The sequence below is a fragment of the Panulirus ornatus genome, chromosome 30 (assembly GCF_036320965.1).
Source record: "Panulirus ornatus isolate Po-2019 chromosome 30, ASM3632096v1, whole genome shotgun sequence".
NCBI lineage: Eukaryota > Metazoa > Arthropoda > Malacostraca > Decapoda > Palinuridae > Panulirus > Panulirus ornatus.
Genome location: NC_092253.1, coordinates 10,988,702 through 11,050,565, shown reverse-complemented (window position 1 = coordinate 11,050,565; position 61,864 = coordinate 10,988,702). Strand labels below are relative to the sequence as shown.

At 40.5% G+C, this 61,864-nt stretch overlaps 1 protein-coding gene across 1 annotated transcript; it reads right to left on the bottom strand.

Moving 5' to 3' along the window:
* Positions 1–1,861: 1,861 nt before the first annotated feature.
* On the bottom strand, positions 1,862–39,339 carry LOC139758263 (glutamate receptor ionotropic, delta-1-like). The gene is made up of 11 exons (XM_071679474.1): positions 39,334–39,339; positions 36,520–36,731; positions 16,356–16,546; positions 12,384–12,549; positions 11,447–11,688; positions 9,740–9,844; positions 9,142–9,257; positions 7,985–8,215; positions 6,821–6,987; positions 5,077–5,242; positions 1,862–2,011 (listed from the first exon to the last, which is right to left on the bottom strand). Exons 1-11 carry the CDS (start codon positions 39,337–39,339, stop codon positions 1,862–1,864), a joined length of 1,752 nt encoding a protein of 583 aa, XP_071535575.1.
* Between the last annotated feature and the right edge of the window lie 22,525 nt (positions 39,340–61,864).

The window sequence follows — 61,864 nt, the reverse complement described above, 5'->3', positions numbered from 1 at the left end:
TGTATTCAGGACTCTGCAGTATCGCCTTGTCTCATCCACTACAGAACTGGAGCATTTCTCAACCATGAATAACACAGACCTCCAATACCTGGGGATCAGCACCGAAATACTGGGAGGGAAGCCCAGATGAAGTTCCATATGCGCCTGTGTGAGCCTATTCTCTCTCTCTCTCTCTCTCTCTCTCTCTCTCTCTCTCTCTCTCTCTCTCTCTCTCTCTCTCTCTCTCTCTCTCTCTCTCTCTCTCTCTCTCTCTCTCTCTCTCTCTCTCTCTCTCTCTCTCTCTCTCTCTCTCTCTCTCTCTCTCTCTCTCTCTCTCTCCCTGGACTCATGTTCTTGTCATTTCGGTTCAGTACAGCAGAATGAGGGAAGATCGTCTAAATTTGAAAGATGACTTGGGACCTCAGTTTTCAGATGAGAATTGATTACTTTTACCAAATAAGCACAATGTTTACATTTGCTTTACCTACTAATTTCCACATGCAAATGGCCAAAAAAGAAGAAAAGACGATCGTCAACACAAGTTTGAGTTTCACACTTCCTTTAAGCCTGTAGGCGAGAGTCTTGGGTCACCACAGTCAACTCATCTGTTCATCCAACCCTAGGGGTTGGTCCATAGAAATAGGCACCAGGCTCAGACTAGGGATGGCCTTGAATATGACCCTCCTCAGTTGCCTGTGCCTTCTCAGCTAAAAGATATATAACTATGAACATCTACCTTCATAAAAGCCTTGAACCCCTTTCAAAGTGACGCTGGAAATTATATGAGTGAGTGGAATCTAGGATGACATATTAGTGGCTGGAAGTAATAGACATACTCAAGAACGGTAGACAGCAGCATGATTAGCCTACTGAGCAGCGGAAGAATGGACTGGTATAGTGTGAGGTTGTATGATCAAGGCTCCCTGATGGATGCAGAGGATTAGGTGAACAAGTGTATTTAGACACTACTTTTGTAATGAGCGATTTTGAGAAAAGAGTTTGATTGTGTTTATGCAATTTCTTCGAGTTGCTGATTAAGATCAGATGTAGCAAAATCTAGAACTACTGTGTTAGTTGTGCATGTGTTTAGTGATGGCTTGTGTGTGTGTGTGTGTGTGTGTGTGTGTGTGTGTGTGTGTGTGTGTATTGGTAAGGGGGTAGCTAGGGATACAATCTTTCGAAAAAAGATATGGAAGAATGATAAGGAAAATTGACCTTAAGGGATGTGCTAACTATAAAAGGAGATTTGAATGATCGCCTGGGAACTAGAAAAGGATTTCCAGATGTTTTTTCTTTTTTTTGGGGGGGAGGAGGTTCAAGTAACATTGGAGTTAGAATATTAGATATCATAAAAACATCCGTCAAATATGTGTAATAATGATTTTCTGTGATACAATCCTTTATTTTCTATATGCGTCTAATAGGACACTTCGTGGTATAGAGATCACTGCTGGTGATGAAGCACGCACAATGCCCACCCGAGCTCGAACCCTGGAAAGGGAAATTGGGCCACCGTTGAGGGAAGTAAGATGATGTATGGCAAGGTTTGTCCAGTGGTTGAGGCGTGTTGAACTAGCGTACGAGGGATTACATACGCCTCTACGTAACCAGATGAAACAACGTACGATAGTAGCTGGCAGTCCTCTGCCTCAGCAGGAGAGATTAATGAGTGGTACTGTTGCAGAAATCCTTCTCCAGACCCAGTATTTGTGAGGTGTGCAACGATGGTTGATGATATCCTTCCCAGGTGACGAATGAAGTTTGGATAAATAGGTTACAATATCATAACTGAGCAGGTTAGAACGGTAAGGTGTTGGTTTATAGCTGGCGAGGATCATTTCCAGGAGATGAGATGTAGTAAATCGATGTTTTAATGATTCTCTCACATTACGTGAGGTTGATGAGCTTTGGAGCAGTAGCAGGCCAGGTTCTCCACCATTAGTGACAAAAAGGCGACGCCACAACCCAGCAGCGCCAGGTAGAAAGCCCCCTGTAGGTGATTCAGCCCCAGCGCCCTTTGACTTTCACTCGCCTGGGTTAATGATAAGGTCATCTTAACTCATGATGTCACAACTTTCATTAAGAAAAAAAGTAAGAAAAAAAGATCCAGCTATATGGAAATGAACTAGGTTGATTTACTTGTTAAATTGATACATAAAAGTTGTATCGATGAGATGTAATTGATGAGGAAAAACAGTAGAGGAAATCTATTTCACTTATTATATCATAACAGTAGTAAATAATTCATTCTTTAAGATGTGGCACAGCGATGGCGGGGAGAGAGAGAGAGAGAGAGAGAGAGAGAGAGAGAGAGAGAGAGAGAGAGAGAGAGAGAGAGAGAGAGAGAGAGAGAGAGAGAATGAGAAGATACACAGACCACACAGGCCCAGGGCCCAAGCGAAATGTTCTGGCCTTAACATTACATAATGAAAAAAAAATGCAGTCTTTTAGAAGCAGTAGAAGAAAAGAATAGCAAAGTAAAGGCTCACTCGTCGTCTTCCACTCCCTCCGGCAACACGCCAGACGGAAAACAGGTAGAAAACAATATCTTTATAGGGTTAGCATGCCTGCCGGAGACTTCTATGAAAAATTCATAAGGTAGAATGAACATGAATATGTCATGCATCCCATCACCAACGACATGCATCCCCTCACCTTTTGTTATAAAGGCAATAGTAAGGATGAATTAGTGCTTCAGCCTCTCGCTTTACCGTGTTTGAATTACTCCTGATATGGAAGAATGATGCAATGATTCTTTCTTGCTCCCTTAAAACAAGTGACACGAATTAGTCAATGTTAGGTATGTTACCGCAGCAGGAGAGAAGGTAGCAAAATATACCACCTTCGCTATGATAATTGAGTGAATCAATTTTTTCAGTACCGGAGAGTGACAATTGATGATGAAGCCTACATTTGAAGATATTATGGGTGTTGCTCTGAATCAATTTTTCTGGGAGCTTTCTGGGAGATTTGGACACCAGTTTATTCAGGCCTACTTAAACACCCTTGATATAAGTAATGATAAACATAGGTCCAAGAACGGGATATGGCACAGTCAATTGGGAGGTGAGTTTGAATGGAGAAAAACTGGAGGAAGTGAAGTGTTTTAGATATCTGGGAGTGGATCTGGCAGCGGATGGAACCATGGAAGCGGAAGTGGATCATAGGGTGGGGGAGGGGGCGAAAATTCTGGGAGCCTTGAAGAATGTGTGGAAGTCGAGAACATCATCTCGGAAAGCAAAAATGGGTATGTTTGAAGGAATAGTGGTTCCAACAATGTTGTATGGTTGCGAGGCGTGGACTATGGATAGAGTTGTGGCAGGAGGACGGATGTGCTGGAAATGAGATGTTTGAGGACAATGTGTGGTGTGAGGTGGTTTGATCGAGTAAGTAACGTAAGGGTAAGAGAGATGTGTGGAAATAAAAAGAGCGTGGTTGAGAGAGCAGAAGAGGGTGTTTTGAAATGGTTTGGGCACATGGAGAGAATGATTGAGGAAAGATTGACCAAGAGGATGTATGTGTCGGAGGTGGAGGGAACGAGAAGAGGGAGACCAAATTGGAGGTGGAAAGATGGAGTGAAAAAGATTTTGTGTGATCGGGGCCTGAACATGCAGGAGGGTGAAAGGAGGGCAAGGAATAGAGTGAATTGGAGCGATGTGGTATACCGGGGTTGACGTGCTGTCAGTGGATTGAATCAAGGCACGTGAAGCGTCTGGGGTAAACCATGGAAAGCTGTGTAGGTATGTATATTTGCGTGTGTGGACGTATGTATATACATGTGTATGGGGGTGGGTTGGGCCATTTCTTTCGTCTGTTTCCTTGCGCTACCTCGCAAACGCGGGAGACAGCGACAAAGCAAAAAAAAAAAAAAAAAAAAAAGGTCCAAGAACGGATCCTTTAGGGACTCCAGGAGTAACGGGTGGTCACAGTGATGATTTGCCACACCTTGTGGCTGTCTAGGATTCCATCCAGTTTCCTATGCAACCAATAATCCTCAAGGCCCAGACTTGATGCATCAATTCAGCATGGAAAACGTGGTCGAATGCTTTTAGGAGGTCCAGAAAGAGGATATCTATTGTTTTAATCTTGTCGCGGGTATTGAATAACATAAAATTCAAGGAGGTTTGTAAGGCATGACCCTGCATCTCCCAAAACCATTCTGTGCATTAGTGATGAGGCTGTGTTGTTCCTAGAAGGCTACGATCCTATCTTTGATAATCGACTTCCATTTTTGAACATAGGAGTGAAGTCGCGCACCCCATTAGAATCCGCCACTTTAAACTTTGGGGTAATAGTACTCGTTTTAGGGAAATCGGTTTTGATATCTACATCGAACCTGGCTAGGTTATTGTCACGTGTCTAGAGGTTTATTGAAACGAGTATTAGTGACTATGAACTCCTAGGATGAAAGAACTAAATCAAGTACATTACCTTTACTCGTCGGCTTTGTGATGACTTAGTAGAAAAAAAAATCAAATGCCTTTCGACGAGGTTTATAAGTTTATCAAATTCACTTTCTACACCTGAGGTAGTTTGCCAGTTAATCTCTGGCAGATTAAAATCCCTCTAAATGACCTAATTTTTATCCTGTATTGCTCGCTGTAAACTTTTAAAAGCACATGCGTGTCAGTATCGACTGGTTGACACGGGCGTCTGTATTCGACGTGTACGTAAAGTTTGGACAATTCCGTGCTAATGTAAACGTACAAGCGTTCAACAGCAGCAGATGTTTACGTCTGAATTACACCGGGGTTTAGGTAACATTCTACATCCAGTGCAGTTTTGCCTCCTCGATGGGTTCTATTCTTTGCAAATAATTTGTAGTCTAGCAACTTGTACTCGCTAATCATATCGATGATTTTCGTGTACAGATATGTTTCTCTTAATACAAAATATATCAACGTGTTCAGTGTTTGTCAAGTAAATGGATTTATGATGTTTTTGAGAGAGAGAGAGAGAGAGAGAGAGAGAGAGAGAGAGAGAGAGAGAGAGAGAGAGAGAGAGAGAGAGAGAGAGAGAGAGAGAGAGTAAGTTTTTTCTACGTGAACGATATGTTGACCTGTTAAAATCGAGGTCTCTCTCAAGTGATATACGTACCTCTACAATTTCTTCGTCTTCTTCCTTTCGTTCTCCACCTCCCGCTTTCTTTGTTTTCGTTCTTATGTAATATGCAATGATGTCATCTAACCAGTAATTGATGAACCCACCCTCCACAATGTGCTGCATCATATCACTGATGCGGCGACGAAATGGTGCGCCTCTCCTAGATAGTAAGAAATAACTAACGACTACTCCTTCTCAATTGCTTATACTTTAATAAGAAAATAATCATATATATATATATATATATATATATATATATATATATATATTTTTCTTTCTTTTTTCATACTATTCGCCATTTCCCGCGTCAGCGAGGTAGCGTTAAGAACAGAGAACTGGGCCTCTGAGGAAACATCCTCACCTGGCCCCCTCCTCTGTTCCTTCCTTTGGAAAAAAAAAAAAAAAAAAAAAAAAAAAAAAAAAAACAGACGAAAGAAATGGCCCAACCCAACTCCATACACATGTATATACATACACGTCCACACACGCAAATATACATACCTATACATCTCAATGTACACATATATATACACACACAGACATATACATATATACACATGTGCATAATTCATACTGTCTACCTTTATTCATTCCCATCGCCACCTCGCCACATATGGAATAACAACCCCCTCCCCCGTCATGTGTGCGAGGATGGCGCTAGGTTAGACAACAAAGGCCCCATTCGTTCACACTCAGTCTCTAGCTGTCATGTAATAATGCACCGAAACCACAGCTCCCTTTCCACATCCAGGTCCCACAGAACTTTCCATGGTTTACCCCAGACACGTCACATGCCCTGGTTCAATCCATTGGCAGCACGTCGACCTAGGTATACCACATCGCTCCAATTCACTCTATTCCTTACACGCCTTTCACCCTCCTGCATGTTCAGGCCCCGATCACTCATAATCTTTTTCACTCCATCTTTCCACCTCTAATTTGGTCTCCCACTTCTCCTCGTTCCCTCCACCTGTGACACATATATCCTCTTGGTCAATCTTTCCTCACTCATTCTCTCCATGTGGCCAAACCATTTCAAAACACCCTCTTCTGCTCTCTCAGTCATACTCTTTTTATTTCCACATATCTCTCTTACCCTTACATTACTTACTCGATCAAACCACCACACACCACATATTGTCCTCAAATATCTCATTTCCAGCACAACCACCCTCTTGCGCACAACTCTATCCATAGCCCACGTCTCGCAGCCATACAACATTGTTGGAACCAATATTCCTTCAAACATACACATTTTTGCCTTGCGAGATAATGTTCTCGACTTCCAAACATTCTTTAAGGCTCCCAGAATTTTCGCCCCCTCCCCCACCCTATGATTCACTTCCGCTTCCATGGTTCCATCCGCTGCCAAATCCACTCCCAGATATCTAAAACACTTTACTTCCTCCAGTTTTTCTCCATTCAAACTTACCTCCCAATTGACTTGGCCCTCAACCCTACTGTACCTAATAACCTTGCTCTTATTTACATTTACTCTTAACTTTCTCTTTCACACACTTTACCAAACTCAGTCACCAGCTTCTGCAGTTTCTCACATGAATCAGCCACCAGCGCTGTATCATCAGCGAACAGCAGCTGAGTCACTTCCCAAGCTCTCTCATCCACAACAGACTGCATACTTGCCCCTCTTTCCAAAGCTCTTGCATTTACCTCCCTAACAACCCCATCCATAAACAAATTAAACAACCATGGAGACATCACACACCTGAATCCCCACCCTTCTCCTGCGAAGGGAGGGTACTCGGTGCGGCTGATATGAAGAGGAGTGTATCCCTGCCTGTTGGTGTAGGTGGCCGCCACTTTCGTCAGGGCGGAGTACTTGAAAGTGATGAATGAGTAGCCTCCTTGCAACACCCGCCGGAACTGCTCATCATCTGGGGCCAGCTGAGGATCAGATAATGGTGAGAGAGGACAGTACATGTACAAACTTTAGAGACCGCATCCACCGAGGGAGGCAGGAGTGTCTGCTGGAGGTGTATCAGAGCTGAAACTGTCTGCCAGAAGCCTGTGAGAAGGGTGTAACTGACGTAGGTTAGCTGGTTGTTTGGATTATATGTTTATCAGCTGCCAGCGTCATAAAGGCCTTCAGTCAAGCTACATCCACCAACTGACAAACCTTTAATGCCTTTTTTCAGGTAACAAGTCATGCTAACATTACCATTATTATCATTATCATTATTATCATTATTATCATTACTATTATTGCTATTATTATCATTGTCATTATCATTATTATTATTATTAATCATCATTATTACTATTATTATTATTATCATTATTATTATTATTATTATTATTATTATTATTATTATTATTATTATTATTATCATTATTATTATTATTATTGACTATTATTACTATTATTATCATCATCATTATTGTTATCATACAATAATGATAATAACATCAGTGATATTGATAGTGAATTGATTTAGAGTTTAATGCAGCTAAAAGCTGAAAACACGAACAAAACAACAGACGCGGGCGAGAGAAGAAGCAGGTTTATTGAAAAAGTAAATAAGATTGTTTGATACACATTCTACTGATTATATCATTGATGGTTATGGTGATAAAAGTGTGTGTGTGTGTGTGTGTGTGTGTGTGTGTGTGTTTATGTATGTATGTGCGTGCAGAGAGAGAGAGAGAGAGAGAGAGAGAGAGAGAGAGAGAGAGAGAGAGAGAGAGAGAGGCCTCTTGGAGAGTTGACTGCTTAATTGCTATCATTATTTACTTGTGGCTCTCTGGAAGGATCTTTGCCAAGACTCTAGATATCATTTCAAATCCGAAGATAATGAACATGGTAATATGATCATAGGCAGTAATTATATCAATACGAGAAATAACTGTAGTCTAAGGTACACGTTACTGTAAAAACACTTGCCTGCATCTGTTTAAAAGTCTTTTGAATGGTGGGGTCGGGACTTGAAGCAAAGTAGATGTGGAAGGCGTCGCCTGTGCGGCCCGTACCCCATCCCCAGCCGTCTCTGTTCAGCAGGTCTTGGAAGGTGTTGATCTCTGGGTTCTTGTCCTGGACGACAAGGTGCGCCACCAGGGAGGAGCGGTAGGCGGTGGTCAGTATGACGCAAGCCATTAGCCACAGTCCTACCAACAGCTGGGTGGATAACACAGGTCATGTGGCGAGATGATGACAAAAAAAGAGACACTGTAGAGCGTCTCTTTACTCACACGCAGATACACAAATCAACATAGAATAGCACACACGATCAGAGACTTGCACACGACGTAGTAATGGTCGTTATAATGACGTTCACTAACACAAAATAGCCTGTTGTTGTTAACTGACACTGTTGCCTTTTTTTTCTTTTGGTTACACTAAAACCTTATCATCTTTTGTCAAATCAGAGCCGCACCTTTGTACAGTAACTTAGCTACACTTGTCCTCTTCCCCACTCAGTCTCTCACATAGTGAGTCTGCTTCGAAAAGAAGTGATTCACTAATATTGGCAACACTCCTGCATTTCAAGGGAGTCATTAAACACCTAAAGTCTGGCACAGTGAAACTGAATATGTAAAGCATTTATTACTCAGAGGCCCCTTCACATTTTACTCCTTTCCCCTCATTTGTATATGATGGGATTTATGAGTTGTAAACCCCAAAAATTTTGAAGGAAATTGGGGTCACTGTTTGGTGCTCTTCTCTGGTCAGAGAGATGCGTGTTCACGTGTACGTGTGTGTGTGTGTGTGTGTGTGTGTGTGTGTGTGGACATGCATAGGTACGCATATGCAGGTTAAGAGACGAGGAAACACAAGTATAAAATTCTCTCCACACAATTCAACTCCTTATTTTTATGAAAAATCCATTTTCCTTCGCTTTATGCAAGGTCTGTTACCTTCCTTGTCTTAATGCCTAGCCTATGTCTCTACTACCCTTAATGCAGAGTCCATTTCCTAACACACACACACACACATCACACACTCATTCACATCTTCGTGGAGCCTCAAGCGGAGTCCCAGGTTCCTAAATACTAATGAGGATTATGAGTACTGACATCTGATGGACTTCTTCCAACACTAACCCGGCCAGTAACGTTGACAGGTGGTTTGGGCGTCCAGTTCTCCATAAGGGCTCCCCAGCTGTAGAAGAGGGCGGAATTCATCGAGACCTCTTGCTCATCGGACCTCCACGACCACGCTGATTGTACCAGCCACAGGGAAATGGCCCAAATGAGTATGCTGACACTCAGTACGAGCCAGATCACTCCTTGAGAGGGTGACGAAGAAGCTATTATATAGAGGATGGTGTGAGGAAATGACTCGGGGGAAAAAGTGAACTTCAGTCGTTACTCTGTTGGAACTCTCAATGTTTCATTCAGTATCTATATTAAATATCTTAAATTCCTGGTGAGTGGAAATGAATAATGATTCGATTGTAACGTGAGAACTTACGAAAAATTGAGTATACTTATCACGAAATAAATAATACGACGATTTCTTGATTTGCAGTTGTTTCCGTAAGATGTACGAAACATTGCTTTATAATGCGTCTATGAAATTTCAATATTGTCTCGATATAAACTGCGGCAATTCTATGTACCTACATATTCCTGGTAATCGAAAGATCAAGTGTCTTTGGAGCGAAATTATAGTTTGTAGTGATTAATATAAGAATATTACCTGTTCTGATACACAGACATAACCGATTTGTAGCGTCTTTAGGATCAAAGTGTGGGCGGCCTGTCTCACCAATATCTCCCACAGTGAGTGGGTGGGGCCCTGGAGCTATAGATAATGGTTGCAGGGTGATATGTAGGAGCCCATCGGTGATCAAGTGGTTACGCTGACTCCTTACCGTTCTAGCTCGTCCGGGTTCATGTCTCCGGTTAGCAAGGTAACTCAAAGACCAATCGAAGGAGGAGCCTCATTTTTTTCTCATCCATTCTCTAGCTGTCATGAGTAATGCACCGAAACCACAGCTCCCCTATTTATAACAAGGTCTCACAAACTTTCCCGTGGATTCCCTTGGCTGCTTTATAGGCCTCGTTTCAGTTCCTTGACAGCCAATCACCCATCGTATACCACATTGCTCCATTTTTCTCTATCCCTTGCATGCTACTCTCCCTCCTGCGTGTTCAGACAGAGCACCCAGAATTGTTTTGTTTGTTTTCAATCCATCCTTCCATCTCCATTTTGATCTCTCCCTTCTCGTTCCCTCCACTTCTGACTGATATTTCTTCTACGTAAATCTCATCACTCATTTTCTCCACATGTCCAAACATTTTAGCACGCTATTTTCAGCTCCTTCAACCATACTCCTCGTGTCGCAAAACCTCTTTCTTATCCTATCATGATTTACTCGATCAACCCTTCCTACTCATCATGTCCTCAAACATCTCATATCCAATGCTTCCACCCATTTAAGTACACTCCCTTCTATAGCCTACGCTTCGCAACCATTCAACATTACTGTGACTACTAACCCTTCAAACATACCCATTTTCGCCACCTCAGACAGTGACCTTTCTTTCCACATATTCTTCGATCCTCTTAGATCCTTCGCTCACTCAGCTATCCTATGATTCATTGCCGCTTCCATGGATCCACACGCTGTCATTTCCACTTTCCAAGTATATATGATAGTTCACTCTCTCCAGTTTTTCCATAAAGACTCACACCCGAAACAACCTATCTCCTTGCACTACTAAACCTAATAATCTGGCTTAAATTCACATTTACTCTTAAACTTTTTCCTTTTACACTCCCTTCCAAAAAGAGACACATTATCCTGCAGTTTCTGATTAGGGTCTGCCACTAGTGTCGAGTCATTAGTGAATGACAGCTGACTCACTTCTCATGCCCAACATTCCTTACCGACTGAGTACCTGCGTTTACTGCCTCGATCACCTTAACCAGATCATACAGTAATGGTGACATCACACACTCCTCCTTCAGACCCACATTTCACCTGAAAGCACTTACCCTCCTCTCTTCGTATTCGTATACGTTTATTACTTTTTGCCAAAAACATTTCACTGCTTCTAGTAGATTTTCTCTTACACCATATACTCGTAGCAGCATCCATCAAGCATCTTTATGAACTCTGTCATGTGCTTTCTCTAGATCCATAAATGCCACATACAGATTCTGTTCTTTTCAGTATTTCACTCTCAAATTCCTCAATGTACACACACACATTTGATGCACACATCCTCCAAACTCCTGAAACTACGTAGCTCCTCCCCAGTTTGAAGGTCTGTTTATATCAACACTCTCAGTCACCACCTCTTGCATCATCTATCAGTTCCTTTTCTATTCCATTTCTCACGTGTTCTGGGAGAGTGTCACAGCTCACATCATGCAGAGAGAGATATGACTACACCATACCTGTGAATGGTCTTATGATGGCCAGACTCTGAGGCAGTAGCGTTGGCTTTAGGGAGATGAGAATAATGGTATCCTTGGTATAGATGATGGAGAAGTGTATGACACGTAACCTGGTGGGTGCGACTGTGAGAAGCATGGAGAAGTCAGCCTGCTGGTGCTGAAGTGTGCCAACTGTCCCCGTCCAGTTGCCATTCTCTAGCTCTACGCCCCACATTCGATCCCACGGCTCTCGCACCACGTACCTGAAGGAGAAGCAGTCACCCTAACTCACGGCTCTCGCACCACGTACCTGAAGGAGAAGCAGTCACCCTAACTCACGGCTCTCGCACCACGTAACTGAAGGAGAAGCAGTCACCCGAACTCACGGCTCTCGCACCACGTAACTGAAGGAGAAGCAGTCACCCGAACTCACTACATCAGATGGCGTATTCGAAGTAATGTAGCCAAAGTTTGGGTTTTTTTCTTCTTCTTTTAAGTGATTGATATTAATGAAAGGCTCTTAAAAATTGATCAATCTGGTTGGATATCAAGAAGTGGCAAATGATGTATTTCCTTTAGTGGTGTCTTAACTACAGCCAAGCAGTGGAATCATACACCGAAGTGATGTACTCAGGTCATGCGCTCACACAGAACATATTACATTATCAATGATGCTTTAGTTTATATGTACTACGAACCTCCACATTTTCGACATGGTGTTGTGGACGTGTATTTTCCTACTGTGTAGATTTTTTTATCTAATGAAATGCAATGGAAACTTTGAGAGAAGGCTGCAAAACTCGCTGCAGCGTGTACTGATACAACATATGTTGAATCTGAAGGTACGCGCCAGTGTATTGTCAATCTCTCTCTCTCTCTCTCTCTCTCTCTCTCTCTCTCTCTCTCTCTCTCTCTCTCTCTCTCTCTCTCTCTCTCTCTCTCTCTCTCTCTTTCTCACGTGAAATTGGCGCGGGCGGCGATGGCTTTAAGCATCCTATCGTCCAGGGAGTCCAGGGGAGTCAGGGTCGTCCCGTGTGTCTCACTATCTCGTCTGAAGGCCGAGAGAGGGAACTCATGGAGAGCCACGATCTTGAACTGGTGGCCTTTGAAGTCCTCTGGTTGTCCTGGAAGGTTTCACCAATGTCACATTACAATATCATATTAAGGAAAACTGGCTCATCGTATAACAAATCATTTCAGATAGTTTAAGATGATCTGACTGATTTAAGGGTCATGGTTTGGTTGTGTCACTGATTTAAGAATCTGAACCTTTGTCAATCTGGACTGACATGGGTTACCTGGGTTACGCTAATAAAGTTACGCTAATAACTTTTCATTGCATTTCTCACTCGAGCAAGAAAATAAGATGAGGGATGTTTTTCAATATGAGTTTTGAAAATTGATTTCAATTACTGATACAAGAGTGTACAATACTTTTTTTTAAACGTAAATATGAGAATTTGTCAGTTGTAAACCACTCTGCCTCGTCGCGTACGTATAAAGAAGTTCTTTTCGTGCTTGGTTCCGGAGGACAAGTCATCCCAGAGGAGTAATTGAATGTCTTGCTCTCCGTTGTTGCAGTAGTGGCAGCGTCGGTACACTCTCACGTAATCGCTCAGTTCTGGAGGGGGATGATAAGCCTTAAGCTCAGATGGTATACATCAACAAAGGAACTGGATAGATACTGCAAAAATGTCTGCTCGACAACTTTATGTAGGGTACATGTATGTATATTGGTGCTTATATAAGCACCTGATCATGAGAAGAAAGACCATGAGCAGCTGAGTAAGTGTGTCAGCAGCTTAGGTGAACGAAATCGGGTATTAGTGATCGATGACTTAATGCGAAGATGAGTAATGTGGCAGTTGAGGGCACAATTGATGTATATGGGGTATTCGCTATTGGGAATGGAAATGATGAAGAGCTTGTGCGGATGTGTGCTGGGAAAAGACTGGTGACTGGGGACACCTGGTTTAGAAAGAGAGATATACATAAGAATACGTATGTGAGTAGGAGAGATTACGTGTCCATTCATAAGCGTGTAAAAGAGAAACTTTGGGTTGTTAATACGCTGAGAGGAGTACCTGGAGGAATGTCCTATCACTATCTTATGAGGCGAAGGTGAAATTTGTAGAGGTTTTCAAAATAGAAGAGAAAATGTTGGGGAGAAGAGAGTGGTGAGAGTAAGTGAGCTTGGAAAGGAGACTTGTGAGAGGAAGTATCAAGAGAGATTGAGTGCAGAATGGCAAAAGATGAGAGCTGACGTGAGGAGAGTGGGTAAGGAATGAGATGTATTTAGGGAAGCAGTGACAATGTGTAAAAGATGCTTGTGGCATGAGAAAGGTGGGTAGATTGGAAACGGCAGAAGTAAAGTTGTTACTGAAAGAGGAAAGAGAGGCGTTTGGACGATACTTACAAGGAGTGCAAATGACTAGAAAATGTATAAAAGAAAGGGGCAAGGTTGAAAAGGAGGGCAAATGAGAGTTGAAAAGGGTAGTGAATGGTGGGATGAAAAAAATGTTTTTAGTGAAAGAGAAGAGGGAGGCGTTTGGACGATACTTATAAGGAAGGAGTACAAATGACTGGGAAATGTAGAAAAGAAAGGGATATGAGGTCAAGAGGAAGGTGCAAGGGTTGAAAAAGAGGGCAAATGAGAGTTGGGGTGAGAGAGTATCATTAAACTTTAAGGAAAATAAAAACATGTTTTGGAAGGAGATAAATAACGTGCGTAAGACAAAAGAACAAATGGAAACATCGGGGAAGGAGAAAAAAAAGGGGCAGTGAAAACAGGTAGCGATGAAGTCAGGAGACGGAGTAAGTATTTTGAAAGTTTATTTAATAAGTTTGATGAGGAAGTGGCAGATGTAAGGTGTTTTGGTCTGGATGGTGTTCGAAGTTAGGGTCACTGAGAATGGTTTGGTTAAGAAAGAAGAGGTAGTGAAGCCTTTGCGGAAGATGAAATCCGGCAAGACGGCGGGTTTTGATGGTATTGCAGTTGAAGTCATTAAGGGAGGGGGTAACTGTGTTGTTGATTTGTTGGTAAGGATATCCAGTGTATGTATGAATCATAGTGAGGTGACTGAGGATTGGCGGAATGCATGCAATATGCCACTGTACAAAGGCAAAGGGGATAAAGGTTGTGTTCATACTACAGAGGCAAAAGTTTGTTGAGTATTCCAAGGAATTGCATAGGAGGGTATTGATTGAGAGGGTGAAGGCATGCACAGAGCATCAGACTGGGAAGGAGCAATATGGTTTCAGAAGTGTGGATCAGGTGTTTGCTTTGAAAGATGTATATGAGAAAAACTTAGAATAACAGAAGGATTTGTATGTAGCATTTATGGATCTGGAGAAAGCACATGATACGGTTGACAGAGATACTTTGTGGAAGGTCTTAAGAGTATATGGTGTGGGAGGTAGTGAAAGGTTTTTACCAAGGATATAAGGCATTGGTGCGAGTAGGAAGAGAGAGGAGTGACTGGTTCCAAGTGAGGGTCGGTCTAAGGCAGGGGTGCGTGATGTCCCATGGTTGCTAAATTTGTTTATGGATATGATAGTTAGGGAGTTAAATGCAATAGTTTTGGAGAGAGGGACAAATATGCAGTCTGTTGGGGATGAAGGGATTGGGACGTGAGTCGATTCTTGTCCTCCGATGATACAGCACTGGTGGCTGATTCGAGCGAAAAACTGCAGAAGTTGGTGGTTGAGTCTGGAAAAGTATGTGAAAGGAGAATGTTGAAAGTAAATGTGAATAGAGCAAGGTTATTTGGTTCAGTTGGGTTGAGGAACAAGTTAACTGGGATGTATGTTTGAATGAAGAGAAATGGAGGAAGTGATTTGTTTTAGATATCTGGGAGCCGACTTAGCAGCGGATGGAACCATGGAAGCAGAAGTGAGTCACGAGGTGGAGGAAGGATCGAAGTTTCTGGGAGCGTTGAAGAATGTGTGGAAAGAGAGAACGCTACCTCGGAGAGCAAAAAGGAGTATGTTTGAAGGAATAGTAGTTCAAACAACATTATATGGTTGCGCGGAATGGGCTATAGATGTGGTTGTACGGAGGAGGGTAGATGTGTTGGAAATCAAATGTTTGAAGGCAATATGTGGTGTGAGGTGGTCTGATCGTGTAAATAATGAAAGGGCAAGAGAGATATGTGGAAATAAAAAGAATGTGGTTGAGAGAGCAGATGGGGGTGTGTTGGAATCGTTTGGACATATGGAGAGAAAGAGTGGGGTAAGGTTTACAAAGGGAACAAGGAGAAGCGGGAGACCAAATTAGAGGTGGAAGGTTGGAGTGAAAAAGATTTTGAGCGATCGGGGCTTGAACATACAGGAGGGTGAGAGGCGTGCAAGGAATAGAGTGAATTCGAACGATGTGGTATACCGGGGTCGACGTGCTGTCAATGGATTGAACCAGGGCATGTGAAGCGTTTGGAGTAAACTATGGAAAGGTCTGTAGAGCCTAGATGTGGCAAGGGAGCTATGGTTTCGGAGTATGAGCGAATGTGGCCCTTTTTGTCTATTCATAACGCTACCTCGCTTGGGGAGGGAGGAGCTGATGCTACTTCATGTGTGGTGGGTTGGCGACGAGGATGGATGAAGGCAACAAGTAGGAATATGTACATGTGTATATATGTATATGTCTATGTATGTATATGTATGTATACGTTGAAATGTATATGTACATATATGTGCGTTTGTGGGCATCTATGTATACACATGGGTATGTGGGTGGGTTGGGCCATTCCTTGTCTGTTTCCTTATGCTACCTCGCTAACGCGGGAGGAGGCCAGTAAGTATAATCAAAAAGAATAATGACAATATATATTTCCAATGAAAATATAACATATTTTTCTCATTATTTTCCCTACAAGTGTCAAAGACAATCTTGCGTTGTCTTCATAATACTTGTCCTGTTGTTGACAATTCGCACCTTTTTCATGGATTTCATTCCCGAGGCTTGTGTTGAGTGTGGGGTTCTTGTGGGTAACTTGAGCCAGATAGAGGACGTGGATAGTGTTACGAAGACTAGGATGATGAAGAACAGCTTCTATCTGGGAGACATCGCCCACTATCACTATGGGTGTATCGGGCCAGAGCCACAAATCTGAAGACTCTAAGAACCTGTGATTGATGAGTAGATTCACGTAGTTCGAGTTACATATTTATCTGCGTTTTGAACATGGCAAGTTTCAGCGAGATGATTATTACATTTGATCAGTTATCTAATAACAGGCAAGATGTTGACGTGAATTCTTTTTTTCATTACAGTTTAGCTTGGACTTATCTTATACTTAGAGGAATTAAGTGAAATTAGATAGAATCCATTATACATACACTTTTAATTATGGACGGGGAAAATGAAACACGAAAAGTTCCCAAGTGCACTTTCGTGTAATAATCACATCATCATGGGAGACACAAGAGAGGAATATAACAGTCAGTTGATATACATCGAAGAAACAATCACATGTTTACCAAATGGCGTCCTAGCTTCGTCTCTTCGATGTATATCAACTGACTGTTATATTCCTCTCTTGTGTCTCCCCTGATGATGTGATTATTACACGAAAGTGCACTTGGGAACTTCTCGTGTTTCATTTTCCGCGTGGACTCATAGGAATATCTTGATCACGCGCAAAATTGTGATCCTTTCCAATGTATATATATATATATATATATATATATATATATATATATATATATATATATATATATATATATATATATATGTATATTGGTAAACAGAGAAGAGGTAGTAAAAGCTTTGCGGAAGATGAAAGCCGGCAAGGCAGCATGTTTGGATGGTATGCAGTGGAATTTATTAAAAAAGGGGGTGACTGTATTGTTGACTGGTTGGTAAGGTTATTTAATGTATGTATGACTCATGGTGAGGTGCCTGAGGATTGGCGGAATGCGTGCATAGTGCCATTGTAGAAAGGCAAAGGGGATAAGAGTGAGTGCTCAAATTACAGAGGTATAAGTTTGTTGAGTATTCCTGGTAAATCATATGGGAGGGTATTGATTGAGAGGGTGAAGGCATGTACAGAGCATCAGATTGGGGAAGAGCAGTGTGGTTTCAGAAGTGGTAGAGGATGTGTGGATCAGGTGTTTGCTTTGAAGAATGTATGTGAGAAATACTTATAAAAGCAAATGGATTTGTATGTAGCATTTATGGATCTGGAGAGGGCATATGATAGAGTTGATAGAGATGCTCTGTGGAAGGTATTAAGTATATATGGTGTGGGAGGCAAGTTGTTCGAAGCAGTGAAAAGTTTTCATCGAGGATGTAAGGCATGTGTACGTGTAGGAAGAAAGGAAAGTGATTGGTTCTCAGTGAATGTAGGTTTGCGGCAGGGGTGTGTGATGTCTCCATGGTTGTTTGATTTGTTTATGGATGGGGTTGTTAGGGAGGTGAATGCAAGAGTTTTGGAAAGACGGGCAAGTATGAAGTCTGTTGTGGATGAGAGAGCTTGGGAAGTGAGTCAGTTGTTGTTCGCTGATGATACAGCGCTGGTGGCTGATTCATGTGAGAAACTGCAGAAGCTGGTGACTGAGTTTGGTAAAGTGTGTGAAAGAAGAAAGTTAAGAGTAAAGTGAATAAGAGCAAGGTTATTAGGTACAGTAGGGTTGAGGGTCAAGTCAAATGGGAGGTAAGTTTGAATGGAGAAAAACTGGAGGAAGTAAAGTGTTTTAGATATCTGGGAGTGGATCTGGCAGCGGATGGAACCATGGAAGCGGAAGTGAATCATAGGGTGGGGGAGGGGGCGAAAATCCTGGGAGCATTGAAGAATGTGTGGAAGTTCGAGAACATTATCTCGGAGAGCAAAAATGGGTATGTTTGAAGGAATAGTGGTACCAACAATGTTGTATGGTTGCGAGGCGTGGGCTATGGATAGAGTTGTGCGCAGGAGGATGGATGTGCTGGAAATGAGATGTTTGAGGACAATGTGTGGTGTGAGGTGGTTTGATCGAGTAAGTAATAATAGGGTAAGAGAGATGTGTGGAAATAAAAAGAGCGTGGTTGAGAGAGCAGAAGAGGGTGTTTTGAAATGGTTTGGGCACATGGAGAGAATGAGTGAGGAAAGATTGACCAAGAGGATATATGTGTCGGAGGTGGAGGGAACGAGAAGAAGTGGGAGACCAAATTGGAGGTGGAAAGATGGAGTGAAAAAGATTTTGAGTGATCGGGGCCTGAACATGCATATATATATATACACATATATATATATATATATATATATATATATATGTATATATGTATATATATATTATAGGGGACAAAGTATTTTGTGCATGAAAACAGTTTGATGGTGTCTTCTTCAGACAATCTTGTGGAATATATGGGGAGTAGCGTAGGTGACCGAAATAATTGGACAGGAATGCAGTCATCGAAAGACAATGGAACTTGAAGCAACAACAAAAGTACAAACTATCATATTGTTGCTAAACAAGAGATCACCATCACAAGACAATCTTCATTAAAACTATGATACGTGTCAGGTAAAGAATGGAAGCCTCGCAATCATTTGATCAATAGCAGGAAGGACTTTTCGTATACTGTCCTTAACGAAACAATATTGCATGACGCGGATAATGTACGATGCTTCAGCTTCAAGCCAGGTGACCTGGCTACATGGATTTACATGTAGTCTGGGCTATATTAACTGATGACTGTAATCCCCATCTCAACCCATCACATTACCTTAATGCAAGTATGGTGCTGTTCTTGATGAGATGAAAGATGACTGCCCGGCAAGTGGATTTCACATCCCCCCACAGCCCGCGGAGTAGGTGGTGCTGTGAGAACTTGTCCTGTGAGAATAATGACTCCACGTCCACCACCACACTGCCTACTACATCATCATCATCAGACATACTCCTGTGTGAAACAAAACCTTGATATGTGCTATACGTTACCATCTTCGTAATAACCACCACTCTGGATGTGATCTATGATGATCCAACTCCAGCTTTACCTAAGAACGAACAAAGGCAGAGGGAGCGAATTACATTATCCAAATTCCTTCAAAGAAATCCACCTTGTTAAGCTCCTTACACAGAGATCTGTCGCGGAAGAAAACACCATTTATTAACGAATTATTATAACTTTCAGAATACAAAGAATTGTATTAATGTTGAAATTCAAGAGGAAAGGATTGATTCTCCAAATGATGTAATACCAGTGTTCAGCGGGTTGTGCTGTGACCTTATGGAAGGACTGACTCTCCAATGATGTAACACCAGGGCTGAACCTTTTGTGCTGTGACCTTCATATTTCCTACCCTATCAGCTCTTTCTTCACCACTTCCCTTACCTTGTGATGTGCTCTACCACCGAGGAGTGTTGTCCTGTTGCCGCCACAATAAGATGACATCCTGCCAGATGGTGCTGCACAACCTGTCTTACCATAAGGCTTACGTAGTGATCACCGACTCCCACAGCTCCAAATGTATGATACATTGCGCCACTCGCCGAAAAAGTAATGAACAAGATGATAAAGAATATGTTTTGTCGCATCATGATCTGGAATTGACAAATATCATATCATGGAATATTCACATACAGTGTTCTCATTTGTTTCATATATATATATATATATATATATATATATATATATATATATATATATATATATATATATATATATATATTTTTTTTTTTTTTGCCGCTGTCTCCCGCGTTTGCGAGGTAGCGCAAGGACAATGTGTGGTGTGAGGTGGTTTGATCGAGTAAGTCACGTAAGGGTAAGAGAGATGTGTGGAAATAAAAAAGAGCGTGGTTGAGAGAGCAGAAGAGGGTGTTTTGAAATGGTTTGGGCACATGGAGAGAATGAGTGAGGAAAGATTGACCAAGAGGATATATGTGTTAGAGGTGGAGCGAACGAGTAGAAGTAGGAGACCAAATTGGAGGTGGAAAGATGGAGTGAAAAAGATTTTGTGTGATCGGGGCCTGAACATGCAGGAGGATAAAGGAGGGCAAGGAATAGAGTGAATTGGATCGATGTGGTATACCGGGGTTGACGTGCTGTCAGTGGATTGAATCAGGGCATGTGAAGCGTCTGGGGTAAACCATGGAAAGCTGTGTAGGTATGTATATTTGCGTGTGTGGACGTATGTATATACATGTGTATGGGGGGGGGGGGTGGGGCCATTTCTTTCGTCTGTTTCCTTGCGCTACCTCGCAAACGCGGGAGACAGCGACAAAGTATAAAAAAAAAAAAATATATATATATATATATATATATATATATATATATATATATATATATATATATATATATATATATATATATATACATATATATATATATATATATATATATATATATATATATATATATATATATATATATATATATATATATATATATATATATATATACACACTAGTGTGTGCTGGGAGCATGTTTTCCCTAACGCACATAAAATTGAATACAACAGCACAGTTACAGATTTTAATCTTATGTTCTCTAATATTCTCCTTTTCATTCTACCATTAGGCGAGGGTTTCAAACACCATTTGTCCAAAATTATCCAGTTTATTTCAATTAAGGTTTAGTCTTCATAGAGACATCATCTGAAATCTACAAAATCGAGAAAAGATGCGTAACAAAACGTGGATATAAAATGTAAAACAGAAACAATACGTATGTAGGAAATAAATTCCGAAAAACTCACAATACATCGCCCATGAATGTTAAAGGTAAAACACCAAAAGCAGTAGAAATTAACAATATCATGGCGGATAGTATGAGATACAACTTAAATTCAAAATATGGGCACAGAAAATGTAAAAAGTTACAGGTGGCAAGTGTACCTAAGATGCAGGTAATACTAGGAGGAAACGGAACATTGGAAGTGTCAAGAGTTTTCGTGTAATCACATCATAAAGATCTGTGCAGATAGACAGAACCAGAATATACTATATCTTCCGTCACTGGGTGGGGCAGGCAAATGAATTAAGAAACAGGTGAAGGGATTAGGGCACAGGACACCCTTGACGACCTCTCCTCTCTTGTGTCACAAACACAAGGTAAATCTAAGTTCTGGGAAACACATTTACAATTTCTTCACCATACAGTTACTAGAGTTATACGAACCAACATTTTTTTTCGTATCTTTACTAAGTCACTGTATGTCATAACCTTAACACTGCTCCACTTAATTTGATGACTCAAAGTCTTTAAGGATGACAAATATTGCAGTAGATTCTCCACTCAACACAATTTTTATGTCGTATGATTCTGATAACAAGAACCTCATCGTTTCGACCAGTGTAAAATTGATCACACTCTTTACGGGAAAAATTGTATACACATCCTCCTGATAGGTTACAGAATTTCTGATAAGACTTTCCCTAGCCATGATATAGATGCTGAGGACTCCATTGACATTAAATAATAATAATACTCAGAAGTTTTTGCTCATAAATGGTCTTTAGGTTAAACATCGTAAAAAGACTTTCTACCAATATCACAAGCTGAATTAAGGAAATGATTGGGATGCTGTAATTTATGTCCTAATGTCAGAGATATCGCAGACTTAATCACCTAAGAATTCTGGACTACATCTGCTTAATGCTCTAAGAAATGATGAAAACACAGAATATTTTGAACAGACTTTTGTGGGTTTACGATATATGCTAAATTCTAGGATATTCCCGTATCTATGGATATTACAACCTAACAATCCCAATGTATTGTGTGTCTCACAATTAGTAAAGAATTCATTTTCATCTTCATCAACAGGTCACAAACATAGAATATCATCAAGATACCTGTATCACTTGATTTCATTAGATAAAACGTCATAAAGTATCGCTTTCAAAAGTTCCATACATTACTTATGAGGGCTGAGAGAGGGCTTTCCATCCTCATGCTAAACTGCTGTGAGAAAATACGATAAACGAACTGAAACTCAAACTCTAACACGTAGCTTCATGAACTCTAAAGTAATATTTGTAGGTAATGGTGAAGTATGTTTTTTTTTATGTGTTTCGCCAAAGACTTCAGTAAATCATGAACAAAGACTCTGGTGAATAATGACACAACATCAAAGTTGACAAGCTTAAATTCATAGTTAAGGTGGATACTACTGAGTTTGTCTACAAGATCAATATCGTTTTTGATATGAGAACATGATATTGTATCAGTCAGTAGATTGAAAGTACTAATAAGCTAATTGGACCATCTAAATGTTGAAGATCCCACTCAAGAGACAATTAGCTTTACATGGTTTCCTGGCTTATGAGTCTTGATTAAACCATGATTGCAGGGCAAGGAAGGACTCAAAAAAGAAAATATCTTAGTTTATCCAGCACTGTCGTTAAACAACTCCTTTATTCGTTATAAAACCTGCTGTTTGCTGTTTTTCTGGAATCACTTCAAAGAGGAGAACATATGCTTCTATCCTCTAATTAATTATATTCAGCGGGTGTCTGGTTGGGTTGTTTGACCAGTATAACTGAGGTAGTTGCGTTGAAACACGTTAAACACAGCAAAAAAAAAACCTTTATTGATTTAGGTGCATGAGATGAAATAGCTCAGGAGCCATGAGCTACTGGAGGTGTATGACTAGTGGGAAAGGAAAGGTCAGTAAGGTAGGTCGAGTAATATTAGACAGGCTTGGCAGGGATCCTGTGATGCTGGTGACGATGACAGATGAAGCAGGAGCAAGTCAGTGTCTGCAGAGCCTACGTGGAGCTCCTTTGAAAGGAGGTGGGTGTGGCACGTACCGCGGCCCCTGGAGTGTGCGGCAACGGCTGGTTTGTGCTAGGGTTACAAGGGTGCCGTGGGCGTGACGGTACCTAGGTCCCTTGTTGCTACAGCTGCTGCTCGTGACGAGCGAAGACGATGTCCCACGCGAGTCCTGAAGAAGGTGGACGACGTTGATGAGGCACCACAATGAAAAAACACTAGCTTCATTGGTGTGATAATGCCATGTGTCATCCACTAGTATGTGGATATGTGCTCTCTTCCAGGGGTCTCAGCTCATCAGAATCGATTTGGGATCATGTTTATACGTCATGATCGTTGTGCACATTTCTAATTTATGAACTTTTGAAAATGAAACACGATTCCCCTGATGAGAATGTTTTAACCATGTCTTGAGTTATTCTATAAAAATGTTTAACATTGACCTTATAATGTTCCACTTTAGAATTGGATATAATGACAAACATATTTCGTACATCAAGAGCATCACATTCATGCACCATATCATATCTCAACCAACCTTTGTGTCAGGATTACTGGCCTTACTTTCTATTTCTTTAAAAGTGAGCTATCTGAGTAGACTTGATATTCGTTACTTTAGTGCACCATACACCTATCATTATCTCTCTTTCTGCCTTTTTTATGATTTAATGTGTTTCCTAAACTTCTTTTTGAATTGTTCTTTTTCTTCATTTTTCAGCCCCGATTTCCATTCAGCAGCCTGAGAGAGAGAGAGAGCGCCAGTTCGAGACTGGAGTCTTTGTTTTATACGAAAAAAAAAATCAAGAAATGTTGATTATACGTCCCGCAAGTTGCTCGGTTGGTACATCCATGTCTGATATAATGTTAATTCGAGGGCTGTAGTTATTTTCATGTTTTTCATTGGTAAATCTTTTTTTGGAAGCAATCAGGAAACAGATGTGATAAACATTTTAGCCTCGGTCTCATCTATCTGCTATTTTTGACATCCGTGTCTGGGGCGTCGGACAAAGTTTTCACGTTGTCTTACGGGCTGTTGTAAATGAAAGTTTAATCTACACTCTACCACCTCTAGGACGAATACTTGATGTTGTCAAGTTACATTTCAAATGGATACTCGTAAACACATCATCTGTTACTGTGCGAGGGCCCTGAATATGTTGCAATGGCAAAGGCAGCAAGATCATGCTATGAGGTGAATCGAGACCTTCTAGAGTGCCATCTTGTTTCCAGAGTGCCTTCCTTCTCCCACCGCCGGACCCACCTATACACTGTGGAAATGCTAGCCCCACACTGATGGGAAATTTCGTTTGCTGATACACCGTATAACCACAGCCACACCACCCTGGCTCTCTCAGATATCCTCATCGAGTATGTTTTCCCTTGCCTCTCCATGGCGATGGATCTGTCAAACAAGAAGATCATAGATATAAACTTCGCCTGATAGGTGTATACATTCTTTTTTATTTCTTTTGAGAAACAGAAAATCAAATCTTCATGAACGAGAACATCATTTCTTACTTATTTTCTTTCCCAAGAAAACTCAATCTTCTCCTATAATCATTTTGTTATCAGAAAAATACGCAAATCAGTAAAAAACTTTGAAATGAATTAGGTTGGAATGATAAATCTTAAGTTCCTCTATTCCCTGTGCGCGATAACGCTGGACCACATTGCTTTGGTGCTGAAATAGAAAGCTGGTTGCATTCTCGCCCTTAGTTGATTCGACCAAGAAAGGGTTATTGGAAAAGTGAAAAGCACTCCTCCTCTCACATGCTAATGTCTCCGGATCAATTGAAAAAAAAAAAATCTTTCTTGTGGCTCTGCGGTTCCAGGGTCAAATGTATGTACCTCCTTAACATTGTTGGAGGTTTGTATGTTCTATGGAAGTGCGTATTCATATGCACTTTGTTCGTATTCATATACCTCCATGTTGTAAAGTTAGGTTGGTAAAATGCTTTTTGCTGTTTGTGTGAGCCTGATGGGATATGACCGGTCTAGACCCCGTTGCTCACCAACGTGAGACGAAAGGTTTTCGATTACGTAGTATTTGAATAATCATTTCCCTGTTAGGAGCGACCATAGACTAGCAGTAGCGCGTGGGGTCCTGGGTTCGATCCTGGTTGTTGGAGTTCTGTGTATTCTCTGCAAGTGCGCGTTCATGTGCACTTTGTTCATATATATATATATATATATATATATATATATATATATATATATATATATATATATATATATATATATGCAAAAGTAGTGCATATGAACGCGCTCTTTCATTGAGCACATAATGCCCTCCAACAGCCAGAATTCGAACCCAGAACCTTTTCTGTGGTAGTTAAGAACGCTAACCGCTAAGCTATAATCCCCCCCTAACATGGAAGTGACTATTCGATTACAAGTGATCGAATACCCTTCGTCTCACAACCTTGAGCAATGGGGTCTACACAGGTCAATTCCCATAAGGCTCACATTATCAGCAGGTAGCACTTTAGAGAAGCTCACTGTACAAACGCGGAGGCATATGAACACGAATATATCTTATATGTATTTGCACTTTCAAAGAATACATATTTCATTCCAACAGCCAGAATTCGAACCTAGGACATTTTGCGTGATAGTCAAGAACGCTAACAGTTAGGCTATGATTGCCCGTAAAACGGAAATGACTATTCGATCACAAGCAATCGAACACCTTTCGTCTCTCATCCATGAGCAACGGGGTCTAGACCGGTCCAATCTCATCTGGCTCAAATTACCAGCAGCTAGCATTTTACAAAACTTTACCGTACATATATATATATATATATATATATATATATATATATATATATATATATATATATATATATATATATATATATATATATATATATATATATATATATATATATATATATATATATATATATATATATATATATATATATATATATATATGTTAAATTTTCTCTCATACCATTCGCCATTTCCCGCGTTAGCGAGGTAGCGTTAAGAACAGAGGACTGGACCTTTAAGGGAATATCCTCACCTGGCTCCCTTCTCTGTTCCTTCTTTTGGAAAAAAAAAAAAAAAAAAACAAGATGAGAAAAAGGAGAGATAGGTAGTATGTTTGAGGAAAGGAACCTGGATGTTTAGGCTCTGAGTGAAACGAAGCTCAAGGGTAAAGGGGAGGAGTGGTTTGGGAATGTCTTGGGAGTAAAGTTAGGGGTTAGTGAGAGGACAAGAGCAAGAGGAGTAGCACTACTGAACCAGGAGTGGTGGGAGTATGTGATAGAGTGTAAGAAACTAAAATCTAGATTGATATGGATGAAAATGAAAGTGGATGGAGAGAGATGGTGATTATTGGAGCATATGCACCTGGGCATGAGAAGAAAGATCATGAGAGGCAGGTGTTTTGCGAGCAGCTGTGTGAGTGTGTTAGTAGTTTTGATGCACGAGACCGGGTTATAGTGATAGGTGATTTGAATGCAAAGGTGAGTAAGGTGGCAGTTGAGTGAATAATTTGTGTACATGGGGTGTTCAGTATTGTAAATGGAAATGGTGAAGAGCTTGTAGATTTATGTGCTGAAAAAGTAGTGGTGGTTGGGAATACCTGGTTTAAGAAGATAGATATACGTAAGTATACGCCTGTAAGTAGGAGAGATGGCCAGAGAGCATTATCAGATTACGTTTTAATTGATAGGTGCGCGAAAAGGAGACTTTTAGATGTTAATGTACTGAGAGGTGCAACTGGAGGGATGTCTGATCATTATCTTATGGAGGCGAAGGTGAAGATTTATAGTGGTTTTCAGAAAAGAAGAGAGAACGTTAGGGTGAAAAGAGTGGTAAGAATAAGTGAGCTTGGGAAGGAAACTTGTGTGAGGAACTACCAGGAGAGAATGAGCAGAGAATGGAAAAAGGTGAGAACATAGGACGTAAGGGGAGTAGGGGAGGAATGGGATATATTTAGGGAAGCAGTGATGGCTTGTGCATAAGATGCTTGTGGCATGAGACGCGAGGGAGGTAGGCAGATTAGAAATGGTAGTGAGTGGTGGGATGAAGAGGTAAGATTATTAGTGAAAGAGAAGGGAGAGGCATTTGGATGATTTTTGCAGGGAAAAATGCAAATGGGTGGGAGATATATAAAAGAAAGAGGCAGGAGGTCAAGAGAAAGGTGCAAGAGGTGAGAAAGAGGGCAAATGAGAGTTGGAGTGAGAGAGTATCAAAAATTTTATGTAGAATAAAAAGATGTTTTTGAAGGAGGTAGATAAAGTGCGTAAGACAAGGGAACAAATGGGAACTTCAGTGAAAGGGGCTAATGGGGAGGTGATAACAAGTAGTGGTGCTGTGAGAAGGAGATGGAATGAGTATTTTGAAGGTTTGTTGAATGTGTTTGATGATAGATTTGCAGATATAGGGTGTTTTGGTCGGGGTGGTGTGCAAAGTGAGAGGGTTAGGGAAAATGATTTGGTAAACAGAGAAGAGGTAGTAAAAGCTTCGCGGAAGATGCAAGCCGGCAAGGCACAGGGTTTGGATGGTATTGCAGTGGAATTTATCAAAAAAGGGGGTGACTGTATTGTTGACTGGTTGGTAAGGTTATTTAATGTATGTATGACTCATTGTGAGGTGCTTGAGGATTGGTGGAATGCTTGCATAGTGCCATTGTACAAAGCCAAAGGGGAAAAAATGAGTGCTCAAATTACAGAGGTATAAATTTGTTGAGTATTCCTGGGAAATTCTATGGGAGGGTATTGATTCAGAGGGTGAAGGCTTGTACAGAGCATCAGATTGGGGAAGAGAAGTGTGGCTTTAGAAGTGGAAGAGGGTGTGTAGATCAGGTGTTTGCTTTGAAGAATGTATGTGAGAAATACTAAGAAAAGCAAATGGATTGGTATGTAGCATTTATGGATATGGAGAAGGCATATGATAGAGTTGATAGAGATGCTCTGTGGAAAGTATCAAGAATATATGGTGTGGGAGGTAAGTTGTTAGAAGCAGTGAAAAATTTTCATCGAGGATGTAAGGCATGTGTACGAGTAGGAAGAGAGGAGAGTGATTGGTTCTCAGTGAATGTAGGTTTGCGGCAGGGGTGTGTGATGTCTCCACGGTTGTTTAATTTATTTATGGATGGGGTTATTGGGGAGGTGAATGCAAGAGTTTTGGAAAGAGGGGCAAGCATGCAGTCTGTTGTGGATGGGAGTGGTTGGGAAGTTAGTCAGTTGTTGTTCGCTGATGATACAGCGCTGGTGACTGAGTTTGGTAAAGTCTGTGAAAAAAGAAAGCTGAGAGTAAATGTGAATAAGAGCAAGGTTATTAGGTACAGTAGGTTTGAGGGACAAGTCAATTGGGAGATAAGTCTAAATGGAGAAAATCTGGAGGAAGTGAAGTGTTTTAGATATCTGGGAGTGGATATGGCAGCGGATGGAACCATGGAAGCGGAAGTGAATCATAGGGTGGGGGAGTGGGCGAAAGTTGTGGGAGCGTTGAAGAATGTATCGAAGTCGAGAACATTATCTCGGAAAGCAGAATTGGGTATGTTTGAAGGAATAGTGGTTCTAACAATGTTGCGAGGCGTGGGCTATAGATAGAATTGTGCGGAAGAGGGTGGATGTGCTGGAAATGAGATGTTTGAGGACATTATGGTGTGAGGGGTTTCATCGAGTAAGTAATAATAGGGTAAGAGAGATGTGTGGTAATAAAAGGAGTGTGGTTGAGAGAGCAGAAGAGGGTGTTTTGAATGGTTTGGTCACATGGAAAGAATGAGTGAGGAAAGATTGACCAAGAGGATATATGTGTCAGAGGTGGAGGGAACGAAAAGTGGGAGACCAAATTAGAGATGAAAAGATGGAGTGAAAAAGATTTTGAGTGATCGGGGCCTGAACATGCAGGAAGGTGAAAGGCGGGCAAGGAATAGAGTGAATTGGATCGATGTGGTATACGGGGGTTGACGTGCTGTCAGTGGATTGAATCAGGGCATGTGAAGCGTCTGGGGTAAACCACGGAAAGTTGTGTGGGACCTGGATGTGGAAAGGGAGCTGTGGTTTCGGGCATTATTGCACGACAACTAGGGACTGAGTGTGAACGAATGGGGCCTTTGTTGTCTTTTCCTAGCGCTACCTCGCACACATGAGGGGGGAGGGGGATGGTATTCCATGTGTGGCGAGGTGGCGATGGGAATGAATAAAGGCAGACAGTGTTAATTGTGTGCATGGGTATATATGTATGTGTCTGTGTGTGTGTGTATATATGTGTACATTGAGATGTATAGGTATGTATATTTGCGTGTGTGGACGTGTATGTATATACATGTCTCCTTTCTTTGCTTAATACCACCACTCTCATCTCTCCGACATTGCTTCCTTTTCTTGGAAGCCTCTACAAATCTTCACCTTCGCCTCCACAAGATAGTTGTAAGACATCCCACCATCTGCTCCACTCAACACATTTACCTGTCTCCCTTCTGTGCACCTATCAATCAATGTGCAATCAAGTAATGGCATTGATCATTTCTCCTACTCCCATACGATTATTTCTGTACATCCCTTTTTCAAAGCGGGTACTCCCAATCAACCATTTTCATCGGCACACATATCCACAAGGTCTTCACCATTTCCATTCATAACACTGAATACATCATGCGAACTAATTTTACCCTCAACTGCCACGTTATTTATGAAACCATAGACGACAACCGAGCGCAAGACGGCCGTCACTTGATCTTTACAATAAAAGAGAGAGCTGATCTGAAGATAGTCCACGGTTACAAATATATGATAAATCTTGACGTAAGATTTATATGTATTTTAAAAGTCTGTCGGATCTAAACAGCCACTCTTCTCAGTTACAGCAGGCTACTAAAATCATCACCATATATATTATAAGAATATATTGCATAGGCTAGTACTTCCTGTTCAGCAGTGAAGTACACAGACAGCGTATATCTAACCACCTGTTTGTGACGATATTTTGCCAAAATAAGAAAGCAGGAGAAGAAAAGAAGAAGAGGAAGAAAAAGAAAAAAATAGAAGAGGAAGAGCAAGAAAAGAACTTGAAATTAAAACCAAAGAGATTAGCAATAAAGTGATAAGTCAGTGTTTGATGGAAAATACATTTGAAGTTAATCTATGAATCACAGAAACTTATTCACTTGGTCACATTACCTCAAGAATAAATTTGCCCCAACCGTAGAATAGTTTTGATAGTCCTTTCTTTCCTAGCCTAGTTTCTTCACTTCTAACCGATATTACTTTTATATCACTTCACATGAAAAGAAACACTTCCGTACAAAGTTATACAAATGAGATATACCTCATACGTATGAGTGTATCATTCTAATCAATTTACTACAAGATTCGCACTCAAGACTTACACACAAGACTGAAGCTGGTCGAAGGTCGCGGTGACTCGCTTGCAGCTAAATGACAGCCACCTCTGTCACACTCAGATATATATATATATGCGAGAGGCTGCAGAGACACAGTGATGCCAGTTTCTATATCAGTAACTAGTGTGGTGGTGATGGAATGACCTTACATCCACACAAATCCCAGCAGTATCATGGTAATTTTACAGTTCATCATTATATATATATATAAGCAGGTGGCATTACCAGACCCCGCCTGCGCGAGGGTTGGCCAACGCATTTCATCTTACGCAAGGCTTTCACCACCTCTTTTCTCTTCACCGAACCTTTCTTCGTGGCTTTCTCACTTTGCATACCGTCACGACCAAAATACCCTACATCTGCCACTATATCATCAAGCACATTTTACAGACCTTCAAAATACTCACTCTATCTCTTCCTCACTCCATCACTACCTGTTAACATTTCCCCTTTTACCGATGTTATCTTTCAGACAAATTTAACTTTCTACCAAAACATCTTAAAGTTTGCTGATACACACTCCACCTCTCATTTGCTCTCTTTTTCAACCCTTGCACCTCCTCCTGACCTACTGTCGCTTTATCTTACATCTCCAAGTCATTTGCAATTCTTCCTTTTAAGCACCGCCCAAAAAGTCTCTCTTCTCTTTAATTTGCAACTTTGCTTCTTCATCTCAAAACTCACTGTCCTTTTCATTTGCCCACCTTCCACTTTTTGCATGCCCCATGCACCTCTTGCACAAGCTATCAGTGGTTCCCTAAATACCTCCAACTCCTCACCCATTCCCCTCGCTTCATTAACGCTCACCTAATACCATTCTACACTCAATCGGTCTTGGTATCTCTTTACAAAAGTCTCTTTCCAAGCTCATTTACCCTGAGGACTCTTTTCTCCCAATTGTTTCCTCTTTTTCGAAAACCTCTACAGGTCTCCACCCTCGCCTCCACAAGACAGTGGTCAGACATCCCACCAGCTGCCCTTCTCAGCACATTTACATCCAAAATTCTCTCTTTTCTTCACATTTGTCAATTTACTTGTAATCCAATAGTGCCTGCTGAACGTCTTTCACACTCATGCAAATTTGTGTTTATCTCCCTCCTTCAACCAGGAATTCCCAGTCACTAGTACTTTCTCAGCACACAACTTCACGTACTGTTCATCATTACCATTCAACTTCCATATTACTCACATTCTCATTTAAATCACCCATCACTAATACCCAGTCTCTTATAACTAAATTGCTGACACACTCACTAAGCTGCTCCAAACACAATTGCTTCTCATTATCTTTCTTTTCATTACCAGATGCATAAGCACCAATAATCACCCATCTCTCGCCATCCAATTTCAATTTACTCACATCAATCTAGGATTTACTTTTTTACACTCTATCACACACTCCAACAGCCCATGCTTCAAGAGTGGTGCTACTCCTTCTTTTGCTCTTGTCCTGTCACCAGCCTTTGACTTTAACCCCAAAGATATTTCCAAACCATTCTTCCCCTTTATCCTTAAGCTTTGTTTCACTTAGAGCCAGAACATCCATGTTTTTCTCCTTCTTCTGTTCCCTCTTATAGATATCAAAATGCAAGAAGGGAGGGAGGATGGGGGCTTTAACGAGTTTCTAACTCGCTAGAGTGTGTATGATGACCTCCAACTACCTAATAGATATCAACAAAAGTAATGATTTTTTAGAATTGCTTGGAGGTGCATGTTGTCTAAATGAGATATAGGAGTGTGTCAGGGATGTGTAATATCACTATACTTTTCTAATACCTTTATTGATAGAGCATTTTATCAGATAAAAGTGAGATGTAATGGCTGCAAAATATAGCTGAATTATGGATGAGCAGAACGAAAGCAACCCCAAAAGCTTCATGTTGATGATGCTGTTCTGTTAGCTTAATCACAGGGGAATTATTGAACAATAGTGAATTACGTTGTTGATGTGAGTACGTTAACAAGGGACAAGGCAAATGAGAATAAGCGTGCCTATGTTGCTTGAATGAGATGGGCAGTCTCAACTCGCTATCTGTTCGCATGTGTAGAATTATTAGTCGTTGATTTTGATTTATTCTTAATCATTGATCGCTGTGGATGCTGGCAATAAAGCTGAAGTTTACTGTTACGTAAGGAAAAAGTATTAAACGTGCGCTAAAAGATCTGGTTCATGGGAATACCTCTGATGTATGGTAAACCAAAAGCCTATATCACATACTATTTTTCAAAGTGATTATGAAGCGGTTGTGATGTCTTAGTGAGCTTTAGGACATTCGTTTGAAATATGAAAGCAATAGAAATAGGTGACTTACCCAGAGAGAGGAGAGATGGAGATGTAAGACAAGAATTTCTTGGTGTAAAGAAATCGGTTCAAAATGGAAGTTGAACAAAGGGTACTAAAATGCCTTGGTCACCCAGGCGATGTGGCACGTGAGGGATTTGTAAGGTTCTGTAGGATCATAAGGGAGGTTACGAGGGCTGCTGTTAGTAATGAAACTGTGGTAGACTTTTTGTGAACTGTGGTAGACGGTGAGTGAACTGTGGTAGACGGTGTGTGAACTGTGGTACACGGTGTGTGAACTGTGGCAGACGGTGTGTGAACTGTGGCAGACGGTGTGAGAACCATGGCAGACGGTGTGTGAACTGTGGTAGACGGTGTGTGAACGGTGTGTGAACTGTGGTAAACGGTGTGTGAACTGTGGTACACGGTGTGTGAACTGTGGTACACGGTGTGTTAACTGTGGCAGACGGTGTGTGAACTGTGGTACATGGTGTGTGAATTCTGGTAGACGGTGTGTGAACTGTGGTAGACGGTGTGTGAGCTGTTGTACACAGTGTGTGAATTGTGGCAGACGGTGTGTGAACTGTTGAAAGCTAAAGATATTTCAGATGAGGATGTCAAAGGAAGGAAGTGTTTTGTGCTCGTACACGGCGTCAGTTACCTGAAGACTCAAGCTGTTGTGGAAATGGAATGATAAAGACACATATATATTACTGAATAATATCGTTCTTTACTTCAGCTTAGAGGATATAAAATATGAATTCATTTCATTAAGTCAAGAAGTTGTTTCCATCATGTCCCTTCATAAGATCTTGATTGTGGTAAAGAGAATAATGATAATCATAAGCAAAAACAGAGTTTGCAAGTGATTTGATAACAATCCTACATTCAGAACGTATCGGTATTTATGTAAACATGATCTCCAAAACCCAGGGTGTTGTTTTATGCAGCAGTCGCGTGTCGATGCCCAGTAGCTTGGCATCCGATCTCTTGTATACTTTCTGTCGCTGACACCACATCTCCTGACGAAGATCTGACGAGTGAGGTGCAACAGAGGGTCACTTTCTCGTCCACGCCAGAGTGGTGAAGTTTAATGCCGAAATGTGAGAGGTTTATATCCAGCAACTTAGGAGCGCATTGTTGATAACCGAGAATTTAGTGCTAACTTGGAGGATCATTCTGTAATATGTCAGTCGAGCAGGTGGGATTCGTAAGCTGTGATAGGAAAATGAGCCATGTTGCTCAGTAGATGAGAAGGCTCCTCCTCAGGTGTCCTGTGCTGTAAGTAAAAGTGACGACTATCATGGAGGTGATTTTCGTGAAGCGTGGAAGTGCTTTGCATAAGCAGGTGCGGTAGATGAGGAGAGAGGGTCCTAAACCAATGCTTTCTGGCCCAAATAAGTGAAACCGATATGTTTAAAGCAGAGGAAAGAGAGGACATTCAGGAGAACGTGAAACTCGTGGTGTACGGTGCAGAGTGGTGGTGTACAAGGTTTGTCTAACATGACACAAGGTTACCGAGGTGTAGAACAAGAGAACAAGACGAGGTTCTCCCCAAGTAGAATAAAGGGAACAATGACATAACCCATCAGCAGCAGATAGAAGGCGCCCTGTAGGTGATTCAGTCTTAGTATTCTTTGCCTTTCATCAACCTGTGTGAAGGAGAAAGCTCATCGGAAACTTGTATTAAAAGTCCATTTCTAATTGTGCAAGAATGAGAACTTAAGAATATAGATTATCGTATGTACATGACTTACATAATGAATGTCCATTCTGACACACAGGAAATGCATGGTCTCATCATTCCAAGTATTTTCATGAGCTATCTTTTTGCGAACAGAAAAAAATTTACGCCAATAGAAATTAGTGCAGTCAAGTCCAGGTGTTCTGATAATCTCTTAACCTCTCAATAAATACCTCTTCAATTCTGTTTTCCGGTAGACCTTGTGTTTCTCCTTTATGTCTCTTTCTTGTTGCATTCCTGACGTGACCAGAAAGAAGGTCATCCATCCAATAGTTTATAAATCCACCTTCCTTGAGACTTTCCATCATCTGACTGATACGCTGACGGAACGGCGCTCCCCTTCTAGATAGAAGGAACAGTTAACAGTAGATGAAGAGACGCTCCCCTTCTAGATAGAAGGAACAGTTAACAGTAGATGAAGAGACGCTCCCCTTCTAGATAGAAGGAACAGTTAACAGTAGATGAAGAGACGCTCCCCTTCTAGATAGAAGGAACAGTTAACAGTAGATGAAGAGACTTTTGCTATTATACGTTCATATCTAACCATATCATTAAATTCAACGAGAGAAAAACATCAAATAACACACTCAAAAAATCCAACGGCACACACGAAATATCCAATGGCACTCACAAAATATTCAATGGCACTCACAAAATATTCAATAGGTCAAACAAAATATCAAATGGTACACAAAAGAATATCAAATTGTACACTGAAAGTATCAAAAAGCACAAAGACAATATATCTAACAAGCACACACAATATATCCAATGGCACACACAAAGTATCCAATAGCACACACAAGATATCAAATAGCAAATAACACAGAAACTATCAGCGAGTACACAGAAAATATCGAATAGCGTAGGAAAGTATCAAATATCACACTAAACGTCAAAGAACACCAAAAACTCCAACGGTACACACAATTTACCCAGTGGTACTCACAAAATATCAAATAGCACACAAAAACTATCCAGTGGTATACATAAGATATCAAATAGCACACACGAAATATCCAGTGGTATACATAAGATATCAAATAGCAGAGAGAAAATATACAGTGGCACACAGAAGATATCAAATGACATACTGAAAATATACAGTGGCGCACATAAGATATCAAATAGCACACAGAAAATATACAGTAGCACACATTAGATATCAAATAGCATACAGAAAGTATCAAGGAGCACACATAAAAATACCCAGCACAATACACAAAGTACCAAATAGCATCTAATCCCCCTTGAGGTAAAATGAAGACCCCTGCCTCCTAATGATATTACGGGATCGGAAACCAGTGTATTGCTTTCACGTGTTTATGTTTCCTATATCTCTACTATTCGTTTTAGTCAGTGACAACAGAAACCGCTGATATCTCCTGCTATCACCTTTATCATTTGATGTGTAATGGTCCTTTCTCCGGTAAAAAATATTTGTAAGTCACTTTTTAAAGAGAAAATGAGGTGCTAGAGCATTCTATAAATTTGTTGTTTCTAAAAAGAAAAATAATACCTAAAAACAATGAAATATCGACGGTACTAGGAGGCAAAATACCAAACAGCAAATAGTGTGAGGGAAGAAATATCATTTGCGAATACATTTGGATGAATGTCAAACCTGTTTCTGCATAAAAGTAACTAACTCGTATGTGTGTGTGTGTGTGTGTGTGTGTGTGTGTGTGTGTGTGCACTGAATAAATATCTATATTGTGAAGCCCGTACAATGCTCTTAGCCTTATACTAAACACTGCTATATTTCTTATTCCCTCATTGGGCTCCAACTGTCGTTTATTACGTAAGAAATCACTTCCTTTCATCTATAGACATAAGAAGAGTTAAGACACGTAACAGAAACGTCAGCAAACATTACAATTTCATTCAATATCTTCACAAAAGAATTATAAACGACCGAGATGTCACACTCACAAAAAAAGGAATGGTTTATGATAAGGAAATTCAAAAAGATAAGTATGATTTACTTTCTCCCAACACGATATCAATGACTTACCTAAAACCCCAAGCCTCTCCAGCGAAGGCCGAATACTGTGTGCGGCTGATATGAACGGGTGTGTAACCTTCTCTGTTGGTGTACTTCGTGGCCACCGTCGGCAGGACGACGTACTTGAAGGTGATGTAGGAGTAGCCGCCTTGCAGCACCCGTCGGAACTGCTCCTCATCTGGAGCATACTGAAGGAAGGCAAGGATAGAACGGGTATGAGGCTGTGGCCAGGGAGTAAACCTGACCCATGAATTACAGGAAAGGTGGCTCAGGTTTCCCCCGTGCGAGGGACGTATGAGAGAGACTATATTTTCCCACTGCATACACGGAGGCAAAGAGGTTATCGTGATTCACGAAACATCAGTGATGCACGCACAACAACAGTTATTAGCAGTAACAATATCAGTTTCTGAATTGGCAACATAATCAAGGTTTCGTGTACTAAATCTGCTTGGATTACACAGATCATGAAAGCCTTATGTATGTTAGAAAATTAGTAAATGACACAGACAACTACACATGCAAACATCTTTCTTTCTTTCAAACTATTTGCCATTTCCCGCGTTAGCGAGGTAGCGTTAAGAACAGAGAATTGGGCCTTTGAGGGAATATCCTCTCCTGGCCCCCTTCTCTGTTCCTTCATTTGGAAAATTGAAAAAAAATAATGAGAGGGGAGGATTTCTAGCCCCCCGCTCCCTCCCCTTTTAGTCGCCTTCTACGACACGCATGGAATTCGTGGGAAGTATTCTTTCTCCCCTATCCCCAGGGATACATACAAACATATATATATATATATATATATATATATATATATATATATATATATATATATATATATATATATATATATATATATATATATATGTATATATATATATATATATATATATATATATATATATATATATGTATATATGAATGAAGAGTAGTTTAATGTGGACCGGCTGCCACAACAAGGAATCGAACCTCGGCAGACTTGGCCCAACTGGACTTTGAATGCTTCACGTTCAGCCATGCCAACCCCTACACCACGGAGGTATTACTATGTGAGAGAACAAGCAATGAAATAGTTTCCTTGTGCTCCATAGCTCTCTCTCTCTCTCTCTCTCTCTCTCTCTCTCTCTCTCTCTCTCTCTCTCTCTCTCTCTCTCTCTCTCTCTCTCTCTCTCTCTCTCTGTTGCATAGGGAGTAGATATATTGTGGTATTTCTAACACAGAAAGCATGGATCCAAAATATTTATCAAAGAAACGAAAAAAATGCTGTAAGTTATCGCTCTATGTTAGTATTATTGCAGTGTGAGTGATACACAGTGTGGATACAAATCTTGCTTATTGCTTATCTGGAAGTAAGTTATTTGAGATACTTTCGTAAGGAAAGTACTGAATAGATAAAGAGTGAGGATGATGAAATTGAAAAAAGAACAGAATAAAGCAATTAGATGAGGTGACATGTTTGATCAATATTGGTAACAATGGTCAATATTTTATTACCTTACATGAAATACATCATTATGAATATGTAAATGAAATAGTTAGTTCAATAACTGTATATTTGTGAGGTTTACTACCACTCAAAACTAATGTCGTTATAGTCTTTAATTTTTTGTGCACGTTCTTGTCATTTGAAATAATTGAATCCATTGTTTATCATCTGATTTTGATTGTCAGATATGATGTGGGTTCTCGTTTAGTTTTTCATTCTTTTCCTAGAATGATGAATTTTTTTCTGTCCTTACTTTAAAACTTTGATAAGAAAATAATTACTCTCTTATTTGGTATAGAAGTCTAAATCTCAAGGAATTATTTGGGAATTAAGAAAATTTTCTTTTTTTACGTTCATGTTGCATGTATTTTTTTAGTCTTAGAAATTTTGTTCTGTACGTCTGGGGATAGGGGAGAAAGAATACTTCCCACGTATTCCCTGCGTGTCGTAGAGGACGACTAAAAGGGGAGGGAGCGGGGGGCTGGAAATCCTCCCCTCTCGTTTTTTTTTTAATTTTCCAAAAGAAGGAACAGAGAATTGGGCCAGGTGAGGGTGTTCCCTCAAAGGCCCAGTCCTCTGTTCTTAACGCTACCTCGCTAATGCGGGAAATGGCGAATAGTTTGAAAGAAAAGAAAGAACGTCTGAATTTTGTTAGAGCAGCTGCCTCCACCAGGATTCGGACTTATACCCTCGACCTTGGTGGATGCATCAGGGTCAGCAACCAGAACCACTACACTAGGGAGGTCCATTTAGCTGCTTCAGAGACACGTTCGCCTCTTCGTCGTCATGCGATAGTGTTAATCATCTCTCCTGTTAGGCAAGGCTAACTGTGCTAGAAGCTAGTATTATTCCACTGAATATAGTGAAAAAATATTTAGAGCTAATCTTATAAACAAGCATTAGTAATCGTGTTTATTCATATTCAAATGTGTTAATGATATGCATCTCAGGTAGAAACTCCAGCTATATCTACTTGAGGCATTTTCAGTTTTCCTTACAATGTTGAATCATATCAGGGTGTTCCACACTCACCCCTATGGTGGAGAGCTGTTACTCTTTACTTCACCACATAAACAGTTTTGTATATGAGGGGAATCAATGGAAAACAAAACCACATCTATTGAAATAATCTCTAAGCAATCTTCTGTGCTTATTTCCCTTTTCAGTGAAGCTGTCCCATGAAACACTAGTTTGACAAGCGTATCAGACTATTTCGTTCAACATTTGCTGATTGACGTGATGTGGTTAAGATGTGATTATCGTAAAAGACAATTGCATAGCCAGGAATCAATCATGGATCAAAACCTAATTGATACACTAATCAGTGGGCCATCACTTACCTGCATTCGTTCATAAACCTTTTGAACACTTGGGTTGATATGTCTCTGGAAATAGATTTGCAGGACGTCGCCCATGCGCCCAGTACCCCAACTCCAGCCGTCCCGGGACAACAGGTCCTGGAAAGTGTTGACTTCTGCCTCCTTGTCCTGGACGACGAGATGAGCCACCAGGGAGGAGCTATAGACGGTGGTCATTATCATGCATACCATGATTAACAGTCCCACTAATAGCTGTAGACGAAAGAAATGAAAAGAATAAGTCTGTCTTCAAGAAACTGGGTGTCCCATGCAGATGTCGAAACTTTTTATCTCTTTAATGGAATAAGATTTGATGAAAGGCAAGAAAAATTTGATCAAGCAATTTTCAACACAGAACCCATCAACACCATACATGTACGATGTAATCAAGACCCACAAACCAAGTAATCCCTTAAGGCTAATCATAAGCTCTTCTGGTTTTACTACATACGAGCTATCCAAGTGGGTAGTGACATTACTGTCTCCTTTTGTGGGTACAGTTTCAGATTTATTCGGAAAAAACAGAGAGGATCAGGTTAAAAAGCTGAAATCCCTAGATATAAAGTATCCTCATACAATAGTGAGTTTTGACGTGAGATCGCTGTTCACCCACGTCCCGGTAAATGATGTATTATCCTTCCTCCCAAATATCTTGAGAAACAACATCGAGGGCATCCACAGAGAAAAAACAAGTATACTAATAAGATTGTGTGTAGATACTTCATCTTTTATGCTTTACGGCAAACATTACGTACAACAATTCGGTGAGTAAGTAAATAATTACTTGGAGTATTTTGAAAGCCATTAGCTAAACACTGTAAAGAAATAGAATATAGTTTGGTTCCAATATGTGGACGACTTACACTGCTTTTGGCCAAACAATCTATCCATTGAGGACTTCCTGCATAAACTCTTTCGCTCCCTCCATAAAGTTTACTCAAGAAGTCCAAATGAATAATAATTTACCCTTTTTGGATGTAGAGGAATAATGATATCTTGAAAACTAGGGTTTGCAGAAAACCTTCAAATATACTGTCTTACGTCCACTATCATAAAAACCATAACAATATTGTAAAAAGATCGGTTTTCATATCTATGTACCTGAGAGAATATAGGATTCCAGATACTGAATTTTTGGATGATGAACGGAACATGACTCAGTACATTAGACAGAAGATAAGATACCCAATGATTATATTTACCCAGTGTCAGAATACAGCACAGAAACGTTTCTATAGTGGACAAAATGATAAGCCAGAACGTCACAGTAACCCTAGTTCTTCCCTTCCATGAGAATTTTCTCGAATGTGTTCATAGTCTCAAAAAACTTAATGTAAAAGTACTGTTCAAATGTGACAACACCATCAAGAAAGCCCTCATCAAATATAACCCATCAAATACTACAAGTGTTTTTTATAAAGTCCCATGTAATCGCTAAGCAATTTCATATTGGACAATTGGGGGAAAGATTTGGAGACTAGGATCTCACAACGTAAGTATAGTGTTCGGACGGCCCTACAGAGCAGCGGTTTATTCCAACATATAGCTGTCTTTGATCACCATTTCGACTGGGAAGAAGCTAAGACCATGGCCAAATCAAACTATTTTAGTGAAAATAATCTAGATGAAACAAGTATGATTTTTGGCAGATTTGATCATAATGTAAATATGTCCTTTTAGCCATTTCAAATATGACAAACTGTTAACTGAAATAGTTATCGAGAAGTATCCACCAGAATAACCCTGTTCACCCACGATGTATGGGGAAAGGAGGTCTCACACGTCAGGTCATCATCAGTAGACCTCTATGCCCACATGCTCTCCACGGGGATTAGTGAAGACCCTCTCCCTTTTGTCAGTATGAATCTAACAACTTCAACACTTGCATCTCTCCCACTCTGTCTCAGGATTCAATAATCGAAACTACTCACTGTTCTTATTTTCTCTTTCTAGTGCTAATGGTTCATATATTGTTTAGCAAATAGCGTCCTAGCTACGTCTCTTGGTTGGATATAAAATGACATAAGTTTTTTTCTTTTTCTTTATATCTCCCCTGAGGATGTGATTATTACACGAGAGTGCACTTGGGAACTTACCGTGATTCATTTTTCCCATGGACTCAGAGGAATATATATATATATATATATATATATATATATATATATATATATATATATATATATATATATATATTTTTCCCAAAGAAGGAACAGAGAAGGGGTCAGATGAGGATATTCCCTCAAAGGCCCAGTCCTCTGTTCTTAACGCTACCTCGCTAATGCGGTAAATGGCGAATAGTATGAAACAAAAAGAAATATATATACATATATATATATATATATATATATATATATATATATATATATATATATATATATATATATATATCACAGATTAACGTTAGCTGTTAATTTTGTGACGTCCACCGAAAACTAACCCGGCTGGTTGCGTTGACAGGTGGGTCAGGGATCCCGTTCTGCATCAGTGCTCCCCAACTGTATAATATTATGGAGCTCAGCTCTACGTTACTCTCACCAACCATCCATGACCTCGTCCTCTGTAGAAACAGGAAAGCCATCGACCACACCACGACACTGAGAGTGAGCATTATCCACACTACCCCTGAAACAGACAGCGTTGATGTTAAGATATGGACATCCATAAAGATCGGAAGCAACAGATGGAAGAGATAACTGGTAACTCTCTTCTTATTGGAAGCTAAGTTGTCATTTACGATAGATATTGTGTTTCCGGTTCTTATCAGGAGTTTAATTGAACTACTTTTTACAGGTTCATATTCTAAGCAATATAGATATGGATTTTCCTGTAATTGATTTGGATTCCAAAGAGTCCTAACGATACAGTATGCAGCGGTACTTTGAAATAGTCTTCAGCGTAAAAACCCATTTTAAAGTGTAAAAGGGGCAGTTAAAATGAGAAGCATTCATGTAAATATGAGGGAGGTTCGGGGAAGAAGGTAAATTGTTAGTTAGGTTAGTCACTGAAGGTAACGTGCAGCTTTTATTAAGGTTTCTGGAGAGGACAAGAGCAAAAGGAGTAGCACTTCTCCTGAAGCAGGAGTTGTGGGAGTATGTGATAAAGTGTAAGAAAGTAAACTCTAAATTGATATGGGTAAAACTGAAAGTGGATAGAGAGAGATGGGTTATTATTGATGCCTATGCACCTGGTCATGAGAAAAAAGAGCATGAGAGGCAATTGTTTTGGGAGCAGCTGAGTGAGTATATTAGCAGCTTTGATGCACGAGACCGGGTTATAGTGATGGGTGATTTGAAGGCAAAGGTGAGCAATGTGACAATTGAGTGTGTAATTGGTGTACATGGGGTGGTCAGTGTTGTAAATTGAAATGGTGAAGAGCTTGTAGATTTGAGTGCTGAGAAAATATTGATGACTGGGAAAACCTGGTTTAAAAAGAGAGATATGAATAAGTATACGTATGTAAGCAGGACAGATAGCCAGAGAGCGTTACTGGATTACGTGTAAATTGATAGGTGCGTGAAAGAGAGGCATTTTGATATTAATGTCTTGAGAGGGGCAACTGGAGGGATGTCTGATCATTATCTTATGGAGGCTAAGGTGAAGATATGAAAAGGTTTTCAGAAAAGAAGAGAGAATGTTGGGGTAAAGAGAGTGGTGAGAGTAAGTGAGCTTGGAAAGGAGACTTTTGTGATGAAGTAACAGGAGAGATTGAGAGCCGAATGGAAAAAGGTGAAAGCAAACGACGTAAGGGGAGTGGGTGAGGAATGGGATGTATTTAGGGAAGCAGTGATTGCTTGCGCAAAAGATGCTTGTGGTATGAGAAAGGTGGGAGGTAGGCAGATTTGAAAGGGTAGTCAGTCGTGGGATGAAGAAGTAAGATTGTTAGTGAAACAGACGAGAGAGGCATTTCAACGAGTTTTGTAAGGAAATGGTGCAAATGACTGGGAGATATATAAAAGTAAGAGGCAGGGTCAAGAGAAAGGTGCAAGAGATGAAAAAGAGGGCAAATGAGAGTTGGGGTGAGAGTATCATCAAATTATAGGGAGAATATAAAGATTTTTGGAAAGAGGTAAATAAAGTGCGTATGACAAGAGAACAAATGGGGACATCGGTGAAGGGGGCAAATGGGGAGGTAATATCAAGTAGTGGTGAAGTGAGAGGGAGATGGAGTAAGTATTTTAGAGGTTTGTTGAATGTGTTTGATGATAGACTGGGAGATATAGGGTGTTTTGGTTCAAGTGGTGTGCAGAGTGAGAGGGTTAGGGAAATGATTTGGTAAACAGAGAAGAGGAAGTGAAAGCTTTATGAAAGATAAAAGCCAGCAAGGCGGCGGGTTTTGATGGTATTGCTGTTGAATTTATCAAAAAAGGGCGTGACTGTGTTGTTGACTGGTTGGTGAGGATATTCAGTATATGTATGGTTTATGGTGAAGTGCCTGAAGATTGGCGGAATGCATGTAGAGTGCCATTGCACAAAGGCAAAGGGAATAAGGGTGAATGTTCAAATTACAGAGGTATAAGTTTGTTGAGTATTCCCTGGAAATTAAATGGGAGGGTATTGATTGAGAGGGTGAAGGCATGTACAAAGCATCAGACTGGGGAAGAACAGTGCGGTTTCAGAGTGGTAGATTATGTGTGTTTGCTTTGAAGAATGTATGTGAAAAATACTTAGAAAAGCATATGGATTTGTATGTAGCATTTATGGATCTCGAAAAGGCATATGATCGAGTTAATGGAGATGCTCTGTGGAAGGTATTGAGTATATGTTGTACAAGGTAAGTTGCTAGAAGCAGTGAAAAGTTTTCATCGAGGATGTAAAGTATATGCAAGAGAAGGAAGAGAGGAAAGTGATTGGCTCCTAGTAAATGTCGGTTTGGGGCAGGGGTGCATGATGTCTCCATGGTTGTTTAATTTGTTTATGGATGGGGCTCTTCGGGAGGTGGATGCAAGAGTTTTGGAGAGAGGGGCCAGTGTGCAGTCCGTTGTGGATGAGAGAGCTTGGGAAGTGAGTCAGTTTTTGTTCGCTGATGATACAGCGCTGGTGGTTGATTCGGGTGAGGAACTGCAGAAGTTGGTGACTGAGTTTGCTAAAGTGTGTGAAAGAAGAAAGCTGAGAGTAAATGTTTATTAGGTTCAGTTGGGTTGAGGGACAAGTCAACTGGGAGGTAAGTTTGAATGGAGGAAAACTGGAGGAATTGAATTGTTTTAGTTATCTGGGAGTGGATTTGGCAGCGGATAGAACCATGGAAACGGAAGTGAATCGCATGGTGGGGGAGGGAGCGAAGGTTCTGGGAGCGTTGAAGAATGTATGGAAGGCGAGAACGTTATCTCGGAAAGCAGAAATGGATATTTTTGAAGGAATAGTGCTTCCGACAATGTTATTTGGTTGTGAGGCATGGGCGATAGATAGGGTTGTGCGAAGGAGGGTGGATGTGTTGGAAATGAGATGCTTGAGGACAATATGTGGTGCGAGGTGGTTTGATCGTGTAAGTAATGAAAGGATAAGAGAGATGTGTGGCAATAAAAAGAGTGTGGTTGAGAGAGCAGAAAAGGGTGTATTGAAATGGTTTGGTCACATGGAGAGAATGAGTAAGGAAAGATTGACAAAGAGGATAAATGTGTCACAGGTAGAGGGAACGAGAAGTGGGAGACCAAATTGGAGGTGGAAGGATGGAGTGAAAAAGCTTTTAAACGATCGGGGCCTGAACATACAGGAAGGTGAAAGGCTTGCAAGGAATAGAGCGCATTGGAACGATGTGGTATACCGGGGTCGACGTGCTGTCAATGGATTGAACCAGGGCATATGGAACGTCTGGGGTAAACCATGGGAAGTTTTGTGGGCCTGGATGTGGAAAGGGAGGTGTGGTTTCTGTGCATTTGACATGAAAGCTAGAGTCAGCGTGTGGATGAATGTGGCCTTTGTTGTTCTTTCCTAGCACTACCTCGCGCGCACGCAGGGGAAGGGGGTGTGTCATTTCATATGTGGCGGTGTGGTGGCAAGAATGGAATTAGTGAATTAGTGCTCTTATCTCTCTTGTTAAGATTATTTTGATGAAAATTTTATGTCAAACAGTACAACTATCGCTGACACTCTAAAATATGAAAATAATAACATAAAAGAATATGCCTGCTTTAGATAGAAGTAGTATGTGTGCTAACAACACAAACACTGAATGAGAAAATGTGTATGATATGATGAATTAAGATATGTGACCAACATAACTGATAAGTTGCCAGTTAGAACTAGGTAATTACTCACCATTCTACGTAAATGTGAGTTATGGGATGGAGATGTGTCATATTCTCACTCATGTATGTCACCTAATGCCGTGTCATGTAAATTATGGGAAGGAGATGTGCCATATTCTCACTCAGTATATCATCTAATGTTGCGCTATATCTGATTTGAGTTCAAGAAGTATGAGATACCATAAATGCAAAATACAGGAAAAATATATGCTACCATATCATAAGAATGTTATATAACCTATAACAAAATCCTCTTTAATCATTTTCATAACCGATCCTTATTCATGCACCATGCCCACGAGAATACTTATCTGAAGTGAAAATAAATGTATATTGGTATGGTCATTACAAATTTATTACATCTATCTATACCTAATGACTTCAGTTCTATGTGTATGCATATTACGAATGTCCATGTTTCATAATGGTAGGGCCTTACATACTTTCTAGAAATGTACAGCCATTTAACCTGACTGAAGAAAGGACGGGGAACAAACGAACCAGATCTATGATAAACCATGTGAGAGAAATTTAGCCTTGAATAGGCGTAGTGTGCGGTTTACTCGAACTGCGAAGTAGCGAAAGGTAAGAATTGGATGACTCTTCTGTCCACGATAGATGAGGAACGTGATGATAACATGACCTGACAACCGCAAATGGCATTTACGTTTATGAAAGATCCACTGAAAATGATATATATTGCTGGTTGCTAGGACTGATTTTCGACCTAAGTGTTTGTATATTTCAAATCTTCCTAGAAAGAAGACAGATTCATTGCTGATTCTGCAGCAGATCAAGTTTACATTCATAAATCTTGCACCTTGGTATGGAGACAGGGAGATAAAGATAATACTAGTTAAGATTCTTTTATCTTAGATATTTGAAAATGATTGTTCTAACAAGTGTACAAGTCACTATGATACAACACTATGTTTCATATCATATGAATAAACAAGAGAGCATCATACCTGTGAATGGTCTGGTGATCGCCAGGTTCTGAGGTAAGAGTTTTGGCTTCAGGGAAATTATTACGATCTTGTCCTGCATGTATACAGTCGAGAACTGGACGACCTGTATCCTGGCAGGTGTGGGCGTGAGGACCATGGAGAAGTCTGCCTGCTGGTGCTGGAGGACGTGGACTGTCCCCGTCCAATTGCCGTCTTCCTCCTGCACACCCCACTGACGGTCCGGTGGCTCCCGCGCCTGGTAGCTGTTGTGGAAGACACATATCTTGACCAGCAACGTTCTGGGGATGTACTGAGGTGATACAATTGAATGTTATGCTGGAGGATGGTTCCTGAGAATCTCGTTAGGAGAATACATGAATATTTACGAAATCCTGTCGTATGTTCAATGTTCAATGGATGTATTTACTTGTTTTCTACATATCTCTTCAGAGACGCCTCGGATGAGCGATTCATTAAGCTAATATATTCAAGAACCAAAATACGTTGCATATTTAGGTATACGACACACACAATATTACCAAGAGCTTCACTCACGAAGCAGCTATACACTGGTCCTGGGGTTGTTTCACACACACACACACACACACACACACACACTAACCTATGGTACTTATTCATCAACCAGTTCAGAAGGAAAGATGAACAGGTGTAATTGGCTGTGTGCCAATTACCGCGTCAAGGAGTCGAGCCCAGCTGGGCCCAACTGTCAGGTCGGCACTTGATGACTCATGGCCAGTAACATGTGCGTGTGTGTGTGTGTGTGTGTGTGTGTGTGTGTGTGTGTGTGTGTGTGGTGGGCATGTGTGTGTGTGTGTGTGTGTGTGTGTGTGTGTGTGTGTGTGTGTGTCAACAAGATGCATAACTCTTATTCGGTTATCTTACGGGACCAATTTAAGAAGATATGGATTCAAATCGAGGTAATCATTAGGACCAGGCAACGGTGTCATGCTGAAAGTAATGTATACAGATTTTACAAATGTTGATGGATTAGTACCTAATAATAGATTATTTGAATTCAAGGACCGAATAGGGAAAAGTGAGTTTGATATTCTTAGAGTCAAGGAAACATGACAGGGATACCATAGGAAGGAGGGAAAGAGATGATAAAGCAGCAGGATGGTTGGCCCGTTAACAAAAGAACGCCACAACTTTCTGGATATAGTGGAGAATGACTCATGCAGACTCTGTATATCTTGAAGAGTGACTCTAGGAAGGATGCTCATAGTGGTGCTGACATTACATAATTCTTCAGAAAATTACGAACGATCCAGAACATATATTTAGTGGTAACAATGAAGGACACAATCATTTTGCCACAGGAACTACTTAGAAATGGTAAAGCACAGTTAATAACGGATGTCAGTTACTGAGAGAGAGACTTGAGGATTTTGGATTTCTAAGGTAACATGAAGTCATGGAGGTACAAGTCTTTAGAATGTATAGAAGAAAATTCCCTGTGCCAACATGAGAGAGCAAACATTGTGACGAGAGAGACTGATACACCATCACTGGTAGATCTTATCTTCACACATACTAGCAGGGATTTATAGAATATTCTCTAAGATACACTATTAGGTAAATGTGATCACATAATGCTCAAGTTTGACTACGTGGTAAGTAAGGATGTTAAAAAAGCAGAAGTAAGACAAGACCTAAAGCGGAGATATGATCGTAGAAACAATATAAATCTCAGCAATGTCTATGGTGACATAAAGCGGGATACAGTGCTCAGCAGCCAACAAGAATCAGGGCATTGAGGTGAGAGGTTATGTAAACTTACAGTAGTAAGGTAAAGAAAACGGGAGGAATAATTTAATAAAAGAAGTCAAAAGCTATAAAGTTTAGAGATGTGACGGTGATAAGCAGATCTGTTGCAAGTCAGTATATGTAAAGGATGAGAGAGCAAGATACGAGTATAGCAGGATAAGAAAAGAAAAACAAAGAGACTTTTAAGATGATATCGTTGACAAAGCAGGAGAAAATCCAAAAACTTTTCTAAAAGTTCATTCATCCTTTAAAGAGCAACTAATCAGGCTTAAGGATTCCGATGGTAGAGCAGCCCTAGATGATATGAGGATATGCCATGAAGTGAAGAACAAATTCCAAAGTATTTACATTGTGGAAGAACGCCAGAGAGGTGGACGTAGGAAGAGGTTCAAGGAAACAATGAGATATGCAGAAAAGATATCAACAGATCACCAAAAGATCTTGACCCATAGAAGGCTTCTGATGTGCTGAAGATGTGCGGAGACACACTAGAGAAACCTCTTGAACCATTATTCAAGATGCTGCTGGAGAGACGCAAAATGCCGGAGTGAAAAAGGGCAAAAGTCGTACCTATTCATAAGAAAAAAGATATGAAAGAGGCGCTGAACAATAGCCCGTTCTCGTTAAGTGTGATTTGTAAGTTCTTGGAAAAGATAATTGAAAACCAGATGGTTGACTTCTCTGGAATAATCACCTATGGCTCAAACAACACAGTAATAGATCATTGCGAGAGTGTGAGCTCTGCCATGGACAAAAGGGAAAGCTGGATGGATTTTGTATCTGGATTACCAAAAGGTATTTCACATTGTACGGCATGGAAGGCTGATCAATGTGCTGGATCACCAGACAGGAATAAGGAGTAGACTCCTTCAGTGGAGAGGAGGTTATCGTAATAGATAGTAACAAATGACGCATTCTAGGAGAACCTTCTTACTATGGGATAAAGTCAGCAGCGGAGTGCCGCAGGGTTCTGTCCTGGGAACATTACATTTTCATATTAGCTGACACGGCACGGGCAACTGAGGCCCTAAACAAGACCGCCTCTTTAACGATATATATATATATATATATATATATATATATATATATATATATATATATATATATATATTGGATGTTAATGTGCTAAGAGGTGCAACTGGAGGGATGTCTGATCATTATCTTGTGGAGGCTAAGGTGAAGATTTGTATGGGTTTTCAGAAAAGAAGAGTGAATGTTGGGGTGAAGAGGGTGGTGAGAGTAAGTGAGCTTGGGAAGGAGACCTGTGTGAGGAAGTACCAGGAGAGACTGAGTACAGAATGGAAAAAGGTGAGAACAATGGAAGTAAGGGGAGTGGGGGAGGAATGGGATGTATTTAGGGAACAGTGATGGATTGCGCAAAAGATGCTTGTGGCATGAGAAGAGTGGGAGGTGGGTTGATTAGAAAGGGTAGTGAGTGGTGGGATGAAGAAGTAAGAGTATTAGTGAAAGAGAAGAGAGAGGCATTTGGACGATTTTCCAGGGAAAAAATGCAAGTGAGTGGGAGATGTATAAAAGAAAGAGACAGGAGGTCAAGAGAAAGGTGCAAGAGGTGAAAAAAAGGGCAAATGAGAGTTGGGGTGAGAGAGTATCATTAAATTTTAGGGAGAATAAAAAGATGTTCTGGAAGGAGGTAAATAAAGTGCGTAAGACAAGGGAGCAAATGGGAACTTCAGTGAAGGGCGCAAATGGGGAGGTGATAACAAGTAGTGGTGATGTGAGAAGGAGATGGAGTGAGTATTTTGAAGGTTTGTTGAATGTGTTTGATGATAGAGTGGCAGATATAGGGTGTTTTGGTCGAGGTGGTGTGCAAAGTGAGAGGGTTAGGGAAAATGATTTGGTAAACAGAGAAGAGGTAGTGAAAGCTTTGCGGAAGATGAAAGCCGGCAAGGCAGCAGGTTTGGATGGTATTGCAGTGGAATTTATTAAAAAAGGGGGTGACTGTATTGTTGACTGGTTGGTAAGGTTATTTAATGTATGTATGACTCATGGTGAGGTGCCTGAGGATTGGCGGAATGCGTGCATAGTGCCATTGTACAAAGGCAAAGGGGATAAGAGTGAGTGCTCAAATTACAGAGGTATAAGTTTGTTGAGTATTCCTGGTAAATTATATGGGAGGGTATTGATTGAGAGGGTGAAGGCATGTACAGAGCATCAGATTGGGGAAGAGCAGTGTGGTTTCAGAAGTGGTAGAGGATGTGTGGATCAGGTGTTTGCTTTGAAGAATGTATGTGAGAAATACTTAGAAAAGCAAATGGATTTGTATGTAGCATTTATGGATCTGGAGAAGGCATATGATAGAGTTGATAGAGATGCTCTGTGGAAGGTATTAAGAATATATGGTGTGGGAGGCAAGTTGTTAGAAGCAGTGAAAAGTTTTTATCGAGGATGTAAGGCATGTGTACGTGTAGGAAGAGAGGAAAGTGATTGGTTCTCAGTGAATGTAGGTTTGCGGCAGGGGTGTGTGATGTCTCCATGGTTGTTTAATTTGTTTATGGATGGGGTTGTTAGGGAGGTAAATGCAAGAGTTTTGGAAAGAGGGGCAAGTATGAAGTCTGTTGGGGATGAGAGAGCTTGGGAAGTGAGTCAGTTGTTGTTCGCTGATGATACAGCGCTGATGGCTGATTCATGTCAGAAACTGCAGAAGCTGGTGACTGAGTTTGGTAAAGTGTGTGGAAGAAGAAAGTTGAGCAACGGGGTCTATACCGGTTATTTCCGAACAGACGCACATAGCCAGCTGATAGCGTTATTATGTTCAGTAGTGTTAAGGGGCAAGTTAATTTGGATGTAAGCTTAAATGGAGAAAGCTTGGAGATAGTGAAGTGTTTAGAGACCTGGGTGGGGACATGGCAGCGAATGGAATCATGGAGGCGGAGGTGGGGTAAAATGATCTTGGAGGAATGTATGCATAGTATCAATGCACAAAGGCAAAGGGGATATAGGTGAGTGTTCAGACTACAGAGGTTATAAGTATCTTGTGTATTCTTGGGAAATTGTATGGGAGGGTATTGATTGAGAGGGTGAAGGCATGTATAAGAGATATTGGAAAAGAGCACTGTGATTTCCGAAGGGGTTAGAGGATGTGTGGATCAGGTGTTTGCTTAGAAGAAAGTATGTGAGAAATACTTAGAAAAACAGATAGATTTGTATGTAGAATCTATGCACCTGGAGAAGGCATATGATAGGGTTGATAAAGATGCTTTTAAGAGTATATGGTGTGGGAGGTAAGTTGCTAGAAGCAGTGAAATTTTTTTTATCAAGAATGTAAGGCATGTGTACGAGTAGGAAGAGAGGAGAGTGATTGGTTCCCACTGAATGTTGGTCTGCGGCAGGTGTGTTTGGTGTCCCCATGGTTGCTTAATCTATTTATGGATGGGGTGGTTAGGGAGGTAAATGCAAGAGTTTTGGAAAGAGGGGCAAGTATGAAGTCTGTTGGGGATGAGAGAGCTTGGGAAGTGAGTCTGTTGTTGTTCGCTGATGATACAGCGCTGATGGCTGATTCATGTCAGAAACTGCAGAAGCTGGTGACTGAGTTTGGTAAAGTGTGTGGAAGAAGAAAGTTAAGAGTAAATGTGAATAAGAGCAAGGTTATTAGGTACAGTAGGGTTGAGGGTCAAGTCAATTGGGAGGTGAGTTTGAATGGAGAAAAAACTGGAGGAAGTGAAGTGTTTAGAGACCTGGGTGGGGACATGGCAGCGAATGGAATCATGGAGGCGGAGGTGGGGTAAAATGATCTTGGAGGAATGTATGCATAGTATCAATGCACAAAGGCAAAGGGGATATAGGTGAGTGTTCAGACTACAGAGGTATAAGTATCTTGTGTATTCTTGGGAAGTTGTATGGGAGGGTATTGATTGAGAGGGTGAAGGCATGTATACAGCAGCATATTGGAAAAGAGCACTGTGATTTCCGAAGGGGTAGAGGATGTGTGGATCAGGTGTTTGCTTAGAAGAAAGTATGTGAGAAATACTTAGAAAAACAGATAGATTTGTATGTAGAATCTATGCACCTGGAGAAGGCATATGATAGGGTTGATAAAGATGCTTTTAAGAGTATATGGTGTGGGAGGTAAGTTGCTAGAAGCAGTGAAATTTTTTTCATCAAGAATGTAAGGCATGTGTACGAGTAGGAAGAGAGGAGAGTGATTGGTTCCCACTGAATGTTGGTCTGCGGCAGGTGTGTTTGGTGTCCCCATGGTTGCTTAATCTATTTATGGATGGGGTGGTTAGGGAGGTAAATGCAAAAGTTTGAGAGAGAAGGGCGAGTATGCAGTCTGTGTGGATGAGAGGGCCTGGGAGGTGAGACAGTTGTTGTTTGCTGATGATACAGCTCTAGTGGCTGATTCGTGTGAGAAGCTGCAGAGGTTGGTGACCGAGTCTGGAAAAGTGTGTGAAAAAAGAAAGTTGAGCAACGGGGTCTATACCGGTTATTTCCGAACAGACGCACATAGCCAGCTGATAGCGTTATTATGTTCAGTAGTGTTAAGGGGCAAGTTAATTTGGATGTAAGCTTAAATGGAGAAAGCTTGGAGATAGTGAAGTGTTTTAGATATACGGGAGTGCAATTAGCAGCGGATGGAGCCATGGAAGCGGAAGTTAGTCATAGGGTGGGAGAGGTGGCATATGAACGCGCACCTTCATAGAACATACAAACCTCCAACAGCCAGGATCGGAAATAACCGGTATAGACCCCGTTGCTCACCATTGTGAGACGAAGGGTATTCGAGTACTTAGTATTTCGAATAGTTGTTTCCTATTAGCCAGGCCCATAGCCTATCGGTTAGCATGCCTGCCTCTTGTACAGGGGTACCGGGTTCGATCCTAGCTGTTGGAGGTTTGTATGTTCTATGAAGGTGCGCGTACATATGCATATATATATATATATATATATATATATATATATATATATATATATATATATATATATATATATATATATATATATATATATATATATCTATATATACCACAGCAAAATTGATTTCTACTCCAACATGAGCAGAAGTAAAATGAACACGAAATATTACGTACTTGTAAAGAGGTCATTTGCAACCTGAGTCCCTGATGTCGGATCCCAGCGATAAAGTAACTGGATATCCATCTCCCCTTTGTTACAGTATAGACACCGCCGGTATACCATCACATGTTCCATCCAGGCTAATTAAGAGGATACGTACTTTTATTGATTTCATGAATTATATGAGAATCTTTTGACGGATATTATGTACAAGTTTTCTCAAGAGCTAATGTAAAATAGATGTCTAACCTGATACACGTAAACAACATCAGACGCTGAGAAAATATATATCTGGAAAAAGTTCCTGGTAGTACATGCCAGCAACATTGTGTTGCTAGTGACTACTGGTACCTTCTCTGGAGGCTCCTGTCCTAGCTTTCGTGTGTGCTGTGAGGTCCGCACGGGTGTGTTGGGCAAGGTACAGTGTGTGGACGGCGTTTCGAAGACTAGAGTGGTAGAGGAAAGCCTCCATTTCGGGCCTACCACCAACTATTACTAAGCGAGTGTCTGGCCACAGCCATAAGCTGGAGAGCTCGAGAAACCTGCAAATAATGATAATGAAACTCAGTCATTTATGATGGTAGACTTGAGTTTATTCTTGAGTTAAAGTATGACCAGCCTAAAAGAAAGGGTCAATAATGGCTCTTGGAAATGAGACTTTAAATAAGAACTGAATATACCCCCTCTCCATTGGCTCAAAAGTTAATCATAGATAAGTTTTCCACTAAAGTAACTTAGTACAATCTACACATGAGTGTAGCCCTTATCAACAGACACCTGCTCATTGACCAGCACAGATGATAGCAGAACTGTTGTCACGGTCGTCAGAAGCATTGCATTATCTTCAAAACAAACTGTCTGAGAACACTAGAAAGAAGATTGATCTGACGAGGACAGGTGGAATACTCAGGAACGGAGAGATGCAAATACTAGCACATCAGACACACTAGAAAACCAGAGCTTAATCGGAGCACAACACAATGATATAATTTGTTAAGTTTTGAAAATGTCGTCTAATATCGCAGATCGTATCAACCTCCAATTTTAATCATATATAAGATGATCAGACAGATGGTGAACGCACTGGGTTTCCAAAAGTAAAATCAATGAAAGAAAAATTACGTGCAAAAATAAATTTATTCATTTTCTTTTATCTTGGTAGCCTGTTTTTATATGGTAAGTTTGACAGGATTGACGCTTTTCAATGAATATCCAGTTATTTCTATTATTATTATGACAGAAACTATGCTCCTGGGCTACCACCTCAAATTTAATGATTCTGAAAAGGATATGTACAATACATGAGGTTGTGATATCAAACCCTTACAGTGAATCAATTTGACTGAGTGCAACAGTATTGAAGAACATATGTCTACTCGCCACATTACCTGATGGCGAGGTGGTTACTAGTGAGATGAAGGATCAGGGCGCGACAAGGGAGCCTGACATCCCCCCACAGACCCTGCAGGAGGCGGTCTTGTGATGGTTGGTCTCCAGATAATAACGACCCAACCTCCACCACCACACTACCTACACCAGCGTCAGACACACGTCTGGAGATAAGAACCTGTGTGTCATGTTATGGCGTTAAATTATCCGTGTGTTGTTCAAGATAATTACAAGTGTAGCATCTCAGGTTATCATATTATCAGTATTGATGTCGACAACCATTTCATTTCAAAGAATCTTTCCACCATGAATATTCGTGGTATTTCATTATCATACCATAACCCAAGATCCCTTTCTCTGGAGGGGTTCCTGCACCTTCAAGGGTGCGCTACTTCCCGTAGCTGGGAAATCATGGACTCCTTTGAACTGAGAACTTCATCGACAAGGCTGTACTCCTTTTCGACAACGGTGTTACCTCAAGCCGGCGGAATTCGATAACCTTTAGGACTAGAACAGTTCAGACGATATACATTAAATTGTTTTCTTATCACTCGCTCACCTGGTGAAGTCGTGTAATAGTGGTGAGTGTTGTGCTGTGGTGGCCAGCACTAGACGACACCCAGCCAGATGTTGCTTCACCACCTGGCCTAACAGCGTGGCCACTCCAGAACCTCTCACGTCCTTCACCCCAGACCTGAGCTTCTCTGAGTCACTCAGCACAGCACAAAGGAACATCACGATAGAGGCGAAACATCGCATCTCGTACTGAAAATGAGTGGAGATCATACGGTACAACTCTCTTACATTCTTTATTTCCAGTACTTATAAGAATCAGAGTGAAAAGGATCAAAAATGAAAATAGAAAAAGAATGAGAATGAGGATATTTGAAAATATTTGGCGAAATTGTATAAACTCTTTCATCAGTTCGGAGAATGAGAAAAATTAGGATGAAGTATATTGTATAATAGCCTTGTATATGGCCACCTTATGATCATAACAGATTCGGTAAGCGGCAAAAGAACTTTGACGTTTATGGTGCAAGGTATTCAACGTGGTAATATATCCACACACACAGACACATACAAAAATACATTACTTATACACACACACACACACACACACACACACACACACACACACACACAAATATATATATTTCAGATATCTGGGAGTGGATCTGGCAGCGGATGGAACCAAGGAAGCGGAAGTGAGTCATTGGGTGGGGGAGGGGGCGAAAATCCTGGGAGCCTTGAAGAATGTGTGGAAGTCGAGAACATTATCTCCGAAAGCAAAAATGGGTATGTTTGAAGGAATAGTGGTTCCAACAATGTTGTATGGTTGCGAGGCGTGGGCTATGGAAAGAGGTGTGCGCAGGAGGGAGGATGGGTGTGGAGACCTCATAACTTGAGACTTCAAAAAAAAAAAAAAAAATATATATATATATATATATATATATATATATATATATATATATATATATATATATTATCCCTGGGGATAGGGGAGAAAGAATACTTCCCTCGTATTCCCTGCGTGTCGTAGAAGGCGACTAAAAGGGGAGGGAGCGGGGGGCTGGAAATCCTCCCCTCTCAATTTTTTTTTAATTTTCCAAAAGAAGGAACAGAGAAGGGGGCCAGGTGCGGATATTCCCTCAGTGGCCGAGTTCTCTGTTCTTAACGCTACCTCGCTAACGCGGGAAATGGCGAATAGTTTGAAAAAAAAAAAAAAAAAAAAAATATATATATATATATATATATATATATATATATATATATATATATATATATATATATATATATATATATTTTTTTTTTTTTTGCTTTTTTTTTGCTTTGTCGCTGTCTCCCGCTCCTGCGAGGTAGCGCAAGGAAACAGACGAAAGAAATGGCCCAACCCACCCCCACACACATGCACACACACACATGTCCACACACGCAAACATACACACCCACACATCCCAACGTACACACATATATACACACACAGACACACACATATACAGACATGAACACCATTCACACTGTCTGCCCCTACTCACCCCCATTGCCACCCCGCCACACACCGAATAACATCCCCCTCCGCCTTCATGTGCGCGAGGCAGCGCCAGGAAGACAACAAAGGCCCCATTCGCTCACACTCAGTCTCTAACTGTCATGCAATAATGGCCGAAACCACACCTCCCTTACCACATCCAGGCCCCACAGAACTTTCTATGGTTTACCCCAGACGCTTCACATGCCCTGTTTCAATCCATTGACAGCACGTCGACCCCGGTATGCCACATCGATCCATTTCACTCTATTCCTTGCCCGCCTTTCACCCTCCTGCATGTTCAGGCCCCGATCACTCAAAATCTTTTTCACTCCATCTTTCCACCTCCAATTTGGTCTCCCACTTCTCCTCGTTCCCTCCACCTCCGACACATATATCCTCTTGGTCAATCTTTCCTCATTCATTCTCTCCATGTGACCAAACCATTTCAAAACACACTCTTCTGCTCTCTCAACCACGCTCTTTTTATTTCCACACATCTCTCTTACCCTTACATTACTTACTCGATCAAACCACCTCACACCACATAATGTCCTCAAACATCTCATTTCCAGAACATCCACCCTCCTGCGCATAACTCTATCCATAGCCCACGCCTCGCAACCATACAACATTGTTGGAACCACTATTCCTTCAAACATAGCCATTTTTGCTTTCCGAGATAATGTTCTCGACTTCTACACATTCTTCAAGGCTCCCAGGATTTTCGCCCCCGCCCCAACCCTATTATTTACTTCCGCTTCCATGGTTCCATCCGCTGCCAGATCCACTCCCAGATATCTAAGACACCTTATTCCTCCAGTTTTTCTCCATTCAAACTTACCTCCCAATTGACTTGACCCTCAACACTACTGTACCTAATAACCTTGCTCTTATTCACATTTACTCTTAACTTTCTTCTTTCACACACTTTACCAAACTCAGTCACCAGCTTCTGCAGTTTCTTACATGAATCAGTCACCAGCGCTGTATCATCAGCGAACAACAACTGACTCACTTCCCAAGCTCTCTCATCCACCACAGACTGCATACTTGCTCCTCTTTCCAAAACTCTTGCATTCACCTCCCTAACAACCCCATCCATAAACAAATCAAACAACCATGGAGACATCACACACCCCTGCCGCAAACCTACATTCACTGAGAACCAATCACTTTCCTCTCTTCCTACACGTACACATGCCTTACATCCTCGATAAAAACTTTTCACTGCTTCTAACAACTTGCCTCCCACACTATATATTCTTAAAACCTTCCACAGAGCATCTCTATCAACTCTATCATATGCCATCTCCAGATCCATAAATGCTACATACAAATCCATTTGTTTTTCTAAGTATTTCTCACATACACTCTTCAAAGCAATATATATATATATATATATTTATTTATATATATATATATATATATATATATATATATATATATATATATATATATATATATATATATATATATATATATATATATTTTTTTTTTTTCATACTATTTGCCATTTCCCCCATTAGCGAGGTAGCGTTAAGAACAGAGGACTGAACCTTTGAGGGAATATCCTCACCTGGTCCCCTTCTCTGTTCCTTCTTTTGGAAAATTAAAAAAAAACGAGAGGGGAGGATTTCCAGCCCCCTGCTCCCTCCCCTTTTAGTCGCCTTCTACGACACGCAGGGAATACGTGGGAAGTATTCTTTCTCCCCATCCCCAGGGGTAATATATATATACACACACACATATATATATATATATATATATATATATATATATATATATATATATATATATATATATATATATATATATATATATATATATATATATATATATATATATATATATATATATATATATATATATATATATAATATATATATATATATATATATATATATATATATATATATATATATATATATATATATATATATATATAGGCGTGGGCTATGGATAGAGTTGTGCGCAGGAGGATGGATGTGCTGGAAATGAGATGTTTGAGGACAATGTGTGGTGTGAGGTGGTTTGATCGAGTAAGTAACGTAAGGGTAAGAGAGATGTGTGGAAATAAAAAGAGCGTGGTTGAGAGAGCAGAAGAGGGTGTTTTGAAATGGTTTGGGCACATGGAGAGAATGAGTGAGGAAAGATTGACCAAGAGGATATATGTGTCGGAGGTGGAGGGAACGAGGAGAAGAGGGAGACCAAATTGGAGGTGGAAAGATGGAGTGAAAAAGATTTTGTGTGATCGGGGCCTGAACATGCAGGAGGGTGAAAGGAGGGCAAGGAATAGAGTGAATTGGAGCGATGTGGTATACAGGGTTTGACGTGCTGTCAGTGGATTGAATCAAGGCATGTGAAGCGTCTGGGGTAAACCATGGAAAGCTGTGTAGGTATGTATATTTGCGTGTGTGGACGTGTGTATGTACATGTGTATGGGGGGGGGGGGTTGGGCCATTTCTTTCGTCTGTTTCCTTGCGCTACCTCGCAAACGCGGGAGACAGCGACAAAGTATAAAAAAAAAAAAAAAAAAAAAAAAAAAAAAATATATATATATATATATATATATATATATATATATATATATATATATATATATATATATATATATATATATATATATATATATATATATATACACATGTATGAAGTCTCAAGTTATGAGGTCTCCACACCCAAAATCTTGGACCTCTTTGCTTGCCACATGAAGCTGTGGTAAGGCTAAACCTTGATCAGTCGCCGTCGTTAGTTACTTCACGATAAGACCTTTGGAACTTTTCTTTGATTCTGAGATACGTTTTAAGTCTCTTGAGACTTTGAATCTCCTATTTTGAATGGTCACCATGGCTGATTACTACTAGTGGCCATTTCTAGCTTCATAATAGTAGCCTTTACAGCCAACCTGCGTTAACCTAAGCCTTTGTCCATAATTCTGGGCCTCCAGGTGTGACATAAAGTTACGGTAAATCTGGACCTTGAACGTTGGCCTTTGTTGGTCTTATACACCAGATCCCGCCTTTGATCCTGAAGTACCTTTAATATCATTAGAGGGTCCTTGGCCGCCTGTTTTCAATGATGTTTTGAACCGAGTGTAATTTATGAAGTTAGTATGGTCTTTATTGGCCTCAAAATAGCCACGGTTTATGTTTTATGATGGTATGATATTCGATAACATTAATAAGAAAAAAAAGAAAAATTCTTAAGCTAGAATTTTAACATTAATTTGTAAAAGGAAACAGAACATCCATATCTTCAATTGTTTATTATATCCACAATGAAGATGATTCTCATGTAATTCTTCGTCAAAATAAGTCAAGTACCTATTGTTCTTAACAGTGCAGATTTATTTAATAACAAGTACTGGTGCTGCTACCTATATTTCATAATTGTCGACGTTGATTTCGCAGTACAGACCAGGGCAAAATGCTTTTAGCAGAAAAGATTTTCTTTGAGGTTTACGTTCTCATAGACGATCTTGCATATTGCCTGTGACATCGAGGAGATCTGGAGACTGAGACACACTCCAATTTGTTTCTGAAAGCGGTGACTGTGCAGCTGTTACAAATACGGCAAGGTCCTCCCATGAAGTTAAGCGAGGCCTTCCATAGTACCATTTTGTCTCCAGCGTTCCATCCTTCTGCCACCGCCGGATCCACCTGTAAACTGTGGAAAGGCTGGCACCAGTCTCGCAAGATATGTTACGTGCTGACTTGCCACACAGCCACATCAATACAATCCTAGACCGGTCACCAATCAACATCCTCTGTCTAATTATTCGCCCCACCATAACGTTAGCTCTGTCAAAAAGAAAAGTGTTACATATATATATATATATATATATATATATATATATATATATATATATATATATATATATATATATATATATGTAAGAGTTCTTCAATTGCTTTCATCATATGAAATAAACAATCTATGGCGAATTCATTTATGTATATATATGTATTTCTACTGGCAAATATATTTGCACACAATTCTACCGTCACCTTCCTAACCCAGGATACATATGATTTCAACTTCCACCCTCCCATAATATTGACTGATCAGCCATTTTCACTCATCATAACACAAGCCGTACAGACTACACTGTGTACCACATTTTTGTTCTTGTATAGTAAACGCTATTTCCTAATTGCTTGTGCATAAAAAGTAGAAGAAAAAGCTATTAATCCCTTCAGACTTTATATTTGTGACCAGGACAGTGATATTTTGAATTTTACCTATTTCCAATAGAACAACGTGCGAATCTACACATTCTTTATTCACATAAAGTCAGAAAAACAACAATAAATGAATAAGATTAACATGTATTTACACTAATGTTAAACATAAGTGATCACAGAATATTCAAAAGTGGATAGTTCTTCGAGATTTACGATTGTACTGTAAATCACTTTCACGAATCAGACCCCAAATATGATCTATCATGTTCTTGCTGTATGTTCCTTGGTAGCTGAGTTCAGAGTCCAGTATATCCTGGTGGAAGCGCTCGAGTTACTCCTCCGAATACACTCTCATGTCTCCTTGAATCTATGAAGATGAGCGTCAAGGATATGAACTCTGAGGGACATCCTGCCGCTCACTTTTGCTGTAGTTCTTCACATCAAAGTCTCAACCAGCTCCACATAGTTATCGACCTTGTGTTTACCCAGGAAGCGTCGACCCACTGCGACAAAGGTGTTCCAAGCTGCTTACTCCTTCCTAGTGAGCTTCTTAGGGAATTCCTTGCACTGCTGGACCTTCTTCATCTGTGGTCAGACGAAGACGCCAGCTTTGACCTTTGCCTCAAGACAGCTAAGGGAAGAAGTCTTCAAGGTACATGTAAGCTGCAGACTCCTCATCTAGAACTGTGACAAATTGCTTCATAAGGCCTAATGAGCAACAGTTGTCTGTCTTACCGTCCAGGGTTTTTTTCTTCTGCAGTGCTCACAGGTGAAGTGAGGTGGCTAGAATTTCTCTTGGTCCCCGAGGGAGGACAGTCATGCCGGAAATGTACCTTGTAAGCCTGACACATCTTAGCTGATGCTGCCAACACATCTTAGCTGATGCTGCCA

Bases quoted from the DNA above. Each gene is read 5' to 3' on its own strand.
- LOC139758263 (XM_071679474.1), bottom strand. The intron at 12,550-16,355 runs GTGCGAATTGTC...GAAACCTTCCAG, and splicing joins GAATGAAATCCATGAAAAAG to GACAACCAGAGGACTTCAAA. The intron at 11,689-12,383 runs GTGAGAAAGAGA...CTTCTCCTTCAG, and splicing joins GCCGCCCGCGCCAATTTCAC to GTACGTGGTGCGAGAGCCGT.